Below are 72,089 nucleotides of genomic sequence, written 5' to 3' on the forward strand. Positions count from 1 at the left end.
ACCAATTCCTTACAGGTACTAAATCCATAGCTACGAGCGTCTAACTAATACGTACTAAGTCCATAGCTAGCGGTGTTCGTCCCATAGGCACTAAGTCTATAGCTGCCAATGTATACTCACATCATCTTCTATCTTTCATCATTCATCTACCCATCTCATACCCAACATATTCGTATATATAAAATACGTATACAGTTTAAATCTTTTAAAACATGCATAAAACGTTCATCCAGCATAGACAACAAGTATTCAGATAATATGCACACATAGCACGTAGTTTATATAAAATATTTCATATCTATGTGTAAGATGAAAGTGATTATGCACTCACCTGAAAGGTGATGACTCAGCACTCAGACAACGCTTCGATACTCTCAAAACGATTTTCCTTCGATAAAACCTAGTACCAATACCACTAGGGTTTAGTCTAACGATAACCGCGACAAATTAATTAGTCTGACTATTATTAAGCGTTAATAACACTCAATATAACTCATAATAATAGCCCAAATAATTATTTTAAGGACCTAATAACATTCCTATAATTATTTGAAAGCTATATTAAAAATTGCGTAAGCGTAGCACACTTACAACGAATTTTATCGAAAACCGGAACTTAATTGGAGCAGCGTTTTGAAACCGAAAGGCTCTTTTTCTCGGGACTCCGGGAGCCTCGGGGCTTCCCTCGGGAGCTAAGGGGCTTAACTAGGGCTTAGGGGTGGTTTGGAGCTTTAGAGAGAGAAAGTAATCTAGAGAGAGTGGAAAATGTGCAAGAAAGTCAGCAACCTTCGCTGCCTTTTATAGTGCGAGCCTTCGGTCTACGCTGGGCGTACCGAAGGTTGTACGCTGCGCGTTTGTCGGATAAGACTGCCAGATGTCGAAGCTTCGGTGGGGAGATGTGGCTCAAGCTGGACCGAGGAGTGCAAGGCGTACGTGGCGCGTACCCGATCTCGGACGCTGGGCATAATGCAAGGGTGGCGTGTCGCAATCCGAAGCGACTTCTGAGACCATCATCGGACGGTTGTGGTGCTGCCACGTCATCGATTTAGCAACAGTCTTCGCAAATTTCACTCTCGGCTTCTAAAAATCGTCACTTTCGCATACGAGCTCCGTTTTTGACGTTCTTTATATCCACGCGAAGGTGGGAACGTACTCTACAACTTTTGTTTACACTTTGCTGGCTAATTTTGGCTCGATTTTAAATTTTATATTATTAACAGGCCGGGACAGGATTGGTCCATTAAATCCTCATAACTTCTTCATCTGATGTCCGTTTTCGCCCATCTTTTTCTCGTTACGCTACTCTTAACGAGATCTTCGATTCTCGTTCAGGTCGTGTCGGCTAAAAACCGCTCGATCTAATATTCGAATTTCGGGTTGTACACTGCTAGTCCGAAACTTCGAAAAATTATAACTTCTTCATACGAAGTCAGATTTGGGCGTTCTTCTTATCGATGTTCTTAGTTTAATATATTCTACGACTTTTGTTTATATTGCTAAGGCTAAATCTCGCTCTATCGTAAATTCACTATTTACGCTTCCAGGTGCCGTGCCGGTTCCGTCGCGAAACTTCGACGGGTCATAACTTCTTCGTTATAACTCGGATTTCGGCGTTCTTTATATGTACGAAAACCTTGTGACATATTATACAACTTGGTTAAGATTGTTTATTCTAAATAACCTTTTATCGAAAAGTCGTTTTCGGCCCCTATTGCCTCTAATTGACTAGCCCGGATTTGCGGGCGTTACACACGTGGTTTTCCAACTCTTGGGTATCAGATCTACATTTTAAAGCATTAGACATGATGAAATAGGATTGAATGTGTTAGGCTGGGAAAACTCGACGAGTTGGCTAGGGTTTTCCCGACTTTCTGAATACTGTAGGAACTCGACGAGTTGGTGGGTACACTCAACGAGTTAGGTCAACATGGACTGTTGATGTAACACCCTGTTCTGGATTATTTTGTGATTTAAGGCCCGTGGGACTTAATCCGAGTATGAGAAGGTTTTGAGGTGTTGAAAGAGAAAGGTTATTCCCTTTTGGGATGTGGGTGAGGTAGGTTGTGTGATAAAAGAGTCGGTTTGTGCTTTAGAGCCCGAATGTATTGTTAAGGCGTTGGTTCGGGCTTTTCATGAATTTTGGATCTGATTTCGAGTGGGATTCAGGAGGAATAAATTTGATAGAAGTGTAGGGCTTCTCGTTAGCTTTTCGTGGATATAAGGATCGTCGGAAACGGACTTATAACGAAGAAGTTACGGCCTTCAGAAGTTTTATGGTTTCAGGCTTAGCTGAGTATGTTGGGCGTAATTTAGAGTGCGCTGGGCGTACTCAGTATGTTGGGCGTAATTTAGAGTACGCTAGGCGTACTGACCAGGTAGGGTTGCAAATGTACTTCAGAGTACCCTGGGCGTACCATATGAACGCTAGGCGTACGCCAAATAGACCTGAACGCTATTTTAGGGGCTTGGACCCTATTTAAGATCCTTAACTCATAACCTAACCCTAATACCTTCAGCCTCCATCCCTCTATACCCTAGAAATCGACCCTAAGCCTCCATTTGAGTGATTCTTAAGCATTTTGGTGATTTAGTGAGTTTTTGGTGCATATTGTGGAAGAAGGAGTTTCTCGAGGAAGCATTGCTTGACTTGGAGCTTGTGGATCCAAGCCCTAATCATGTTGATCTAGCTCCAGAAAGCATAAAGTTTGAATCTTGGTGGTTTTCTCACATGGATCTAGTGGGGTGATGACTTGCTGTGTTTGGCTTTTGAAGAAGAAGGAGTTTTGAAAGAGAATGGTTTGAGCACCTAGCTTTTGGATCTATGTTCTTTTCTTGTTGGTGCATCCTCCAGAGGTATCAAGTTTTGAACTTGCTTATTATTGTGCTAGTTTTTGTGTTGGGTCCACTTTAGGTTTTTGGTCCCAAAGCTTGAAGCTCCACAGCCTAATATATGTCCCTTTAAGTGTTTTTAGTGGAAAGGATTCATAAAAATGAGTCCTTGGATGTTGGAATCAAACCATGCATGAGATATGAGAATTTTTTAGTAGTAAAGAGTGAGAGTTTTTGTGTTTGGGACTTGACCAGCCATGAAAAGGCTTAAAGTCATGAGCTTTATTGAGTATGAGCCTTTATGGAATTCAAATCTAAGAGTATAACTATGGTCTTAACTGATTAAGACCAAAAGAGTTGAAAAAGTAAATCTGGGCGTACGCTAAGCATAAATCTAGTACGCCCCACGTACTAGGTTGGTGTCCCCGATCAGGATTCGTGTGTGATGGAGTACGCTGAGCGTACCAAGGGAGGTACGCCCCCATAACCCCATTGTGGACTTTTTGGGCTAAGTCTTATATTGGGCCTTAAGTGTTGGGCCTAGAGTTTGGGCTTGTTGTGCTTGAGATTTGGACCAGAGGAATATGTATATGTGCCTTGGGCCCTTGAGTTGGGCTTGCCTCTTGGACTTGAGAGTTGGGCCTCGGTAGAATCCATTTATTATTGGGCCTTGATAGGCCCAATGGGTTTTGGGGTTATTTATGGACTAGTTAGTGGACTACCTTTAGACCTAGAGAATGAGGGTTGGGACTTAGATCCTAATTTGAGATCATTGTAGATATGGCTCAGAGGTAGAGGCTGGTGCGCAACGGCGACATTTGTAGGAGCCGTTCATCATTCGAGGTGAGTCTTCTCACTATACGTTACCTAGAGTGATATTTATATGTTGACCGGAGGGTCTTATGTGCTATGTATGAGATTATGTGCTATGTGATATATGTATGTTATATGATTGTACAGACCGGACCGGAGGGTCCAACGATACAGACCGGACCGAAGGGTCCAACGATACAGACCGGACCGGAGGGTCCAACGATACAGTCCAGGTCGAAGGGCCCAATGAGCTATGACCGGACCAGAGGGTCCAACGAGCTACGAGACTGGAGGGTCCCGCTGAGACACATCGACCGGAGGGTCGTAGTGTAGCCTCGAGTGGCGTATGTGTTGTATGCGGTATTTTGGGGAACTCACTAAGCTTCATGCTTACCGTGTTATGTGTTATGTGTTTTAGGTTTTTCTCAGGATCGCGAGAAGGCACCAGCTTGATTGTACACACCAGTGAAAGAGTTATGTTTTGAGGATCCTGGATTTGTAATCAAATAAACATGGATTTGCGTTTGTAAATTAAATAAATGAGGTTTTTATAAATGTGTTATGAGAATTATATGATTTTAAATGAAAATTTTGTTTTCAAATTTACGTTGTTACAGTTGACTTTGACTTTGACCATGGTTGACCAAGTTTGACTTTTGAGGGCATTTTGGGTTGATAGTTTTATTTTATTTACTTCTTTTTATAGTTTATTTTAATTAATATACATGCATATTTTCCTTTTTGTTATTTTATGACTATTTCGGGTACTCTCTAGTTTCGTGAGCATAATTGCAGGTTTTTGGAGACTAGCTTGAGCGGGACTGTTCGGGTCGTATGAAACGTAGTTGGACTTGGAGGAAAACAAGGATCTTGGGCTTAATATCTAGTGGAGGTGATGCAAAATGGGATTTAGATGGATGAAGCATGGAAGAAGATAGTCTCTTAACTAAACGAAGATGGAAGAAATTTTCAAGCATGCGGGAATCAATGATAGGGAGATTACGAGAGCTTTGGAGAATTTAGAAAAGGAAAATTGGGCTTAAAATGAAGAAAACTTGCAGAAAAATGGGTTAGAAGTTGATCGGGCTCAAACTGGGCCAATGGACTAAGTTATGGAGGCCCAATACTCAAAGAAGTCTCATACTCCGTCAATTCACGCGGCCCGCATGGATTCCTGTTGGGGCAATTTCAGAATTTCAATTGGAAGTCTATATGGGGAAAGATGGTGTGCCACTTTTCTCAACACTTGCACATCCGATTTTGGAGCCTTTTCTCTAGAGATTTTAAAGACTTTGAAGGCCAAGAACCTTGAAGAACATCCTATTTTCATCTCTAAATCTTGCTTCATGTTTGGTACATTTTACTTTAACTTTGTTTTCTTGAGTTTAGCCATGCTTGGCTAAACAAAACTTGGTTGACTTTTGTGGAATCCTTTGAATTTTTATTGAATGTTAAAGACTCCATGAACTTGTTCTTGATTCTTTATGAGAATGTTTTGTGTTTTAACATCTTATCACTACTTGTATGTTTTAATTCATGAGTTTAAATGTGTTTGTGGTGATTAGTTGGCTAATTTCTTGATTAAGTATAGGATCCTCAAATTAGCAAGCAACAAATGATTATTGTGTTAGTTTTGCTTCACACAATCATAAAAACATTTTCTCCAACATGGTAGTGAAAGTATTTGACTCCTCTTGGATTTGGTGACTTTTTGGTTCTTAATGCTAGCTGACTTTCACTAATTACATGCTTCACGGAAATTGTGACTTTGACTAAAGAAATTGTTATGAGCTTCTCTAACTATTTTTAAGAACTAAGAAAAGTCTAAGTAATCTCAAGCTTCTTGGATTACTGTAGCCAAATTAAGGATTTAAACAATTATTGCACCATTGGATTCTAATGATATGTTTATCAAAAGTCAAAGTGAGGAAACTTTAAGTCAACCATCATTCTCTTATTGATTTTACATCAAATTCTTATTTTTGTTGAATTGTCCATTTAAATCTTAGTTTAATCTTAGTTTTATTTCAAGTATTTAAAAAGACCAAAACCCCCATTTTTATTTCTATTGTCATTTTACAAGTACTTTTGCAAGGAGATTTTCCATACAGTTATTAAATTGAACCAATCTCCACAGATTCGACCCCTTTACCACTATACACTATTTTAGTGTAAAAAATTTAGGGTTATTAATTTTGTTGGCCTCGACAACCACCATGGGTATTTCAGCGTTTTGATAGAAATGGTCACGTGGTGGTTGTAGGCATTTGTGTCCGGAGCTGAGATTTGGAGTTGGATCTTATCAGTCAGCACTACTTGTGAGGTGAGTGTTCCTCACTGCACTTGTTAGGTCGAAGGCACCAAGGCCTGAAGAACGTGCCATATAGGTTGTAGGTCTGAGGTGGCATACCAGTCATGCTGTAGGTTCTGTGAGCGTACCAGACAAACTGTAGGCCGGTGGGGAGTTCCATTCAGACTGAAGGCTCTGAATGCATGTTGTTTGTGATATTATTATGGTTTTTTTTATTTGTGTTGGTATTATGGGGGAACTCATTAAGCTTCGGGCTTACATTTGGATTATGTTTCAGGTACCTCAGAGGATCACAGGAAGGTGAAGGCGTGATCGTGCACCTCCTCATATTTTGTTTCATGATTTCTGGGATTTCTCTTATGTCGAACTTATTTTGAAAACAATTTGTACACAATAATGGTTTTTGGATTTATGTGAAAGTTTTAAAATTTTCAAATTTTTATGGATGTTATAAGTTGGTATCAGAGCCTTGGTTTGAGTGAATTGGAGGAACACTCGTGTGAATCCAGTAAAATTTCAAAATGATTTTAAAAACGGTTTTCAAAATGCTAAAGGATGATGCGATGTGTACGATCAGCATGAGCTAGTAAGTAGACCCCAAAATACCATACTACTATTTGATGTTGTGATATGTTAGAACAACATGCTAGTGATAGGCTAGGGATCTTCATGAATTGCATGATAGAATTGCCTAACTATATGATGCCTGATAGCCTAAGATCTTTCTTTTATGAAATTGAAATCATTACTGTAGTAGCTTAGTTTATGCATCATGGTTATATATAACTAAGATGTTATAGCCTAATAATGTTTGGTTTGGACTTATTCCATGTTCTTGTTTAATGAAGGGCTTAGGTTAGGATTAGATATTCGAATGTCTATAGGGTCCAACGTAATGTATGGCTAGCATACACGAGTGTTGCAGGGTTGGTGGAAGTTTCATCGATGAGTTGTCAGAGGTCATTCGACCAGTTGTAAGATGTTTAGCCTTTCCTCTAGGGAGTGAGGACTGAGTGTTCGTCTATGCTTATGAGTATTGTTAGGGAGAGGTGATGATCCTTGAGACAAATACGGGTAGGTGTGTAAGGTAGTATGGGCCCGTACTACTGGAAGCACAGGACCCGTACACGTAGCAAGGAAGTCACAACCCCTAGGGATATGTTGGGAGTTGGTTCCCCATTATTTATGTGTATTATATAATATCTTCCTGGTGTATTTTTAGTATGGTTACTATGAGGCGAGTTGAGATTGGATCTGGGTTAGGATCAGGACCTGACAGGCAGGTGGGATCAAATGAGTTGGATGCCAGGATCAGGAGGATCCTCCATGAGGAGGTTGTGCCCGTTGTTCGGGATCAGATTCTGGAGATGTTCGGGTCTATCAATACCACGATGATGGAGTTCTTTGATGATTGTTATGCAGCCATTTCTGAGACGGTTGTTGCTGCTGCCTCCGCATTCGTGGCGGCTGTAGGTTTTGGGACAGTGCGAGTTTTTCAGTATATGGACTTTGATAATATGAATCCCCTGACTTTCGACGGATTCCAAGACCTAATCGTAACCATGAGGTGGCTATTTGATGTGGATGGTTGTTTCTTCACTTGTTCATGCCCTATTGACCAGAAGGTCAGGTGTGCTTTGAACCTTTTGAGGGCGAAAGATTGGTGGAGACTTGTTACGTGTTCGTATTCTCATGAGTAGAGGGACGTGATATCTTGGGATAAGTTAAGAGGGATGTTTCATACACGCTACATTCTTCGGATCAAGCGAGAGAGGTTGGTTCAGAAGTTTTTAGACTTGAGGCAGGGATCGGAGTCGGTGATGGAGATCACCAGAATGTTTACTGAGAGAGCGATGTTTTGCCCTGATTTTGCTTTAGAGCAGGCTCAGGTGACCTGTTATCTAATCATGCTCAAGACGAACATCAGACAGTTTGTTTCTACTCGACGGTGTGATACCTTGCTGGAGTTACAGGAGGCCGCCAGGCGACATGAGCTTGAGATAAATTTTCAGTTGAGAGAGTAAAGGAAGGCCTCGATACAGTCACAGCCGGCACCGAAGCGGTTCAAATCCGCTGACTCTAGGTCTGGAGGTTAGCAAGGTCGCACTTGTGGGAAGTGCGGGAAGGTTCTTGTTGGAGCTTGTCGATCTGGTGGTGTGTGCCACAAATGTGGCAAGGAGAGGCATTATGTGAGGGATTGCTGCCAATCCTCCCTATTTTAGGGTATGAAGATTTGTTATCATTGTGATCAGGTTGGCCATGTGAAGGACAACTGTCCATTGCTCGCCCGGCAAGCCGGCGCAGGCTCCCATGCCAGCTACTTTGAGGATCACTGACGAGAGTCAGGGAAGAGTAGAGCCACCGAGGGCTCGAGGTCGCTCTTTCCAGCTCACTACCAAGGAGGCCAGAGTAGCACCAGATGTTGTGACTGGTATATTTCTATCTCTTATCCTATTGATTCTGGTTGTTTTATGCTCATATGTTTGTACCTCTGTTAGGTACGTTCTTAGTGAACTCATTTTCGCCTCTTGTATTGTTTTACTCAGGTGCGAGTCGGTCTTTTGTCTTTCGGTCCTTTAGTAGGAGTTTACTTTGCCCATATGAGAGTTGGAGTGTCCGTTGCGAGTTTCTATCGCCAATGAACACGGGGTTTCTGCTACTTCGGTTAATCTGGGTTGCGTTCTGGAGATATTCAGGGTATCCTTTCCGATTGATTTGATCTCTATTCCTATGGGGGATGTCTGCGTGATTGTGGGTATAGACTGGCTGAGTCGTTTCGGTGCCATGATCGACTGCGAGGGTCAGTGTGTGGTGGTTCGAACCCTAAGAGGGGAGAGCAGGTTATTTATGGAGAGGACAACAGGATGGGTTCAGGATTTTTTCGTCAGCCATGGCTTAACAGTATATTCAGCACGGGTGTGCAGGTTATTTGGTGTATGTGGTGGATATGCGGGACAGGGATCAAGTTTCAGTTTCAGATGTTCCATTCGTCAAAGAGTTCGTTGATGTGTTCCCGGAGGAGTTACCGGGTGTGACTCCTCTGAGGCAGGTCAAGTTCAGGATCGACCTTGTGCCAAGTGCGACGTCTATTTCCAAGGCTTTGTACCAATTAGCACCGCCTGAGATGCAGGAGCTGTCATCTCAGCTGCAGGAGCTGCTAGGCAAACAGGTCATCCATCCGAGCAGCTCTCCGTGGGGAGTGCCGATTTTATTCGTCAAGAAGAAGGATTGTTCATAACGGATGTGCATTGATTACCATGAGTTGAACAAGTTAAAAGTGAATAACCTTTATCCCCTTTCATGGATTGATGACCTCTTTGATCAGTTGCAGAGAGCATCTTGGTTCTCCAAGATAGATATGAGGTCTAGGTACAATCAGGTATAGGTGAGGGAGGAGGACGTTGAGAAGACCGTGTTCTGAATTCATTATGGGCATTAAGAGTTTGTGGTGATGTCGTTTAGGCTCACCAATGTGCCGACGATATTTATGGATTTGATGAATCAGGTATGCAGGCCAATGCTCGATCACTCAGTCATCGTGTTTATTGATGATATCTTGGTGTATTCCAAGACCAGGGAGCAGCATGAGGATCATCTTCGCGAGCTTCTGGGGGTTTTGAGGCGAGAATGACTTGATGCTAAGTTCTTAAAGTGAGAGTTTTGGTTGCGATAGGTTCAGTTCCTTTGACAACTCATTAATCAAGATAGGATTTTGGTCGATTCGGCCAAAATCAAGGCGGTGATGCGGTGGGAGGTTCTAAAATCTCCCTCGAATATCAGGAGTTTTCTGGGTTTGGCAGGGTACTACCGAAGATTTATTCAAGATTTCTCCAAGATTGCAGTACCCCTCACTCGTCTGACGAGGAAGTGGGTGGATTTCCGGTGGGGCCCTGAGCATCATTCCGCATTTTAGACCTTTCAGCAAAGAATTTGTGAGGCCCCAGTTTTGACCCTCCCCGAGCGAATCGAAGATTTTGTGGTTTTCTGCGATGCGTCCATCACTAGGTTGGAGTGGTCCACATGCAGAGAGGACGAGTGATAGCTTATGCTTCGCGGCAGCTGAAGCCACATGAGACGACATATCCCACACATGATCTTGAGTTGGGGGCGGTGGTTTTCACCCTCAAGATTTGGATACACTACCTTTATGGGATCCGCTGTACTATCTACACGGATCACAAGAGTTTGAGGCATATTATGGATCAGCCAAAACTGAACATGAGGCATCGCAGGTGGTTGGACATAGTTAAGGATGATAAGTGCGAGATCCTTTACCATCCGGGTAAAGCGAACGTGGTGGCGGATGCCCTGAGCCACAAGTCGATTGGACCTTATATTGAAGTAGCATGTATGAGGATTTTTGTGGATTATCCACTTATGAGATTGATTATGGAGGCTTGGGTCGAGGGGTGCGGGAAGAAAATTGGAAGATTGAGATGATCAGGGGTGAGATCACCAGATTTGCACTGGACAGTCATGGTTTGTTGACCCGTTCCAGTCGGGTGTGGGTTCCTGTGTTTGGTGGGGTCAGACATATTGTTTTGGAGGAGGATCATCAGTCTTGTTTTTCTATCCATCTAAGGGCCACCAAGATGTATCTGGATCTGAGGTTGATTTATTGGTGGTTGTGCATGAAGATGGAGATTACATGGTACGTCGAGAGGTTCTTGACCTGTAGGATGGTCAATGCCGAGCATCAGAGGCCGCATGGCAAGTTGCAGCCTATGGAGGTTCCTATGTATAAATAGGAGCTGATTTTGATGGACTTCATTACCAAGTTGCCGAAGACGGCAAGGGGTTTTGATGCTATTTGGGTCATCGTGGACCGATTGACCAAGAGTGCCCACTTCCTGGCACTTCGTGAGAGCTCGTCGGTCGAGAAGTTGTGTAGCGCCCGTAGATCCGGGATAGTCAATTTAGAGACAATAAGTGTCGAAAATGAATTTTCGGCAAAAGATTATTTAGAATAAATAATTTGAACCAAGTTTTTGTATATGTCACAAGGTTTCTGTACATAAAGAACGCCGAAATCCGAGTTATAACGAAGAAGTTATGACCCGTCGAAGTTTCGCGACGGAACCGACACGGCACCGGGAAGCGTAAATAGTAAATTTACGATAGAGCGAGTTTTAGCCTTAGCGATATAAACAAAAATCGTAGAGCATGTTAAACTAAGAGCGTCGATAAAAAGAACTCCCAAATCTGACTTCGTATGAAGAACTTATGATTTTTCTAAGATTCGGCTTAGCAGTGCACGACTCGAAACTCGAATTTTAGTTCGAGCAGTTTTTGGCTTACGCAACCTAAATGAGAGTTGAAGATCTCATTAATAGGAACTCAACGGTAAAAAGATAGATGAAAACGGAGTCCATATGAAGGAGTTACGAATTCTTCGCGGTCATTTAACAGTCTACACGCCTCCTACTGTTAAATTTGAGATCGGTCGAGAATTAGTCGACTGAGCCTAAATTAAAGTTGTAGATCTTGATTTTACCTACGCGTTGAAAAAAAGAACGTCGAAAACGGAGCTCGTATGCGAGAGTTATGATTTTTCTAAGTTTGAAGGCTGATACGCGATAGGGGGTGACGTGGCATCACCAGAATTGGACACGTGGCACCACCAGAAGGCTGCCACATGCCCCAACTCGACGAGTAGGTCCTCCTACTCGGCGAGTCCATCAGGAATTCAGCCTATAAATAGAGGTGTCGGGCATTCACTTCTCTTCACACCTCTCCAACATTCTTTCTCTCTCTATACTCTCTCTATCCCCCCTTAAGCCCCTAAAGCCTAGGGTAAACCCCCTAGCACCCGAAGGAAGCCCCGAGGCTCCCGGAGCGCCTGAAGGCTCCAACGAGAAGAGCCTCCGGCTCAGAAATGTTGCTCCAGCGAAGCCCGGTTTTCGAGAAAACCCGCTGTAAGTGAGTTATGTCTACCCTATCTTTAGTATAGCTTATGTTTTAATATAGTAACGTTATTAGGAACTTATAATAAGTATTTGGGCTATTATTATGAGTTATATTGAGTGTTATTTAACGCTTATATAATAATAATAATATCTAGACTATTAATTTGTCGCGGTTATCGTTAGACTAAACCCTAGTGGTATTGGTATTAGGTTTTATCGAAGGAAAATAGTTTTGAGAGTATCGAAGCGCTGTCCGAGTGCTGAGTCACCACATTTCAGGTGAGTGCATAGTTACTTTCATCTTACACATAGATATGTAGTATTTTATATAAATTACGTGCTATGTGTGCATATTATCTGAATACTTGTTGTCTTTGCTGGATGAACGATTTTATACATGTTTTAAATGATTTAAATTGTATATGTATTTTATATCTACGATAATGTTGGGGTAAAACATGGGTAGATGTCATAGATGGAATATGAGTTGGATGATGAGTTGAGAGGTGTTATAGACCACGAGGTGAGGGTGAGAGGTGGACGATGTGAGAAGCCTTTTCCCAAGCGATGGCCCCGTTATTCAGCAGAGTATGGATGACAACCACGAACTATTCTAGACAGTCCAGTGGAACACTAGCAGGCTCGCAACCTATAGGTGTTGTAAACAATGTGTTCACCCGGTGTACTCTAAACCTTGGCGACCATGCAGACTTGGTGCCTAAACCTTGGCGATCATGCAGACTTGATTCCTAAACCTTGGCGACTATGTAGACTTAGTGCCCGTTGTGTAAACCTTGGCGATCATGTAGACTTGATGCCTAATCCCTGGCGACTATGCAGACTTAGTGCCTGTTGTGTAAACCGTTGCAACGATGGACTTCGTTCCGATTCCTTAGGATGATCCTTAGGAATGAATGAATGAGGAACAGCTGATTCTTAGGGTAGATCCTTAAGACTAAAGAAGATAATAGGGATGGGTAATTGGGTTGATTGTTTGATTGTTTAAACATAATAATTATATTATTGTGGGTTGAAAACCCTATGTACTCACCAGGTTTCCCAACCTGACCCACTCAGTTTATTTATATCACAGGTATCGATATGAAGTGACATTACACTGAGAGATTAAGGAGATATAAAACACTAGTGTAAATGAATGTAAGTTCTGTTTGTGCTTATGTTTCTGTATTGACGATGACATCCCAAATGTTTTAAAATGAATAAAATACGTTTCTTTGGAAATGCTTTGATAACGTATTTATTGTGTTTTTCTGGGAATAAATTCCGCAACATTTTTATTAAAATGGTACTCTGGTTTTTATTAAGCATAAACAAAATCGGTCTTTTCTGGCCGAGAAAATGGGGATGTCACAAGTTGGCCGGTGTGTATATTCGCCAGACCGTTACTCGCCATGGGTTCTGGTCTCTATTGTTTCAGACTGTGATATTTGGTTCACCTCCCGATTCTGGTAGAAGTTTCATGAGGAACTGGGCTCAAGGCTGCATTTCAACACGACTTATCATCCGCAGACCGATGACCAGAGTGAGCGGACCATTAAGACTCTTGAGGATATGTTGCGAGCATGCATTATTGATTTTGGTGGGAGTTGGGACTCCTACCTACCTCTTGCAGAGTTCTCCTACAACAACAACTTCCACTCCAGCATTGGTGCTCCACCTTTTAAGCTTTTGTATGAGCGGAAGTGTCGTACCCCAGTTTGTTGGGGCAAGGTTGGTCACCGGATCATGGGTTAGACCGAGGTGGTTCTGCAAACTATAGAGATGATCCAGCAAATTAGGCAGAGATTGCAGACTGCACAAAGTCGGCAGAAGAGCTATTTTGACCGATGCCAATCTGAGTTGGAGTATCAGGTCAGTGACATGGTGTTGCTGAAGGTCTCACCTTGGAAAGGTGTGATTCGCTTCAGGAAGAGGGTGGAGTTGGGTCCCTGATTTATTGGACCATTCCGGGTTACTGCCAAGGTTGGCAAGGTTTCTTATAGGTTGGATTTTCCGGAGGAGCTCAGTCAGATTCATAGCATTTTCCACGTTTCGCAGTTGAAAAAGTCTGTTTTGGACGAGGATGCAGTGGTATCATTGGATGATATTCAGGTTTATGAGCGCCTGAACTATGTCGAGAGGCCGGTAGCTATTCTAGAAAGGAAGGTAAAGGTTCTGTGAAGCAAGGAGGTACCTTTGGTAAAAGTACAGTGGCAGCATCGAAGGGGATCCGAGTGGACCTGGGAGCCGGAGGCTGAGATGCGGGAGCACTATCCAGATTTGTTCCTTGCAGCATGCTTCGAGGATGAAGCCTAGTCCAAGTGGGAGAGATTTGTAACATCCCGACTTCCTCGTATGAGATTTATTCCTTAAAAGGCAAATTCCCCTTGGAACTTGTCAAGTTGATGGCCTCAACTCAACGTTTTGAGGGCTTTTGGGTCGCGCATATTTTTGGACCAACTCGACGAGTTGGTGAGGAAAACTCGACGGGTTGGAGGCTGATTAAGGAACCCTACTTTTTAGGGTGTTGCACCCTATTTAAAGGCCTTATACCCTTTGGATGGCCAATTTACCAGCCTCCTCTGTCCAGAAACCCTAGTTTCGTGCATCCTCTCCCTTATTTGTGTGTGTGTGAGAGCTTGAAGAGTGATTTCTTGGTGTCCTTTTGAAAGAGCTTGAATTTTGAGGTGGCTTGATTGAAAGGAAGGCTATAGATCCAGAACCTACTCTTTTTTTTGCAATCATTTTGAGGTATAAAGTCGACACCTTGCTTATTTATTGCTTAGATCTCTTCCTTGGAAGTTTATTATCATATTTGGCTAATTTTTGGGATTGCTCAGGTGGTTGAGCATTTCATGAAGTTATCACTTAAGATTTGGATGTTTTTTGGCCTCTTTGGGCTTAAAGTTTCAAGCTTTATACAGTTCTAGGCCCCCTTCATGCTTTAGGACCCTTATTAAGCCTTCCTTGAGTTTTGGAGCCTCTTTGTGACATGCATGGACTTAAAGTAAGGGACTTTACGTGGTTTTCTAGCTATTGGGTATCAGATCTACATTTTAAAGCGTTAGACTTAATGAAAAAGGACTGAATATGTTAAGCTGGGAAAACTCGGCGAGTTGGCTAGGGTTTTCCTATCTTTCTAAATACTGTAGGAACTCGACGAGTTGGTAAGTGTAGTCGACGAGTTGGGTCAACATGGACTGTTGACTTTGACTTTGACCATGGTTTACCAAGTTTGACTTTTGAGGACATTTTGGGTATTTCGGGGTTTTTTTTTTTATAGAAATGGTCACATGGTGGTAGTAGGCATTTGAGTCCAGAGTTGAGATTTGGAGTTGGATCTTATCAGTCAGCACTACTTGTAAGGTGAGTGTTCCTCACTACACCTGTTGGGTCTAAGGCACCAAGGCCGACCCTTTTGGATTGTTATCTTGATTATTACATGATTGACTAGTGTAGTGATCTGTTAGATCTGTATCCTGGTAATAGGATGATGTTATGCTTAGTAATCTGTAAGATCTGTCTGTTTGTCTGTTGACAAGTTATATGTTTAATTGTTATGTATTGTAACATCCCAAAATTCAAGACCAAAAATTTCATTTTTAATTAAGTTATTATAAAACAAATTAGTATAGAAACATTCATAATAACATCCCATGTTAAAACCAAAGTAGAAATAATCAAAACATGTTATCATAAAACAATATCATAGTGTAATCCCTAAGATCTCATGTGCGGAAATATAGTGTGATGCGTTGCAATCGAGTCAGCTCCTCTCTTTTGAAAACGAAGTACCTGAAACCAAACTGAAAATCGTAAGCACGAAACTTAGTGAGTTCCCCCATCATACCATGTAGCATACAACACATACATAGCCATGCATATCTGGGTGCCAGCCTCCCCTTTTGGTCTGTTTCAACCGGATAACCGCCTAGCATATCTGGGTGCTGGTCTCCCCTTCGGTCTGTTTCAACCGGATAATTGTCTAGCATATCTGGGTGTTGGCCTCCCCTTCGGCTTATTTCAACTGAATATCAGGGACTATTTCACCCCTACCACTACCACATAATAACATATACACATAAATTACATATTGCCTAACATATATGGGTTCTAACCTCCCCTTCAGTTTATTTCAACCGAATATCGAGGACTATTTCACCCTTTACCACTACCACATAAATCATAGCATACTAGCACATCAAACATAACAAATAGTGGCATACCAGGAAATTTTCACATAAACAATCATCTATCTATAAACCCCTACTTGTGGGCCAGCATTGTAGTCACGGACCCACTTCTACTGGAAGGTAACTCACCTCACATTGTTGAAGTCCCGTAGACAAAGTTCTAGCTACTGGATGATAGATTATCGAGCTGTCAATCATCATAATAACACCCAATCAACAATTAGGTTTCAACATATATCCATAAGTCCATGCTTAGGGTAAAAGACTGCTTTACCATTATCTTAGCTTGATTCAAGCCCAAGGCCCAATCCAAGGGCCCAAAGGTCAAGTTTGAATCAAAGCCCAACATATGGCCCAATTTTCCAAATTGGACCCAAACATTTTCATGCTCTTACCCTAAGGCCCAACCATTTATTTCAGTCCAAACATGTGTCATTACAATGGTCCAATATCTCATAATCATCAAGGCCCAATTATGGCCCATCTATGGCAAAATATTCCAAATTGGGCCCAAACCCCTTACATGGGCCTTAAACTAAAGCCCATTAAATTATTCTAGTCCATATGCTTGATTTTGGATGGCCTATTAATAGCCCAATCACCAAAGCCCAATAGAAAGGCCCAACACTAAGCCCAAGTGAAATTAGGGTTTCACATAAAATGACAATTAGGGTTAAGTGTTTCTCACTTAACCCATTAACGACTTAATCTATTAAGTCCACCACTCTACTAGATAAATCATATGGTGTGATTGGGTGTAATTCATAATTCCATTCCAATGGCCCCAAATATGGGTCCCGATAAGTCCAACGCCCATATACCCAAAATTAGGGTTTTCTAAACCCTAATTAGGGTTTCCAACCCAATCATAGCCAATAGGACCAAAAATAAGTCCTTAGATCAATTAGGGCTTCATTAAGCCCACTAGGGTCTCATTAGGCCCATTAGGGTTTCGCTAGTCGGGTACCACCCACTACCACCTTGGGTAGTGGTGGTCAACGGCGGCTCACGGCAGCGGCCACCACCTCATGGTGGTGGTTATGGTTCTAGTCAATTCAAGTCCAAGCATCCCAAAAGTAATCCAAACACATGCAAAGCACACCACCACCCAACACAGCGACCGGTGGTGGCAGGAGGCGGCAGCCACCACCCTACGGTGGTGGTTTTGAGTTTTTTTTTATACTAGCATTGATTACAGTTTACAACACAAATCCCAAATAAACACTCTCACACTAAAATATGCACACACACACAACCACCCTTGTGGTGGCTGACGGTGGTACGTGGTGGCAGCCACCACCTTACGGTGGTGGTGACGGGTTTTCCGGCCAAAAAAATCGTACATACAAGATTATACCCACAAAACCGATACAAACATACTCATACACACAAAACACACCCCCACGATAGCTGGTGGTGGCAGAGGTAGTAGTCATGGGCGACAACCACCATGGTTGGCTGCCATGGTGGTTGATCGCGTCTTCCAGCCATCTAAACACATCCTCACATGCGACATGGGTTGAGACTAACACCCGCACGAGGGAAATCATACACCCACCGAGCAGCAACCTCACCGTCGGAGGGAGGCGACAACTGGAGAACCCACGAACGTGAAACAGAAGAAGCGGCGGTGGTTGTGACTGAGAAGAGACCACTGTGAAACGAAGCAATGCCTTCGGCAAGAACGAGAGAAGAGAGATGGCAATCGTAACTACTCGGAGAACGGAAACATCGGTCCACATCAGCAACTTCTGACGACCTTGCTTTCTTTCCGATGTAAAAGGGTTGGCTCCGGCGGCTGGAAGGGAGCGGGAGGCGTAAGGGTGGAGAGGTGGCGGTTGTAGATGGTTAGTTAGGGTTAGGGTTACATTGCATAAATACCTGCCGCCACCAAAAATTATTGCCATAATGTCAGAAATGGTCCCTCCCCATAACATTTTCTTTCATTCTTAATCCAATATTTACCATTTAAACCCTGCCTCCTGAAATCCTTTACAAATAAAGTCTGAATTTTACCAAGCAGCCCCTCCCTCTACAAATCCTTTTCAATTTAGGTCCAGAATTTACTTTTTAGCCCATGCTTCCATAATCCTTTCATATTAGGTCCAAATGATACCAAACACCTCTTGTCTTCTAAAAATCTTCACAAAATAAGTCTTGAATTTACACTTAAACCCACGAATAATCCAAATAATAACATTTGGCTCCCCAAAACCAACACCCTACTAAATATTATGGATTTTAAGATTACTATTCATTTACAAATCTTCATCTATTTATTTATTTAATAAATGGGGTGTTACATGTATATGTTGACATGTTATGTGTGGTTACATTGAGGCGGTCCTGCTTTGTGCTGAAAGCCAACAGACCCAGGGCATCCCAGATAGACTGAAGACCAATAGGGCGTATCAGTCGGGCCAAAGGCCCAGAGAACGCTCCAGATAGGTTGAAGGCCCGATGTCTCATACCAGTCATGTTGTAGGTTCTGTGAGCGTAGCAGACAGACCGTAGGCCGGTGGGGCGTTCCAGTCGGACTGAAGGCTCTGAATGCATGTTGTTTGTGATATTATTATGGTTTTTGTATTGTGTTGGTGTTTTGGGGGAACTCACTAAGCTTCGGGCTTACAGTTTTGGATTATGTTTCAGGTACCTCAGAGGATCGCATGAAGATGAAGGCGTGATTGTGCACCTCCTCATATTTTGTTTCAAGATTTCTAGGATTTCTCTGACGTCGAACTTATTTTGAAAACAATTTGTACACAATGATGGTTTTTGGATTTATGTGAAAGTTTTAAAATTTTCAAAATTTTATGGATGTTACATGAGAGTTTGCTGCTCACGATGGGAGCCTGCTGAATTTATAGTTTCCTTATTTTTATCATTTTTAAAATTTGAAGATTTGTTAAATATGGATAACTACCAAATTTTAAATGTTTTAAATTTGGAAAATTGATAAATATTATTTAAATATAATTATTTGAATTTTAATACTTATTTATTATTTAAATAGTGAATTTAAATATTTAATATTATTTATAATAGAGATTTATAAATTTGAATATTAACCCCTCATGTTTTACTAATTGTTATATTGCTTCCTTGTAATTGATTAGAATTAATAATAGACAACTAAATTTAAAGAGTTTTAAATTTACCCCTTATATATAAGATCCATATCTATGGTATGTATAAGAGAATTACAATATACGTCCTCGCATATTTTAAATATTGACATTGTCGGTCTTAACAAGACTAGGGTTACCCACTCTGATGTAGGGGTTTAAAGAGGCATCTATGATTCCTAATGAGGTTGGTTTTTAATATATTTCACGTTTACCACCCTCACCGCCCTATTTCATTTTGAGAATGGAGTTACCGAAAAGGGTTTGATAGTGATAATGATCAATCTGAGAGTATTCTAAATACAAGTATAAAGCAAAATCATGTTTTATTAATTAAAAGTGAATCTTATATTATCCATAAAAATTATACATTCTCTTTATAAGCTGTTGATGGATCTCGCATGGTTAGACGACATGTTATTTTGAAAGTATAGGTAGAGAATGATGTGGAACTCACGAATCTCAAGCATAACTTGAGTCGGGGACCATGCAATTGTTTATGGGCGATTCACCATTTGTTTAGTGATCCGTTGCATCCCCGTCATTGAATTTGAGATGAACATAATTCTAGATTAACATGCCATTGATATTCAATGAATCTCAAAGATATAGGAATTTCATAGTGATCAAAATTGACAAAGAGTTTTGTCTACCTAAATAACTTTATGGTGTATTTATGGCATCCCTTTGCACATCGTGAAGCCAAATATGGATCCTAGTCTTAATTTAATAATTTTTTTATGGTAATTATTTATTAAGGATTTTATATATCAAACTAATTGTAACCTTATCTTTTGTAGATGTCGATCCTAGTCAACACCAACAATTCTCCTCCTACCCCTCTTCTACAAACTTAAAACTCAAGCTTCTCTTTACTATAAGTTCTAAATAGGGAAAGACTTAATGAGGATGTATCCAACTATCTTGATTGGATCAAGACCTTGAGATTTACGTTGAAATGTGAGAACAAAGAATATGTTCTCGACAATGTGTTCCTGAACTTGGAGATGATGCTAACCTAGATGAAGTTATAGCCTACACAAAACATTACAATGAATCTACCAAAGTGGCTTGCCTTATGTTAGTGACCATAGCTTTTGGTCTCCATAAGAACTTTGAAAATTGGGGTGCTTATGATATAACTCGGTAGCTCGAGGAAATGTTCCAAGAGAAAGCTAGGAAAGAACAATTTGAGGTTGTCAATTCCTTCATGGCATGCAAACAACAAGAGGGACCTTTTGTGTGTGTGCATGTCCAAAAGATGAAGTCATAAATAGACAAATTTGGGAATCTAGGTGTCGATTTGCCTAAGGAGTTGACCATTGACATGGTCTTGAACCCGCTTAGTTGTTCATATTCGCAGTTCATCTTGAACTTTAATATGAACAACCTCGATAAGACCTTGATGGAGTTGCATGGCATGCTCTAGACCACTGAAGCGGGCATGAAGAAACCCAACAAATCCAACCCTAGTGCTCCAGTCTTGGCCATTGATCGTGGTTATACTAAAAGGAAAAAGGTTTCTCATCCTAGAGGAAAAGGGAAAAGGATAAGGTTGGACAATCCAACCAAGTCCCTAAGAGAAAGTTCCAAGTTGAGATAGCTCCTTCTACTAATCCAAATGAGGCCGTTTTCTTTTACTATCAGTCTAAGGGACACTTGAAGCATAGTTTCCCTAAATACCTAGAGGATCTCAAGAATGGAAAAAGTCAAGGTGACTGGCACCTCGGGTATGTTTATGATAGACCTCCATAGCACATCTACTTCTAACTCTTGGATTCTTGACATAGGATGTGGTACTCACATTTTCTCTAATATGAAAGGACTAATACTAAGTAGGAAATTGAGGCATGGTGAGCTCAACCTCATCATGGGAAATAGGAACAAGTCAGCTGTTACAAGGATTTGGAACTATGAGTTCATGCTTGGTGGTAGTGTTTATCCTAGTTTATTAAATTGTTTCTTTTCGCCTGATATGGCACAAAACATTATTTCTTTTCATGCACTTTATAAGGATGGTTGTTGTTTTTCTTTTGATAATGATAATGGTGACATTTTGGTTTATAAGAATGGTGTTTTATTTTCAAAACTAGTATTGTAAAGGTGTGTATGAAATTGTTGTTTGTGTAGGTGAAGTTGATAAACTATTGATGAATGTTGGTTCTTCTAATAGTGAATTAGATAAATCGTGTCTGTGGCATTGTCGGATTGGCCATATAAACAAGAAGCGCATCACCAATCTCCAATTGGATGGGATCTTGGAATCGTTGACCTTAAGTTGGATGATGTACGAGAATCTTGCTTACTTGGCAAGATTAAAAAGGCGCCATTCACAGGACACTGTGAAAGAGGCAATGATTTGTTGGGTCATATCCAAACATATGTTTATAGGCCATTCAAATCTACCACAAGACATGGGGAAAGATACTTTGTGACTTTTACTGACGATTTTAGCAGATATGGATATATCTATCTAATCAAGCATAAGTCATAAACTTTTGAGGTGTTCAAAGAGTTTCAAAATAAAGTAGAGAACCAATTAGGCAGAAAGATCAAGATGCTCTAATCCGAAAGGGGTGGAGAATATTTAAGTCTTGAATTCTACGACCATCTTAAGAATTATGGAATAGTTTCACAATTGTCTCCTCTCAAAACACCACAGTTGAATGGTGTGGCTGAAAGAAGAAATCGAACGATAATAGATATGGTTCGATCTATGATGATTTGAGCTACACTTCTAATATATTTTTGGGGGTATGCCTTAAAGACAGCCTCCCACATCCTAAACTGCGTACTACTAAGAAGGTTGCTAAAACACCCTCTAAGATGTGGAGTGGGACATGTCCTTCTCTAGCACATATAAAAGTTTGGGGTTGTGATGCTTTTGTTTTTCGCAAGGAGAATGATAAGCTCAAGCCCAGATCATAGAAGTCTTACTTCATTGGTTATCAACATTAGTCCTTTGGATACTTATTCTACAAGCCTTCTGAGAACAAGGTGTTTGTTGATCTAATGGGATTCTTCCTCGAGAGGGATCTCATTTCCAAAGAAGATAGTGGGAGCCATATTGAACTTGAAAAGCTTCAAGAGTCATGTGAAGAAGAACCTTTAGTAGACATTAGCACTCAACCTAAGGTGCAACAACCTATTAAGGAGCTTCAACTTGAGGCAGAGCATCCTGTTAAACAAAATGATATATCTCCACCTCCCCTTCACAAATCCAATAGAGGGGGTTTCCATATGAGCACAGAAGGAGAAATATTGATCAGTGATCGTAAACTGGTCAATATATATGACCATACAACTATAATGAAGCGATGGCAAGCCCTGAGGTTGACAAGTGGAAGGAAAGCATGGAGAGCAAGATTCAGTCCATGTATGACAACCAATTTTGGAATTTGGTTGATCCTACACCTAGCATTAAAATTTTTAGGTACAAATGGATCTTCAAGAAGAAGATAACAAGGATGGGAATGTGCACATATTCAATTCTAGGTTGGTTACAAAGGGTTATACTCAAACACAAGGGATTAATTATGAGGAAAACTTTTCACTAGTAACCAAGATCAAGTCTTTTAAGATATTACTTGCCATAGCAACCTTTCATGATTATGAAGTATGAAAAATGGATGTCAAACTGCTTTCCTTAATGTAAAACTCACAAAGGAAGTGTTTATGGCAAAACATGACGGTTTCATAAATCTATAATATACAAATAGAGTGTGTAAGCTTGAAAGCTCCATATATGCACTAAAACAAGAGCCTCACGGCTGGAATCTGCTTTCACGAAAAGGTTAAAGAGTTTGGTTTTTCAAGAAGTGAAGGCGAGTCCTGCGTATATATCAATACTAGTCGGAGTATTTATTGGGTTTTATGTACTCTAACACCCTTATGGTGCACATACAACCCTAATGATTTGGATCTAATTTTTCTCTAGTTATACATGCAATATTATTTTCCAAATCATGAAGCCTAACTAGCATACAAAATTTGATACATGAATCATAAAAACTAGTTAGAAGATTACCTCTTCATTGTAGCTTGTGGAACTTGGCCTTTCAAGAGCTTAGCACCTCAAACAAGTCACAAACACCAAGAGCAATTGGAGGATAATGAGAGAGAGGCTAGGAGCACCAAAAACGGCTATGTTTACACCTTGGAGTACCGGTGGCCAATTTTGTAAGCTTAGGGGTTCAATTTATAGTTTAGAATTCCTAGGGAATCAACTTGTAAACCCTAACTCACTTAGGCTTTTAATCCAATAACTCATTAGCCTTTTGTACTAACTCTTCACGGGCTCTCACAAAAAATTAGTCCAATCCTAATCAACATGGATCATTAGCCCAAACTATAAATATCACTGATTTACCTAATCAGTCCCTGCAAATTTAAATAGTCTCTTTTGATCGGTAAATTAATTCCAAATTAATTATTGAACAATACTAATTAATTAATATGATTTCTCAATTAATATATTATTCTTATAATATATTAGTAAATCACAAATAACCTCTTTATAAAATATCTATCCTGTCAAATTGCTTTGATGAAGGCAACTCGATTTCCGATTTATGACGACTGACTAATTGAACAAATCAGTCCAGGCTTGGCCAAACGCTTAGGGTGTCATCACTAAATCATCGAGGGGTCCACACATATCGTTTTTATCCCTCTTAGGGTAAAAGAAACGGATAAACTTCGACTCATATGTTTGTTCTATTTACTCATCAAATCACACACAATAATGCGTTTTATAACACCAAGTTATTGGTGTGTTTACACATCATCAATGTGCAATCGACTTGTAAACTGCAACTATATGTCTCTGTTTCAAAAATATAAGATATTATCGTCTCACAATTACTCGTGATAAAATCCATGAAGTGATTCATGTGAGCGTGAGTTTATTCCAAATACTCAAATCTTATTACGGGAGTACTCATGAACACTGCAATAAACTTGTGCTATGTCTACACACCTTAGACAATCTACAGTCGGACTCATGACAGCCTTACCTCATTACTTACTTCCAAAGTATGATCGACTGTTGATGTTTTAATAATCATATTATTCGGGAAGTCAAAACATGCAAAGTGAAACACAAGAATAATCGAATTCAATATGGACTCAAAACTTTTGAATATAAATAAAACACCTTGTATTTAATCACCATATTGATTACATATTATTCATTGTATAATGTTTCGATTAATAATACTTGAATTAAAACAATAGTTATACCATGCTCCAAGCATGCACACTATGTTTGTATATGGTCCTTACTTTGTGAAATAGATCACTTGAAAACATTTCAATGATGCTCATTTCACAATTCCAAATCTTTATTACTTAGTGTAAGAATACCTAATTCTTGCCACTATAAGAATATGTTAGATCCTAAACTATAATGCAATGTATCTTTTTTAATGTCGAGGTACCAAAGTCACAGAGACTTTGCCAACGTTATTACAAAACTTTCCACTGGAGATTGATAACAAACAATTCCAAGGAAGCGAAATCTCAAATTCAAAGTACATTCCTTTGAACATTTTTCTTGCATAAAGGTTTCTAACCTACAAATAGATTCTTAATATCCAACTCCCATTATGAAAACATTTCCATATTCGCTATATGACAATGCACTATTAACAGAATTATGTCTATTCATAATAATGTCAATATGTTCCATCCATTACGATACTTCCAACTGTCCTTAAGCAACCAATCCTTAGCAAACCTTAGATCGTCCTTGACAGTTGCTTAATAACTTTAGTCATATCCGGTTCTAGTCCCTTTTCCCTCTTAATACCCTAGGCATTTGGAAAATTATAACACGCGAATATTATAGCATATGCAATCGATCCTATATCCGAAGCATATGGGACACGATTCATAATGTCTTACATAAAGACATGATATTTGACCAGTCTTTTGCTATAATATTTCCATATATAGAATTTCCGATGTTGAAATATTTCAACATGGTTTCATATATATATCCATGACTAAGTTTGATTAATACTTCAATCTAAACTTTTAGATTCGAAATAAAGTGTAAGTATCCTCTCCCTTACTATAGCGAAACAACCTTTCAACCTTTGCAACTTTGCAAATTAGAACTTTGTTTCATATAAATAGTATTGCTAACTCGCAACACTTACCATAATATTTATGCTCCCACTAGCATAACAATTATTTTGTTACTAGCATAACATTTATGCTCCCACTAGCTTTGACATGTATCCAGAAATCAGTTGGATTTCCAGAAATCAGTACATATTGAATTTCTTACCAAAGTTCAAATTTCTGATACGAGATGCTTCGATAAGCTTTTATATAAGCTCATACACCTTTTATAAGAAAGCTCACATATGTGTCTAAATTGTTTCAGAACTTACAACAATAAGTTCTAAGTGTTTAAACCTTTTGCCATTTCTCAAAATTCGAACTATGAAGAGGGATGTCATAATCATAATCGAACCTGAGAACGCAATTAACACAACTGCTATCTCCTCAAAATCTTCTTAGTGAAAGTGTTTCCTCATAATCATTTTCATGAAATGGAGAAAAACCTTTGTCACTTAGATTTTATGGTGTATGTGTTCCTATCCATGTGAATTTTTCATTATCATAAGACAATACCACAAATTTAAACTCATGTGGACTGAACCTGTTCAATCTTAATTTCCTGCCACTTGGTAGCACAAGGGCATACCATGTCTTCCAAGTTGTTGAGCAGATCACTCTTACTGATCAATGAACTTTCACTGATCAAGGTGTTTTACCTTATGCAAACAATTGAGAACTCATAGAACTCACATGCATAGTCAACTTTAACTTGAATGGCATAGAAACAATAATATGTCAACACGATAGGTTACAAACCTCAATTCGTGTGCTAGTGATAAACAATAGGTTTACTTTTGATTAGTTCTTGAAACTTTTCAAAATCTTTAAGACTCCCACTGACCTCTTGACATATAACATACTCTTTTCAAGAAATATTCCTTGACAAACAAATATTCAAGAGTTAGTGCGGGATCTTATCAAGAAAAACACTTCATTTAATTGGTCTTAGTTGGTCTTTGTTTTAGCCAAAACATCACAACTACCAATTCCAAATGTGCATGAGCAAGAAAACATTTCATGATGTCTTATAAACCTACTTAGGATATGTCACTCAAGACACAATCTTGTATATGACTCTAAGACTTGATTTTGGAAAGAAGTACGATTCACCTTAATTGATTTAACCATTTTAACAATTCCCGATTACTCTTCTAAGCCATACAAGTGCACTAATTTGTCTTTAGAGGATCAATTGTGATATGGTTTTCATAATCATTAAAATGATCATAAAACATGATACTAAAGTACTTTCCTTTCCTTTCAAATTGGAGAAACTTTTTATCTTTCTACCTAATTTGATTCTCCTTATTCGTCCTACTATACTTTGAATCTTTTCAATGTATCAGAATTATACTTAATCTTGTAAGTATAATCATATTTACTGAGCTTTCAGTAAAACATGACGAATAGACTTTATCGTCATTTGTAGTGGATCTGACCAGTGCACATCAATGTGTACTAGATCCTTTCATTTTTCACTTGATTTACATACTTATGTAAACAAGGAATTAGTCCCAATTTTCCCAAATACCAAGATTTTCATACATCACATGATTCAAATCATATGATTCTAAGTTTCTGTCCAATTGAAATTTGGGCGATCAGAGTCTTTCTGTATTTGGTAAATTTATGACACTACCATAAACGATAGAATCAAATCCATTTTATTACTAAACACATTTTTCATTTGACCATAAGACATGTCTATATATATATATATATATATATATATATATATATATATATATATATATATATGAGACATGTCTTATGGTCAAATGAAAGCATTTAACCTCAAATGCTGAATTTTAAGAGGTACAAGCTATAAAGCGATTTGTACAATCAATTTATACAATACAGAAAATATAAATCTTATTTGGTAACAGTTTGGATTTTAAGTCGTACAAACCTTATTGCGATATGTACAATGAATTTAAGCATTGAAATCTTATTTGTTCAACAAGGGAAGACCCATGCAAATGAGAATTCCCCAAATCTTTGCTAAAAGTACGATTGACTGATTCATATTAGGAGAGCCATTCAACAAGTAAAAAAAGTCAAGAACCTCTTATCACCTTTGTGTTATTATTTTGACCTGGTTAGTTTCAGACTATTATTTTGACCAATTCATTCACATATCTTGGCATATCTCCCAGTTAGTGTGAAAATACGATTATCCGATGTTTCCTTATCTCTCGCAGACTTTGATCCAATCCTTTAATCTTTGATGAAGTCGTCTTGAAACCCGAGATTTGGGCAAAAATCTTTGAATTCTGGTATGCCTTCTCCTTATATCAGGTGTTCTTCTCCTTCACTATATCATTTGCCATTTCTATTTCTATGAAACATATTTTCTTCCTCTCTCAGTTAAAAAGACCTAACACCACTTGCCACCTTCGTTTACCCCTGCCATCACCGAACCACCAACGTACAAATGGACAACTTGCTATTCTATCCCGAAAAAAAGAGGTAAAACACCCTGATTACTCTTGTTATCTCTCTTTATGTATGTGTGTTTTCAAAAACAGGACCAAACCTATTTGATTTCGGATTTAAAGGATCGAGAAGTGGCTTATTTTCCCAAGGGTTGTTCTTTACTATCTGGTTATCTAAAACGACCTATGACCTCTTGTTTTGACTTTTTCATCGGTGCAACAATTATCAAAATTACCTCCTACTATTCTTTCTTGCTGCATTTCTATTTCTATTTTTAAATTTGTTTGTTTGAAAGATTTCTGTTTTTTGGGTTTTTGGCGAATCTTGATGGCCAAAAAGAGGTTATATTCAGAAATTATGTTTTCAAAGGTTAGAGTCTACTTCAACCTTTTCGTTTATAATGTTTGTTTGTTTCATTTTCATGTTTAAAGGTTTGGAATTCTCGAAAATAAAGGTGTTCAGACTGATGTGTTAAATGACATTATTGAAGATGATACAATGAATGGGTTATAAGGTAAGTATCCATACTTAATTCTACTGAGAGACATTGACTTTGGATGTTTTTTTGGGCATATATTTGAAACTCTAATCCATACCTTAGATGCTTTATTATGATTTCGTTTTAAAAGATCCATGGTTGAAGTTATCATTCTTGAGTTAATTGTTTGTTTTTATGATTTTACGTTCTTTTATCAATGTGTCACATATTATATGATGTATTATGAGTTGCAGGTCCAACATTGGCTCCTTTGGAAATAGATGAAAAGTAAACATATTAACTGTGTAAAATCCGGATAAAAATGAAATATATATTATGTGACAATTCTTTGTAAAATATGGATCGTGTGTATGTGCAAAATATGTGTTAGTAAGAAAAAGGTTCAACATGCTCCACTTGATAAAAAAGGGAAAACATAACTGTGTAAAATATGGATATTGTGTGTATGTGTAAAACCTGGATATAATAAAGCTAATTTAGATTTAAAGAGGAATAACCAGAAAAATAACATGAACTTATACAGTTTTGTTGTTTCTTACACTGCTATTTCTTATATTTTGTCCATGTTTAAGGTTGAGAAGTTAAAATGTTTCATTTTGGTTTTGTAGAAATCAACATCACAAGGTTTTAGTAAGAACAATGATGAAATTAACATGACAGATTGACAGGTAGATGTGGCATTTTATGCAATTTTTAATGGGTAAACTAAATATAAGATGTCTAACTGTGTATAATTAGAATGGGTTTTTAATTCACAAGAAGTAAGTTGCTATTACTTGTAGTTAACCCTCTCTCTCTCTCTCTCTCTCTCTCTCACACACACACACACAAAGGGGTAAGGCGCCCATTTTACTCTCTCTATGTGTGTGCAATGGTGATTATTTTCTATATTTCAAAAAAACTAATTATTTTTTATCCATATACATAAACAAATTTGGTAGGAAGGAGAAAATCTTTAGTTTTTATTGTGATGTCATGATGCCTTTTTATGCTTTTTGTTGTCATTTTTCTTTGTGATGCAAATGTATTAAGTTGTAGTTAATGGTTAATCTTGCAGGCCTAGATGTTTGATCACTTTTTATTGATGATAGTTTGTTGGTTAAATCGGATGAGCCTAAGAAATTTACACAACCATGCTCATGTTGAAGTTGTCCAACAAGCACGGTTAACGATTATCAAATTGGTTTTAATATATGTTTGAATGATAATAGATTAGTAGAGTATTGTATTTTATTATTTAATGAGTTGCAACTTTTTTTTGACAATAATAGACATGTTAAAGGGTGTTATTTAACGGCTCAAACTTTTGTTTTAATAGGATTATGTCTATATGATGTGCCGAATTAACTTTTGAAAACTAGACACAGTAGACAAACAATAGATTTGTCCGGGGAAAACACAAATAACATTGATAATATTATGTATTAACCGACAATGATAAATATTATTATAATGTCAAAACTTAACGAAATGATTAAAAGCGAAAATCAAACATTGGAATTAAACAATACTCATCAAATACAGAATACATCATTCTTATTTTTTTAATCTAAAAAAGTATTCAACAAAATTTCTTCAAGTATTAAAGGACTTTATATTTGGTCAAAATTAAATATTTGATACTAAATAATATTTTAAATTCATAAGTTTTTTAAAACGATTCAAATGGTGGAACACTGGAACTACACTTTTACTATGAATGTAGTGATTGCAATTATTAAAATATGTTTGATACGTTATTAAATTGTTTCATGTGTTCATTAAAATAAGCTAAACAATAAAAGAAAAAATAAACATATATTCAAAGAAGAATGGAATTATGTTTGTCTTTATTATTACTATTGATATTATTATATTGATGATATATAGTTGTAACCACACCTTCGAATATCAAAAAATGTCATACATTTATAGTTGTGTAAGGTATAAATGTGTTAAAAATCCTCCTATATTTTATTTCTATTATCCTCCTATTCACATTAGATACTGACAAGTGGATTAAAATATAACCAATTACATTAAATGTGTCATTAAATATGACACATATCAACATTTGATATAATAAGAGGATAAATAAAAATAAAATGAAGAAAAATATTTAATTTCTCTATAATGTAATATTACAATCCCACGGTAACAAATAAACATACTCATTTTTCTAAGTATACAAGTATTTATATTGGAAATTTATTTATAAATGAAAACCAATTTTAATTATGTATCCATGGTAACTAATTTTTATATATTACAAAAAAATAAGATTAGACCGTCAAAACTTTTTATTTAAAATGTATTTTTTTAAAGAATGGACTACTTTGAGATATAAACATTTTTAGACCACTTCACCGAATTAACTATTCTCCAAATGTGATGTATGAAAAATTGTTGCACGATTAATAATACACAATCAATCATGTATATTTGTAAATAATCTCAACTTTTCATTTTTAATTCCAATTGATTTCGTTTCTGCTAGATTGATAATTGTTCGGATGTAGAAAACTATTTGCGCAAAAACAAAACTAAATGTTTCTAGAAATTAATTGCTGAAAGAAATTATTCGCACCCGTCGCTTAGCACGGGTAAAGAGCTAGTGTGTGTGTATGTGTGTGTCTATATATATATATATATATATATATATATATATATATATATATATATATATATATATATATATATAGCTGCACACGATTTTTATGTTAATAGATCTTGATATGTAAAAAAATCATTATAAATGTGCCTGTTTATTGTTTCGGTTGTGGTGATTCCAGAAACGTATACGAAATTAAATTCCGATATACTGATTTCCGTGAAATCACATTTAAGGTTTCGTGATTAATTTACCTGAAACGTCTGATTTTTCGACTCCAATAAATATTTTTATTAAAAATATTTCAAGTATGAAATTAAATATTAGGCTATAGCCTGAGTCGAAAAATGTTCTCGAAATATCCATCTGAGGTGTGCAAATCCGTTAACGGATTGAAACGGTTTTAATAGTTTTTCTTTAAAAAAACAGTATTGTACTAGTTTAGGTTCTTAAAACGGCCGTATCTTTTGCATACGAACTCCGTTTTGGATTTTCTTTATATTTTTGGAAATAGGGAAACATATACTAGAGTTTTTGTTTTGCTAATAATTACTTAATAGAAAATTTCAATTTTTCAGATGCATTAACTATGGTTGCAGTTTTAGCTGATTGATTCGTTTGTTAGTTTACACATTTGGAAGTAAGATACCATCTAGTATCTTATATTAGTTGAACTGAACTCATTTACAAAAGATGCACTAAAACTCACTGAATTAATTTATAAATAGATTTACTGTGAATTGACCGTTCGCGGTCCTTGACCTAAATTTTGGGATGTCACAAATATCATGCAATAATGGCTCATCATGATGCAAGAGTGGCCCATCAATATCACCATAGCCCATTAACCATCATTATGGCACATCAAGCAATAATCCTTGAGCATATTTAAATTCAAAGCTTCCTTTGACAATCTTGAGCATCATAGCGAACATCATAGCATAAGTGGCTCATCAAGGGATACCATGGATCATCAAGAACACATATGGCGCACCAAGCCACATAATGGCGTATCATGATGCACAAGTGGCGTATCATGATCATTAGTGGTGCATACATGCTTCAACAACACACCAATACTCCCGAGTACTCCATGACACACTAAATTGGCACACCTTGTACCAAGGTGGCACGTCCTCCTTCAAAAGTGGCACATCACCTTATCACGGGGCGCACCTTGCTACACAATGACACACCATGCCTTAGAAGTAGCGAATTTATGCATGGAGTGTTGCATCTTGAGCATTGATGGTGCATCCATGCACCAAGGTGCTCCATTCCATTCCCAAGTGCTCCATATCCTTCTCAGATTCTCCATTCCTTTCTCAGGTGCTCCACACCCTTCTCAGATGCTCCGTTTGGCCTTTATGACGATCTGTTACTTTTCCATATGATTCATTCATTTGTTACATGATCCATTTCCTTGTCACATGATTCGTTCCTTTGTCACATTCTCCATGAACTCCAATGTGCATTAATTCTTTTGCTATGTTTTTCTACATATATTAGACAAACTCCGAGGCTAGCACTATTATTTTTATATAAAAATCCCACAAATTTTCTTTTCAACTCCAATTACACATTGAAAATCTAACACTAAAAACATACTTTAAAACTATAATTCTAAGATATTGTTTTCTTTAATATTATATGATTTTATTTTACTTAATTATGATAATATTTAACTAATAATAACAATAGAACTAATCGATTAAATAATTGATTTTACAATACAAATAAAATGAAGGATTTTTAAAATTTCATAGCGAACATCATAGCATAGCGAACATCATAGCATAAGTGAACATCATAGCATACTTTAAAAACATACTAAAAACATACTTTAAAGCTTCCTTTGACAATCTTGAGCATCATAGCGAACATCATAGCATAAGTGGCTCATCAAGGGATACCATGGATCATCAAGAACACATATGGCGCACCAAGCCACATAATGGCGTATCATGATGCACAAGTGTCACAACTGGAAATTTTGTGTCATGTAATCTATACCTTCAAGCTAATGTGAATCAAAAACTTCAATCAAATACATTATACTAGTACTACAAATAGTCATCAAACAATTGGAGACCCTAAAAGTCCTTGTTAAGTCCATTTTGGATTAGGACTCCCCTATTGGATCTAAATGGACCAATAAGCTTCCAATTAGACTATCATGGGCTTAGAACCCTAATTGGGCTCTAATTGGACCCACACTTATTTATTTCAATATTTTGGGCCATATTGGGCCTAGAATGAAATAAATCACAAGCTTTGATCCACAATTTAACCTAACCTAGCTCATTAAAGCATAAAAATCACAATTTTATTTTATAAGGCCAATAAGCACCCAAACTACCTCTAATGTTGGGCTTAGGGGCAAAAAGCCCAAAAATCCTTTCTTCTCTCCCTATTCTCGGCCCAAGCCCAAGGAAAAAGGGAGAGTTGACCTTGGGTTGCCACCTCACTTTTATATGTTGGGTTTCCATGCACATAACTCATGTTTCCAAGCAAGCATCATATCAAGATCACTTCTTTCTTCTCCCTCTCTCACTCTCGGCCATACTCACACACACAAACTCACAAAAATCTCTCAACTCTCTCAAGAACATCACTTTCCTCTCCACTCAAAAATATCGAGTTTTAGGAAGCATTCAAGAGGAAATTTCCACAAAATTCTTCATCTAAGGTAAGAAATGCTTGGATCTATGAACTTAATTCTTTGTTTTATCAAAATCCTTTCCTAATCTATGCAAAAATCGTGATCTTGCATCCTAGAACCATCTCAAACTCGAGATCTTCATCAAAGGGAGCTAAGGCCACAAATCACTTCATTTCCTTCCATTTTCTTTGCAAAACCGAGCCCCCACACCCAAGGTGAGCTTCATACCCCCTATTTTCTGTTTTTATAAGTTTTGTGGGGGGGGGGGGGGAATACAAGTGAAAGTGTAGATCTATATGTGTTTTGTATGCCTTGTATGATTTCCATGCTTATATGTATGCATTTGTGTGTTATAATGTTGGATCTAGCCATAAAACCCCTCAAAACCGAGATATATCTTGTGTTAAATGATTTTAGCTTCAAATATATTTCTAAATACAAAGTGTTTCAAGAAAAATGGCCAAGTGGTTTAGTAACAATTTTCTTTGGGTTAAAAACACAAATTTTGGGCCTAAAATGTGAAAAATACAAAATTAAGGGTCCAAATTGGCATATCACGAATTCTGATGGATGAAGTGTGCCAAAACAGTTTCCATAAATCAATTTCTGGAAATATACTCATTTAGGGGATTAAAAACATAAATTCCAAGCTTAATGGGCTAAAAATGACATTTTTGGCCCAATGAGGCCCATTATGCGAATTTTTCTGTTTTGGAGGGCCAAAGCTGTGAATTCTGTAAAATAGTGGACCATAAGTGGTCCAAGTCCTTTTCAAAGGTTTAAAATGCTTTTTAAATTTAAAAAGGGCCAAAGTTGCAAAATTTTTCCAATTTGGGCCAAAATTGCCAAAGTTGCGAAAAAGAAGGGTTAAAACCGAGAAAACTGCATTTTCAGGGACTTAAACTGTTTTCTATGAAAAATATGCTGAAAAATATTAATTTCAATAATTTTTGGTGTTAAAATGTCAAGAAAATTAATTTAAGGACCAAACCGGGAAGTATTTAATAAAAAGGGTTGAAAATGTAAATTTTACAAACAATGAGGGGCTGAAAACAGAAAAATTTCAAGGCTAATTCAATATACACAATTTGATCAAATAATGGCACCGCGGCTTTCGACGAAATACAATACATTACAATACCAAAAGTCGTTGTTAAACGAATTGGCTCGGTCTCGAACCAATAGAAATCTACAACTACTAACACTACGACACTACGATTCATACAAATAACGTTTGGGAACTTAACTTACATATGAGTGTGCACAGACGTCTACGCACCATCTTCGGGCCCCAAAAGTGTAAAATCTTGCTTGTTGGGCCTAGCTAGCCCAATGACCTGATCTTAAGGCCCGAAGACGCATATTTTTCTACGAAGTGTTGAGTTTCACCAACTTGGCACAACGTAGAGGGACTTTCAATGGCTTGTATACCACTGGTCCCCAAGGGTCCTTTGGTATTGCTAGAAGAGTCTACATATTTTTGCGAGGCGGGTCGGGGACCCCTCGTACGCATATTATCCCCAACCGATTAATAGAGTCATCGAGGCCTTCGTGTCCTCTTACTCTTCGGATGTGGGACGACACATAATCAGGGCGGCTGGATAACGTGATTGTACGGACGACGCCTTCGGGATCGTTAGTATTGCTATAAACTGGGCGTTTGTGTAATGCGGGTTTGTAGTAAATAATCATGCTCAAAAATAATCCAACGTCGCCTGGGAATGAGACTTCTATTTTTGTAATGGTTTCAACGCAACTTAATGGATTTCAAAGGATTAGGAAAACATCGGGTTTTCCTAGGTTTTTCAAAACATATCGGATTCGAAACGCATATAATTTTTAATGAACAATTTTTACAAGTATAGAAACAAACAAGCATACCTATGGATCTTCACAAACATTTTCGAAAGTTTTTCATTTCAGAAAATATCGGATTTTCTGGTGGTTTTCAAATGATATGAACACTGTTTACTTCAAATACCGCTTATGAACTCACCAACATTTCATATGTTGACGTTTTTCAAAATACTTGTATTCTCAGGGAACCATTGAATCAAAGGAAATCATATTCAGTGACGGCTTGCAGTTTAATTATGTACGAACCGAACAATTTAATTTTTGGGAATGTAAGGTTTAAACAATGTATTTCATGTAAACGCTACTGGTTGTATTATATTAATGCACGGTGACGAATGTTGTTATGTTTCATATATATTCAATGTTATGGTATTCAATTGAGTCACGACAGCCCCCGGACGTTTCCGCCGTCTGGTTCGGGGGTGTGACAACAAGTGGCGTATCATGATCATTAGTGGTGCATACATGCTTCAACAACACACCAATACTCCCGAGTACTCCATGACACACTAAATTGGCACACCTTGTACCAAGGTGGCACATCCTCCTTCAAAAGTGGCACATCACCTTATCACGGGGCGCACCTTGCTACACAATGACACACCATGCCTTAGAAGTAGCGAATTTATGCATGGAGTGTTGCATCTTGAGCATTGATGGTGCATCCATGCACCAAGGTGCTCCATTCCATTCCCAAGTGCTCCATATCCTTCTCAGATTCTCCATTCCTTTCTCAGGTGCTCCACACCCTTCTCAGATGCTCCGTTTGGCCTTTATGACGATCTGTTACTTTTCCATATGATTCATTCATTTGTTACATGATCCATTTCATTGTCACATGATTCGTTCCTTTGTCACATTCTCCATGAACTCCAATGTGCATTAATTCTTCTGCTATGTTTTTCTACATATATTAGACAAACTCCGAGGCTAGCACTATTATTTTTATATAAAAATCCCACAAATTTTCTTTTCAACTCCAATTACACATTGAAAATCTAACACTAAAAACATACTTTAAAACTATAATTCTAAGATATTGTTTTCTTTAATATTATATGATTTTATTTTACTTAATTATGATAATATTTAACTAATAATAACAATAGAACTAATCGATTAAATAATTGATTTTACAATACAAATAAAATGAAGGATTTTTAAAATTTCAAAATTTGTGTTTTAATTTATGTTTTTCTATGTTATGTTTGTTAAGTTTGAATTTTCAATATATATTTACGTTTGTTATATAATGAAACCACAATTGATTATTTTATGTTTTTAAATTATCAAAATTATAAAATACATAAACAAGTATTCACTATGGTAATTAGATAGTTCCAAAAAAAACTTAATAAATAAATTAATGGTTTATTTTATATATATACCCTTAAATATATATAAGCTTAGGTACCCAAACTCACCATACTGCGTCGTTTTTTCTATCATATATACATTGTAATTGTTCAATGTTCTTGTCTCTATCGTTTTTCCAAATGTTGTTGAATTCTCACCGACATCGGTACCGTCATCCTTCTCTATTGTACAATCCCTTCTCTCATTCTTTTCATCTTCCATTGCTTTTCTTGCATACTTTCACCTCCAAGAATCGCACTCACAAACCACACACACTAACATCGTCGAATTTCTAAGTGGTTTGGACCCGAACCGCTGACCACCACGTTCGGTGATTGTAATGAAAATGAAAACGCCTGAACAATCACCACTACCATCGGACTATCCATTGTTCATTAGCATCTCTACTTCTCAATTGAAAAAGTCATGTTTTGATACTAGCTCCTAGGCCAAAGGTTAGGGATGAGATTTAGAACCGGAACTGGAATCGGACCGGAACTGGAACCGTTAGAACCAGAATATATAGAACCAGTTCCGGTTCCGGGTTTAAAAATTGGCTTTATCCGAGTTTGGGTCCATCGGGTCTGGGTAAACCGGGTCTAAAAACCGGAACCGATATTACGAACCGGAACCACTTTTAGGGCTAGAACCAGTTTTTGAGAAACGTTCAAAAAATGCATATCTCATTCGTTTCAACTCTGATTGACATGCATTTTTTTCCAACGTGTAGTTTAGAGTTTGTACATGATTTTAAACTATAAATTTGCCATTTTTAGTTTTATATTCATTGACTTACAGTCCCCCAAAGTCGAGATATCAAAACTGAAAGTTTTTAGTTTTTTTTTGTATTCTGTGAAAGTTGTAAAACATGCATATCTAGTTTGTTTGAAGTCGGATTGACATGTGATTTTTCCCAACTTGTAGTTTAGAGTTTGTACATTAGTTTAGACTATAATTTTGTCATTTTTAGTTCAATATTTAATGATTTATAGTCTCCCGAAGTCGGGATATCAATACTAAAAATTTTCAAATTTTTAGCTATTTGTTTTTATACTTCGTATTTTGTGAAAATGTTAACAAATATGCATATCTCATTTGTTTAAAGTCGGATTGAAATGCGGTTTTTTCCAGAGTGTAGTTTAGAGTTTGTATATGATTTTAGACTATAATTTTGTCAATTTTGGTTTCATATTCAATGAGTTACAATCACCCAAAGTCGGGATATCAATATGAAAATTTTCAAAGTTCAATCCATTAAGTAGCAAGTAATTGCAAAAAAAATCTGATTTTTCCGGTTCTAAACCCACTTTATTCGGTTCTAACCTATTCACTTTGATGTTTCCAGGTTTTCCGGTTCTAGACTCATTTTACCTAGTACCATACCTAGAACCGAACCGGAACCAGTTTCTATACACCGGCCTAGTTTCCTATTCTACAAAATCCCGTTAACCGATTCCGGGTTTTCTGAGTCCGGGTCCATCCGAGCATCCCTACCCGTCAACCAAACCTACAAAACAAAAATATAAAGATCCATTCGAGTTGCTCTTATGCATAAGCCCAGGCCCATTTTAATTAGGTTTTTACACTTTTACAGACCGTTTTAACCAGAGGCTATTTCTTTAGAAGAGCATATTCTCCACCACACCGCCTGAGAACTCAATAGAGAGGTTAAAGCGACGGAATTTCATCCGTCCGCCTTGGCATAGCTCGTGCTTTGTCTTGGCCCTCCGTTTCACAAACCATCACCTTCTCCGATCGTATATATATACACACGGTTCAGCAATATATAGCAACATGGTTGGAAAGGCTTCAAAGGCTGAGAAGAAGATCTCTTATGATGCTAAGCTCTGTCAACTTCTCGATGAGTATACTCAAGTTCTTGTGGTTGCGGCTGATAATGTTGGGTCTAATCAACTCCAGTCAATCCGTCATGGTCTCAGGGGTGATTCTGTTATCCTCATGGGGAAAAATACTATGATGAAGCGATCCATCAGGATTCATGCCGAGAAGACCGGAAACAAGGCTTTTCTCAATCTCGTCACGCTTCTTATTGTACGTAAACCTCTACTTTAATCTTTCTCAATCTATTTTAACATTTATCATATGTTAGTTCATATGCTTCACAGAGCATGTTCGTTATTTAGATAGCGAAATTAACTGTTTCTGTTCGGAATTTTGTATTATTATTCGCCATATGATTATTTTAAATTTTGAACATTGAAGGGGAATGTTGGGTTGATTTTCACCAAGGGTGATCTGAAGGAAGTCAGCGAGGAAGTTGCTAAGTACAAGGTGAGATTCTTATGAATTCTGTATCTTAAGCAATCTAAGAAATTTATCTTAAAAAATGGCTGAATACAATTATGCTTAATGTTAAAAAATACACAAAATTGATTTTGTATTAAATCAAATGTTGTTGATTCTTCAGGTCGGAGCTCCTGCACGTGTGGGCTTAGTGGCACCGGTGGATGTGGTTGTTCCTCCAGGCAACACCGGTCTAGACCCTTCTCAGACCTCTTTCTTCCAGGCTAGTAAACTTCTCTTTTCACATCAAACATTTTGTTTACCATTACAGTTGTTTAGACTTTTAATATCGATCATGCTTCAGGTCCTCAACATACCCACCAAGATTAACAAGGGTACAGTTGAAATCATCACCCCAGTTGAGCTCATAAAAAAGGGTGATAAAGTGGGCTCTTCTGAAGCAGCCCTGTTAGCAAAACTCGGCATCAGACCATTCTCTTATGGTCTCGTTGTTCTATCTGTTTATGAAAACGGTGCAGTTTTCAGCCCAGAGGTTCTTGATCTGACAGAAGATGATCTTGTTGAAAAGTTTGCCATGGGAGTATCCATGGTTACTTCTTTAGCATTAGCTATACATTATCCAACCATAGCTGCTGCTCCTCACGTGCTCATCAATGGCTACAAGAATGCTCTGGCAGTTGCTGTGGAGACTAGTTACTCTTTTCCTTTGGCAGACAAAGTTAAGGAGTACCTTGAGGTATGTAATGAAGAAGTATGTTTCTATATAACGACTTTTAATTTTTTTTCTTTTATTAACTTGCTAAGTTGATGTTTGTAGGATCCAAGCAAGTTTGTGGTTGCTGCACCAGTTGCTGTTACAGGTGGATCTGGACCGGGTGTTGCTGAAGATGTTGCAGTTGAAGAGAAGAAGGATGAGGCTGCAGAAGAATCTGATGATGATATGGGGTTTGGCTTGTTCGATTAAGTTGCGGGTTTTGTTATAAGGATCTTTTGTTTAGTTAATGAAACTTATTGTTATCTAGAGTTTTGGATTTTGTTTCTTTATTTTATTAAGATTTTTGTGTTTGGTTTATATGTGCCCTAATCGTTTTGGGAGTACTTTCACGTTACTATTATAATTAAAGCCTGGACCGTGGTTCATTTTTGACAATAAGGTTACTTATCTATTTTTATAAATGAAAGTTTTTTTTTTTTTTTCATATCATACTCTTATTCAATTTTCCTAAATGTGATTTTATGGTTATTTTGAATTAATTTTATTTTCACATGTTGTTTTATGAGTTATTTCTATTTTAATAAATTTCATATAATATTTTAATATAATAATTATAATAAATATAGTAATAAATAAATATCAGTTACCTTGTTATTTCAAAATTCTCAAATTAACATTTATTAGTTTATTTTATACTAGTTTATAATCCGTTGGAATCACGGTTATAAAATAAATTAAATTTTTATAATAACATTTTTAATTATTAATCAATTATTTTTAATAAGTCATTTTAAATAAATTATCAGTTTAGAGATATATCAAATTTTTAAAGTTATTATAACTTTAAATTTAACATATAATTAGAAAATATAAATTTGAATTTTAAAATAAGTTACCTAATATATCTACATAACACATATTGTAGTATTAATGATGAGTTATATTAGAGTGATATTAAGAGATTAAAACTATTCATAATTATTAATCAATTATTTTAAGAAAAATTAAATATCCTCCTACCATATCAAATGTTGACAAATGGATTAAATGATTATTAATTTCATTAAATGTCTAATTAAATATAACACATGTCAACATTTGATATGGTAAGATGATAAATAGGAACCAAAATGTAGGAGGATATTTAATTTCTCTTATTTTAAGTAAGTCATTTTAAATAAATTATTAATTAAGAGATTTATCAAAATTTTAAAGTTATTATAACTTCAAATTTAACATATAATTAGAAAATGTAAACTTGAATTTTGAAATGAATTGCATAATATATCTACATGACATATGACATAATATCAATAAAGAGTTGTATTAGAGTGATATTTGACAAAAGAATATTAAAAGTATTCATTTATTAGAATAAGGATTATTTAATTAAGTTTAAAAAATTAAAAAAAAAAACTCAATTTTAATAATTCATTATTTTTCTTATTTTTTTATAAATCCAAAATTCTTAAATATTTAGACCTTTATATTAATTTTTTTTAATTAACTTATGTAATACATGAGTCTTACATCTGGCTTTAGAATAATCGTTTGTTTATAGCTATCAATTTTAGAATGTGGCATAACTTTCTTCATATATGTGTTCGTGATGTCTAGATCCTAGTTATGTTAATAATGCATCGATAATGGAAACATTACAACTAAGCACATAGTATTTTGCATAGCTTTCTTCATTAATGTATAAGACCATTCAAAAAATACAAATACAAACTGAAAGTTTATAAAGTTTAAAGGGATATATACAGTAAAGTCCCAATATTTTCATCGATTTGACAAGAAAGTCCTAAACTTTATTTTTTTGACAGTAAAGTCCAAATTACCGGCAATTTTTGACACCTTTACCCTTTTTTCCCGGTTAGCCGGTAATTAGGACTTTTTTGTCAACAAAATAAAGTTTATGACTTTCTTGTCAAATCGTCAATTAGGACTTTATTGTCAAAAAAATAAACCTTAGGACTTTTTTGTCAAATCGTTCAAAATATTGGGACTTTAGTAAATATATAATTTTTTTTGTTAGAAATTTAATGGTATGATACTCTTTAATCTCAACAAACCGACATTGAAAAAAATTGAAATAATCAAGAAAGAAAGAAAGAACCAGGGTTGTGTTGGCTTTTTGTAGTCTCAAAAATGGAGAAATTAGAAACCTAAAAAAACGAAATTACCCTAGCTTTATACAAACACAAACAACACATGCCTAGTCAAAAGGGTGTGAATGTGGAGAAGGGAAAGAAGGACAATTTCAAATTTATCTTTATCTTTCATCTTTCACCAAACTGAACATCATAAACACCATGGTTATGATATTATCCTCCAAAATTGAAGTAAAAACATAAGCTTTATGGCCATGGGCCCACCAAACACGCCATAGATAACCATAGATTATAGCTAAAATAATTTTTTTTGGGACAATTACCCCAACGAGCTGCAAATTTGATCAAATCAAAAAACCATGATAATCATGTTGAATTTTAGTAAGGTAAGTATAAAGAAATTAAATATATTTAAATTCACATTAAATATATGCAAAAGGAGGTCATCACGACTTAGAGAATAAAAATTGTAAATCTACTTTGCATGGTTGAATTTTATGTAAGGTGCCATCAATTTTTTTTAGGTGAATATTCAAGTCTCATTTGAGACATATGTGAAGCTATTAGTAGTTTACTAATAGATTGGTGTTCCAAAAAATTGTAGGAAAAACAGTTTCACACAAAAAAAATATCTAGTCTTGTTAGGTGGGATTGTAAAGCGTTTTATTAATATAGCTCATGAAAAACAAAATATAACCGCGAAAATATTTTTGCAAGGTTGTTGGTTATCTTCTTAAAGTTTAAAAAATTATGGTTGTGTAGTAATATGAAAGCTCCTGCTTCCCAATATGGTCATTTTTATGAAATAACTCATACATATATTAACAAAAAACCGGTTTTAAAGAAAACAAGCGAAAAATAATAATAATAATAATAATAATTATAAAATCATAAATTTTAGGTAACTATTTATCGTACTTAATTTCTTGATTGATCACACATATTTTGGAGCAAACAACTATGAGAGAATCTCGTTGTTGTCAACTTCCAGATAGACGATATGTAACTATCTATATTCTATCGTACTTAATATCTGAATTGAACTATTAATTATATAAAGTATTTATTATTTTAAGTTTGTCCCCTAAAAAGAATTCTAGGTCTGTCCTATATTATAAATGATTTTTAACATGTTTTCTTAATTTGTTTCTAGATTAAGCTATTTGATCATTTACCAATAAGATATAATAAATTAACTTATTTTCTTATAAAACGAATTATAATTCCCACTTGTATGATGTATATCTAAATATGATTGGAATTAAAAATACATTGTCCGATACTCCCAAATCCCAATCGATGTTCAATACTTCATTGGATGGATCAGTTTGGATTGGACTAATCTGATTTGAGCCCATGTGGTCGTTCAAAATGCACTTTCAAAGGATCATATTCATATCAATTGGTAATAGAATATTTAATTTGAGATTGAGAACACTGAACCAGTCGTTATTTCTTGCAAGTTATTCACCATAATCATAAATCCACACACTTCTTTGGAATCTAAATACACAAATTCATTAGTGACTTTACATAAATAGATGATATAAGGTCAAGTCTCCTTCACTTCATGCGACATATGCAATCAAGCAGCAACCGAATAAAAAAAGGGACCCACATAACAAGTTTTGTGTACGTAAATTATCTGGTTTTCTTTGTTGTTCCACTTCTAGTTATCTTGTGGAGAGGGGTGTTTTATTTTTTTGGACTTGTAAAAGATGATGATGATGTTGATGAAGTTCATGTTCATGTTTGTATGAAACACCATCAAAATAATTCGACTTTATCTTTTGCATTGGTCAAAGGTGCATCCTTAAGGAGAATACTAAATTTAAAGAGCTCTTATCCTTCAACAATTAGACTTATATCATTTACATGACCAAATAATTGGGGCTTGATTGGTGGCTTTTAGACCTTAGGTTTCTCGCCTTAATAATAGTGTATTAAAATCGTAGTAGGCGTGTATATAAAACCAAAAAGTCAATAAATAAAATAATTCAAAAAATTAGAACATAAAATTTTGGTCGTTGTAAAAACCGGCGATTTGCTTTTTCTTTTCTTTTTCTTTTGTTAAAGAAAACCAAAATTTGAGGATGGGATTGATTTTCAACAAGAAAAATAGAAATCTAACATATATATATTTTAGCACCACCATTTTTGTAGCATATATAATTAAGACCTTATTTGATGAATTCTTTAAAGTGTTGTTCTATTACAACCCGATCAACTGTTATAACTTTTAGGACACGTTCGACACAAGGTTTTAAGAGCCTTGTAACTTTTATTTTCGAACTACAAATTTTATTATAAAACTTTAGAAAGAGTTAACGAAAACAAACCAAACATCATGAGTTCAAAAAACACATCAAAGAACTAGCATAGTATTGGAGAGCCAACCTACATAACTAATTTCCTTCCTCCCTGCTCTATTCGCAACCCATAAAAACGGTTGATTTTCTAACGTTCAGTTAAACAAAAGCTCCAAATTTAAAAGCTATTTCAAGTAGCGTTCAACTTAACGTTATTTTATAATTTTTCAAAACTGACTTAATTACCTTTTTTTTAAAAAAAAAATCAATCGTGTGTTTTTAAATAAGTCTTTTTATGTAATTTTACATGCTTTAAAAGATTTCAGTTATTTTTGTCAAACACTCGTATACAAATAAAATCTATACAACACCAACTATAAGTTTCCAACTAATTTTGTTAAACACGTCATTTGATTTTTTTTTTTTTGTTATCGTATATTGCAAGATTCAAAACTATCATCTTCATGTTTTAATTGGGATTTTTATTTTAATATGCATGTATCGATCTATATTTTTATCGTTTCTTGCAATAAAAAATAGAATAAAATAAATAAACAACAATGTTTTTTGTGCTAGAAGTTGATTTTGTCGGTGTTAGAAAAGCTCCACCGAAACAAACCGTCCTCACTCCTTGACTTGACATCAATATAAAAGAATACGACATTTTAACAATCTTATACCCTGTGGACTAATAGAAATCCAAAAATTTAGTTTAGAATTTAATTGTGTTTGAAAATTGTGGTATGGCTATCAATTATTTATTGTATTTCATTGTTTGTGACTTGTGAGTAATAAATACATGATTGAATGAACCTAGATGATAGGTGGTTGGGATTATTAATCGTATGGCCAATTATTTTAGGCACGAGGTGTTGCTATGCCTAATTATAAAGTGATGGATTGAAGCTCCTCATCGTTCATGCTCATCAATCTTATTGCATTTGGTACCTTTCAACTTAACCAAACCCAAATTGGAATTTAGTTATTGTAGATTTATGTTTCATTGATAACCATATCTATTAGTTTGCTTATTTACATATCAATCTAAAGTCAAATCATGTTATATTAACAACTTATAAATCTTTATATTTTAAAACATATTCCTAATAAATATAAACCTCTAAAGGTTTAAAGATGTGTCCCACATGGCCACATGCTTATTTTTTTTATATCAATATACAATTATCAAATAAATATTTAATAAACAAACTAAATGTTATGATCATTTTGTTTTGGACTTTGACAAAACAATGTCAATATTGATTTTTTAATAGACAACAAATTGATATTTTAATATTCTTTTGTCAAAGCATATCTAATATTGATCTCATTTTAAATGTATTGATTGTCTTGTTTTAGTGATTTAATTTTTTAAAATTATTTTTCAATTGTTTGTATGTATTTTAAAGAAATAAAAAGTGGAGATGGTAATAAGTGTAAATATAATATAAGAAGAGGGGAGTCAAATGAAACTTGAAAGTTGATGGTGGGCCCTTTTGTTGTTTGTGATTTGTGAACGGTTCATGCAATGGACTTCCATGCCTTGATGCCATGATGGCATGAGGCACTCCCCAAGTCCCCACTATGGTACCGAATTTAACATGGACAATGTGTATAGTTTTAAACTTTTATCATGAAGAGTGATCTATCTTAAAAGAAAACATTATGATTCTTTTTATTTGAATGTATGGTTTTAAGCCTTTATCATGAGGAGTTTAAACAGTAGATTTAGAGCCGGTCTAAATATATATTATTCACCATACCATCAAGATCAATTTTATAATGCTATCAAGATCAATTTTATGGTCGATTGGTGAAAGCTTGAAAGAGGCGCTAATTCCCAGTAACATCCATTTCCGTTTTCACTTCCCATACACATGAATCCAATTAGTTTCTAATTTTTAGATCGATTAGAGGTTGGGCTAATTTGGGACTCTAGGAAACATATATATATATATATATATATATATATATATATATATATATATATATATATATATATATATATATATATATATAGTTAGGTTCAAATGTTTTCACTATCTATTGTGTGCCCGTATAATTGATTATAGACCAATCATTTTAGTTATTTTAAAAAAGTAATTAATGCATATTAAATGCTGAAGATGTCATTAATACCTATTATATCTTCAACATGTAATATGCATTAATTACTTTCTTAAAATAACTAAAATGATTGGTCCATAATCAATCATACATGCACACAATAGATAGTGAAAACAAAATAACCTAACTCTCTCTCTCTCTCTCTCTCTATATATATATATATATATATATATATATATATATATATATATATATATATATATATATATATATATAGAGAGAGAGAGAGAGAGAGAGAGAGTTAGGTTCAAATGTTTTCACTATCTATTGTGTGCATGTATGATTGATTCTGGACCAATCATTTTAGTTATTTTAAGAAAGTAATTAATGTATATTAAATGTTGAAGATGTAATTAATATCCATTATATTTTCAACATTTAATATGTATTAATTACTTTCTTAAAATAACTAAAATGATTGGTCCAAAATCAATCATACATGCACACAATAGATAGTGAAAACAAAATAACTTAACCCTATATATATATATATATATATATATATATATATATATATATATATATATATATATATATATATATATATGGGCTTAGGGAATATGTGGCTGTCATATACCTAAGCTTGTATATAGAACCCTCCAAACAATGTAGTTTTGATCCATTTGTATCCAAACTAATCATCATATCTCTTTTAGTATTCTTCCTTAATCGTGTGATTTACTAAATCGATTAAATTTATGTTATTTTTCTTCATTGTGTCTAAAAACTTAAAGCATTAAAAGTCATGACCATTTAATCAACCCTATTAAATTCTAAATGAAAACTAGTAGAATAAAAGATAAAAGAAGGACATGTCATAACTCAGTCAAGTTTTTTAGAAAATCATTGGATATAGTTTTTCAATTGAAAGGAAAAACGCTTGACTTATATTCGTTAAAAAATATTGGTTTTTTTTCTCTATAAACTTCAATAATTATTTGCAATAAAAATATATATAATTGATCTTTTTCATTCTATAATTGAACTTAATTCAATGATGTTCTATTAAAACAAAACTAACATAAAATGAAATTCGATTTGTTTTGTTTAAAACTATGTCGTATAAAGGGTTCTATAGCTAAGCTTAAGTACATAACAACCACATATTCACTTTTCCATATATATATATATATATATATATATATATATATATATATATATATATATATATATATATATATATATATATATCTCAAAATTTGAGGTCTCTTAAAGGAATTGGTCCTAAACTGTCACCAAGATCGATCTGGAGCGGACAAGAATTCACTATGGGATGCAATAATCATGAAGTTTGTTTTTTGATTATATGGTAAACAATATAGCTTAAAATACTTATATAATTTTGAAATTGTTAAATAATTAACTACAAAATTTTTCAAGGATTTCATGCATGTATAATTATATCGTTCTAAAACAAAAGGTTTATAACAAATATATCTGATAGCCAATATGTTTGATCGGTAGTATTATACAAACTCAACAGGCATAATACAAAATTTTGACATGTAGTATCACCCAAAAAATAACATTTAAAAAAATATATATTCAATTCAATATTTAATGTAAAAAAAATAAAAAATCAAAAAAGGTTTTCAATAACAATAATAAAATTTGAATTCTTTATACAACTGGATTATTCTTCTACGTGTCATTTTGTTACATTTTACATGTCCCATTTAGCTTATAAGTTTTAGTTTTAGTATTTTTTTGTAAAGCTTAATTAGTTATTTTTCATCAAAGATCATTTTGTATCCGTTGCTGACTGTTATCATTTTAAACATTAGTTATCTTTTCAACTAATCTATTAAACATAAGTTTAAATTCGATCAATTCTTCCTTCCTACAAGGCTATAACCTTGTCCTCATTCAGTCATCCTATCGACCATGATACCCATCTCACTCCCTTGATTAAAGTTTAATTCCAAATTTAAATATTTTATAATTTTAATAATTTAAAAAAATTGAAGTGTATTATCTAATGAATAAAAGTTTTTCATATTTAAATCAAACGCTTTACCTTTCTATTAAATTACATGTTAATTTTTGTAGAAAAGGAAAAATCGATATAAAGTTTGAGAATTTGGATGATTTGACATGCGGATAACCTTAGCATGAATAGAAAAGTCAAACTTATAAAATGAGATATAATAAAGACGCAACATGCCATCCACAAACATGCTTCCTCCTATTCCAAAAACCTCCCCCTTATCCAACAACTATCATATCAGATAGACAACTATTTCGTCTTTAATTTTAGTTCATAATTTCATTTTCCAACAATTTCGTCTTTGAAAATGATACTCGTTCTGGTTTTGGTCTCCAGTCCCTTTAAAATTACATTTTTATCATTTCTAAATTTTTTTAATCTTATTATTCAACTTATTTTAGTTAAAAAGAAAAAAATTATGTTGAACGTGTTATACAGTTATAAACAATAAATAAATTTTCTTCATACTTTAAAAACATTTCAAAGGTTATTATGTTATCTTATATTTATATTTGGATATTATATTTATAACTTTACCTGTTAAACTGAAAAAGATATTCTTGTTATAAACTGTATGGGTCTTAATGGTAAGCTTTTGTCGTAGTCTCTTATATTGAATAATTAAATTAATTAAAAAATACATGGGTTTGGTTTTTGGTTGGAAAGATAAGTGGATAACATAACATAATCTTCAACAATTTGAGCTGAACGTACAAGCCAAATTACCGTTGGGACGTTCAACTGTTCAACCACTACGTGGCAACGTGCCATCTTGCTGACCTGGCACCGCCCAGCCAATCAGGTTCGTACAAGTGCTCAGAGCGCGTGGAGGTCACGTGACCACCATGAGACGTGTCGAAAGACAGATATATAGGCTTGGTTTTTGAAACAAGTCACGTGAGGGGGCCGCGTGATTAGCTGTGGTAAAGTGTATGCCTAACTGGACAAGCGTAGTGGATTTATCCAACCACCTAGTGACACGTTGTCCAATGAGAATCGATGGCGGTAAATAAAGGGTAGCAGTGGAGAATGCGTGGGATTGAATCGCACTCCGGTTTAAGATGTTCATTTTAATATTGAAGGTATATTTTAATATCACATTTAACATAGAACATTTAACATTGAAGGTATATGATCTAAATCATAATATAGGACATTTAAGATGTCCATTTTAATATTGAAGGTATATATAAAAAAACTAAAGTTATAAATATCTCAACGGCTACTAATTATTTAGAAATTCTAACAGGAAAAGATTATATTTTATAGATGAATAGATGAATATATTAGACTTATAAATTTATGTTAATTTATAGCTCTTAATAATATCAATCGTGTTTAAAAAGTAACTAAGATTGGTTTTTTATTTTAAGGACATTGTGTGATTTGAAGTGAGACATGTAGGGTCGAGGAAAATATTTCAGGGTGTACCGAATATTCTGTAACATGATGATTACAATGAAATAATAATGATTATGAGTAATAAAAAAATTAGTTACATTTTTCAAATGAAATTAGGATATTACGAGTAAACTAAAGTGTGACTACAGTAATACTGTTTGATTTCCAAATATTCAAATTGTTTCTTACTCTAAAAATCAATCAGATATTATATTGTGTACGAAAAGAATTTTTTTTAACTTACAATATAAACATATATTAAATTAAACACATTTTGAAACAAGAAAAATCAACAAGGATGGAATTTTTGACAAATATGGTTGAAGTTTGAATAGAAGCACTTCAAAAGAAAATGAAAAATCTATACTAAAAGACTTGACTTGCTCAAACTTAACGACTTAGTCAACCCAAAGAACAACGTTGCTTAATACGGAGCATATTTTTGTTACAAAGATTCAGAAGTTAACATACACACCCATGAATTAATTAGTTTCTCAAATATGTAAGTGAGAGTTTAAAGTCATGATATGACCACAACGATGTGCGGGTCATTTTCCTTTGATTATAAGAATTCACATAAATAACAACTAAAATTTCGACGTAATAACAAATATTACCATCAAAATAATATATAATCGACATAAGCGAGTCACATATTACAACAAGATTCAAAGGTTGTAAAAAAAATATAGTAAATTAAATAAAAAAAAAATTAACCAAACTATCTATAACAAACAAAAATATAGTTTATCTTATGTGTATACTAATTATGCAAAACATCTATAGAATTGACCACATTTTTATATACAAAGTCCTTATCCTCAAAGCTGTGTACAAAAGGTATACCGAAAAGGCAAAAATAATACATGGAGAAGTCTCTATGCGTCCAAATCAAGACACCTAGACGGCTAGACCTTGCTCTTGCATATGTCACTGTGGAGTCTGGACCTTCGGCCTTCGCTAACACCTAGAATGTTTATCACAAAAGTTAGTTTACAATAGCACAAAATAAATGATATAAGGCTAGGCGGTATGGAATGTGTTTTTACGCGTAAGGTATGACATGCAATGTTCTAAAAATATACTTGAACCGGCCGGTCGAACCAGGAACCGGAGGAGGGAGCAGTTCAACTATCACCAGTTTTACATTGATTTCTGAACCGAATTGAACCGGTCGGTTTTAAAAAAAACGATTGAACATGTTAAACCGAATAAAAACATATGAAAAAGAACAATTTACGTAATAAACTTTGGTAATTATTTTTTTCATATCTATTTGTTTTCTTTAAATAAAAACACATGGTAAAACACTAAAACACTAAAACTTATGATTATGTGTTATTTTTGTAACACCCAGAATCCGAAAGACCAAGAAAGGAAAGAAAAGCCCTTAGTCAAAGGAGTCAACTCGTCGAGTTCAAGGAAGAACTCGACGAGTCGGAACGGGCTCCGTGTGGAAAAGTAAGTGACCAACTCGACGAGTCGGCGAGTCTGGTCTGGGTTGGGAAACCCTAATTCCGGGACATGGTACCCTATTTAAGCGTCTTATTCTCTTCCCTAAGGTTCATTTACAACCTCTCTCGTCCAAAACCCAAAACCCTAGCCACCCAACTCCATTGTTGAGCTAGTTCTTTCCTTGAGAGTTGGAGAAGGAAAAAGGACCTTGGTGGTGCAAGAAGAAGTTATAGATCTAGAGTTGGGGTAGCATTTCAGACCATTTAGAGGTAAAAAGCTTATACTTGACTGTTAATCATCTAGATCCCCTTTCTAGCATACATTTGGTCACATTTGGACCATTTTCAAGGTCAATCCGAGTATTAAGCCTTTGAGGATGGATTGGACACAGATTTGGACACTCTTGAGCTTTAGAAGCTCAAAGTTGCCGGCTTTATCCAACTAAGATCCCATTTCATGACCTAGACCTTCTTTCTAGCATGGATTAAGTGTTTTGGCTTCATAACACCTTGCATGCACGTAAAGTTAGCAACTTTACATGCAATGCTAGCATAAGGAGTCCAGATCTATGATTTGGAGGTGTTGGGATGGACTGAAATCGACAGAGTAGAGATGTCACAAGGAGGACTCGGCGAGTCAGTTCATGGACTCGGCGAGTCGGGTTGCAAACCCAAATCCTTATGTTTATAAGTCGGATCAGTGAGTGGTTTAAGGAGGATTCAGTTAGTCAGGACCCATAATGGTGATGAAGATCATAACACTCGACAAGTTCAATGAGGAACTCGGCGAGTCCAAGAAAATCTTCTTAGTTTTAAAGATGGACTCGACAAGTTGTTCATACAACTCGGCGAGTCAAAGCCTAGACTTTCATGCGATGATGATGAAGTCGACGAGTTCGAAGATGAACTCGGCGAGTCGGTTGAATATGGTCCCAAAGTGTTAGTTGAGGGAGAACCCGTCGAGTTATTGCCAGAGTCGACGAGTGGAATCGGGGTTGTTTGGAGATAGAGGGGCATGGACTCGGCGAGTTGGTAGAACAACTCGACGAGTCAGGTCAACTGGAAAGTTGACTTTGACCAGAACCTTGACCAGAGTTGACTTAGTTGACCTCTGGAGGACAGTTTAGGCTAAGTTCTATTATTTGGTATTGATAGCTCGTAGAGCTAGGAGAGCAGCACTTCAGAGAATAGTCGATCAGCAACCAGAAGATTATCAGCAGAGTTCAGCAGTACAGGTGAATTTTCCTTCTAGTAGGAACGGGTCTACGACCACAATGCCGGCCCGTTTAGATACCAGTAGTTCCAGACTTTGGTCCGATGCAGTAGTTTAGTATGCTTGATGTCTTTGTGATTCTGGCATGTTTATGTGTTAGTTAGTCCGAATATCGGTCTGATGTCGTATGCAGGATATATGCTTATGTTATATGCTATGATAGTGTTATGTTATGTTCAGTTAGTCCGGACTTCGGTCCGATGCACGGGGAAAGGCCCCAGTTAGTCTGGACTTCGGTCCGATGCAGGGGGCAAGGCCCCAGTTAGTTTGGACCTCGGTCCGATGAGTGGGCAAGGCCCAAGTTAGTCCGGATTTCGGTCCGATGCAGGGGGCAAGGCTCCAGTTAGTCCGGACTTCGATCCGATGCAGTGGGCAAGGCCCAATATGTGCTTTATATGTTATTGTATGGTATGTGGTAGCTTGGGGGAGCTCACTAAGCTTCGTGCTTACAGTTTCAGTGTTGGTTTCAGGTACTCAGTTTTCAAAAGAGGAGCTCGGGAAGATTGTAGTGCACACACCATTTGTTCAGCCTGGGCTGTGTATACTCTGATATACTTGATAGTTGTTATAATATTTTGAGATACATTTCTTATGATTTTTATATGAGGTTTATTGACTATGGTTTTTATTATTAAATTAAACAAAATTTTCAGACTGTGTTTTTGGGATGTTACAAGTTGATATCAGAGCCTTGGTTTGAGGGATTCATGCACGCTTTCGGGTATGTCTGAACTCAAACTAAGGATTGGTATAGAAGTTTTCAAAAAGAAAACCAATTTTTGTAAGAATGATTTTGAGGAAAGAAAAGTGTTTTAGAAAAAGTGAAAAGAAATTTTAAAAGAAAAGAACTTTGAAAATAGAAAAGGGTGTGGTGCATGCAATCAACCGAGCTCAAGTAAGTACTCCCAAATTACCCATACCAGTTTATGTTATGATTATCAGTTTCAGTTTCAGTAGGACAACATGCTAGAATAGGACTAAGGATCTAGGAGGATGCCTTATGTGCATGTTATATGTGTTCCAGCTTTATGAGAATTACATGTTAGTATTGAGTAGACAGTAGTAGGATAGCCTGTTTAGGTTATGCCTGATAGTATGAGCTTAACATTGTATGCTAGTACAGTTTCTTGTTATGAGGATAGATTTGCCTGAGTAGTTTCCTGTGTCTGAATGCTGCTTGCTTTGTGCTTGGTGGGACTCTGAGTGATGGGATTTAGCCATTAGGTGAATACGTCATGTCACATGTGATTAGGTTTGAATAATCTCAGAGTGTTGGATTTGGTCCTATTGCGCGGCTCTCGTCTGAGTCTAACCGTTGTAGGGACGAGTCTTTTACTCGAAGGATTATCTGAGCCTCGTCACATGTGATGGTATTCAGGTGATGGCTAATTGGAATTACAAGGAGGCCTTCAGCAGCTGAGGACTGGTTTGGGTAGAGTCAAAGATTTCCCCTAGGGCAAGCCTAGGATGAGAGTAGCAGAGATCAGTAGCAGTAGAAGGGACTTGGTAGACTCAAGGCAGTTCTTGAGGAAAGTATGGATAGATGTGGAAGGTAGTATGGGCACGTACTACTGAAAGCAGAGGATCCGTACTTGATTCAAGAGGAGCCAAGACAAAGCCAGGGAACTTGTAGTGTGTATGTGTAATCCCTCAGCAGTGAAGTGTATTTGATAGTTATTGTGATATGCTTTCAGCATGGTGACGTGGCGTGAAAGGCCAGTAAGCGAATTAAGCGCCAGAGAGGGATCAGGCTCGGGTTCAGGGACCGAGCAGCTCGAGGAGTGTATGAGAGAGTTTGTATCAGCTGAGATCACACACGGTATCTTAGACCAGACTCATGTGATCTTTGGCACGGTCAAGGAGGGTATACTATAGATTTTGGATGAGAGGCTTGAAGCCTTTCGCGCAGAGATGATGACTTTGATAGGAGCGAGTACGTTGACATTTCAAGAGTTTAGAGCTTGTGGAGCTCCAGGTTATCATGGGGGTAGGGACCCCATTGCTAGCTGCAGGTGATTGGCATATGTTGCCAACGCTTTCCGCACGAGCCAGCTCGCCTCCTGTCTTCTGAAGGGCAGAGCGCGGGATTGGTGGGAGTAGGTTGTTCATGCCTTGGGGGATGATGTCGCGTTGGACGCGATGTCATGGAGTGATTTCTCGGCAAGGTTCAGGGATGAGTTTGCACCAGTTATTGAGGTGCAGTAGTTGGCACGAGAGTTCCAGGATCTTCAACAAACTACTGAGATGGTGGCAGAGATCACCGCCAAGTTCAGGAGAGGACTCTCGTGGTTCCGTAGTATGTGGCGGACGAGGAGATGAAGAAAGCTCGATATCATGAAATCCTGAGATATGACATCAGACAGTTTGTGAGTAGGTCCAGCTGCAAAACGCCGGAGGTTATGATTGCTCAGGCCAGAGAGAGGGAGATTGATCTGGAGCAGATTAGGAAGAGGAAGCCAGATGAGGTTCAGGTAAACACGGGTTTGGGCAAAAGGCCCAAGGGGTCAGATTCAAGATCGAGGGATTATCAGAGCCGCAGCCGATGCAAAAAGTGTGGCAGGACACACGAGGGTGCGTGTAGGAGTGGTAGTGGTGGTGATTCTGGCTGCTTCCAGTGCGGCCGGACTTGTCATTTTAGCAGAGATTGTAATGTTACCACCACTCAGGTGTCAGATCTGATATGTTTCCTTTGCAGTTAGTGGGGCCACAGGAAGGACCAGTGTCCGAGTTTGCTTCCGGCAGTACAGATGATATCACATGTCCCTGCCACTTTAAGGATCATCGATGACCTTCAGGGCAGGGTAGAGGCGCCTGCGGTAGGAAGCAGGGCTTTTCAGTTGTCTATAGTGGAGTCGAGAGCAGTACGCGAAGAACTACCCGACAATATTGGGCTAGCAGCTAAGTTTCAGGGTCAGTTAGCGACTACTCAATCGATTAATGAGGTAGTCGGGGTAGCTCGGGAGAAGGAGATTGGTTTGGATGGGCAGCGCGGTAAAAGGAAGCAAGCACTTATTTCTGGACAATTGGGAAAAAGTGAGGAGTCATACTCAGCTGACTTGGGTGTTGGAAGTCGGGAGGACCTTGAGGTTTGTGGTAAGTGTGGAGGAACTCATGGGTTTGCTTGTCACAAGTTTAGGTGTTTCAAGTGCGGGGAAAGGGAGGTATGTGTATCGGGATTGTAAGAAGGATCATATATGTTTTCATTGCCACCAGACTGGTCATTTCAAGTCTTGTTGTCCTGTTTTGGTGGTGGAGAGAGTCCAGGTTCAGGCGCCCATTGTCCCACAGGAAGTCACGATCGAGCCGCACTAGATCGCAGGTATGTCGTTTGAATTCTCCCTTTTGTAATAATTCTATTTTTAAGGTTCTACATCGGTAATGATAATGATACTTTGGAATTTTGTGGCAGCTTGTGATTGAGTGATATGCCATCTGCATATCTTGGATTTTAGAATGATAGTTGGAGGACGTACCGTGTAGACCAGGTTACTTCGGATGCAGTAGCGGTAGCAAGTATGTGTAAGACTCGGTAGCATCTCACTACCTTCGGGAAGGTGTTGTTCGGGTATAGATTGGTTATATACCATCACGAGGAGCACCTGAGGGAGGTGCTAGAAACTTTGAGGAGGGAGAGACTTTTTGAAAAGTACTCCAAATGTAAGTTCTGGTTGTGCGAGGTGCAATTGCTTGGGTACCTTGTCAATCAGAAGGGTATTCTAGTCATTCCGGATAAGATAGAAGTCCTGATACAGTGGGAGTTTCTGAGGTCTCCAATTGGGATTCGGAGCTTCTTGGGTCTAGCAGGTTATTACCGGAGATGTATTCGGGTCGTTGGAAGTGGTGTGATCTTTTGGATTGGTTAGTATTGGCACACTAGCAATGGTAAGCGTGGTTTTCAGCAAATTGCGCATAGAATGATAAGAAGGATTGAAAATCCTTCCAGTATTGTGTGTTGTAAGATGTTAGTTGAATCAAAGTGGGGGAGAATCATCCAAGGATTTAGAAGTAGGAGTAGTTTTGAAACTGGGATAAGTTTCCCATCCTTTTCAGAAAGGAAGACAGCCCAGGCAGCCGTATGGTTTGAGGATAGTGTGAGATGGAAGTTTGGAAAAACTTGCCAGTAAGGAGATCGCGTTCCCATAATGTTTGCCAGCAAGCCTTAGGGAATCAGGTTGGGAATTCCAGTCAGGACATGGGTTTAGTCTTGAATGATAGGTCGTGTGTATACTCATCGTCGGATGTGTTCGGATCAGTAACCAACAAATGAGATAGTGTTAGAGTGTTGTAAGTCCGAGGGTGTAGTCGTAGCATTCTCTAGCAGCCAGATAGTGTTAGAGTGCTGTAAGTCTGCGGGTATAGCCGTAACATTCACTAACAGCCAGATAGTGTTAAAGTGTTGTAAGTCTGCGGGTGTAGCCGTAGCATTCACTAGCAGCCAGATAGTGTTAAAGTGTTGTAAGTCTGTGGGTGTAGCCGTAGCATTCACTAGCAGCCAGATAGTGTTAGAGTGTTGTAAGTCTGCGAGTGTAGACGTAGCATTCACTAGCAGCCAGATAGTGTTAGAGTGTTGTAAGTCTGCAGGTGTAGCCGTAGCATTCACTAGCAGCCATATAGTGTTAGAGTATTGTAAGTCTGTGGGTGTAGCTGTAGCATTCGCTAGCAGCCAGATAGTGTTAGAGTGTTGTAAGTATGTGGGTGTAGCTGTAGCATTCACTAGCAGCCAGATAATGTTAGAGTGTTGTAAGTCTGCGGGTGTAACCGTAGCGTTTAATAGCATCCAGATAGTGTTAGAGTGTTGTAAGTCTGCGGGTGTAGCCGTAGCATTCACTAGCAGTTAGGTAGTGCAAGAGTGTTGTGAGACTGCGGGCATAGCCGTAGAATACACTTGGCTGGTAGACAGTATGAGCGTGTTGTTACGACGCGGAAGGAACAATAGTACCCACCAGTTCGGGCGTAGCAGTAAGGATATGGAAATCCTCATATTGGATTTCGGAATTATCTGGATTGATTAGACCTAGTTGAGCCAGTGATAAGACTGTAGGAATGCCACTGCAGTTTTGAGATCAATGAAGCAATGGATAGCTTCAGGTTACTTGTTATATAAGGCTACAATTGGTCTTGTAGCAGTCACGTTTAACCGTGGTTTGGTAACATCAGGATTCGATGCACATACCCAATCGGTTAGATCAGGAGGTTATTAGAGCCTCAGTGACATAATAACTAGTAGCAACTAGTTCCAGAGAAGGATTTTGTTCAGAAGTCGTGTGAGGCGACTAAATAGGGAGTCCTTTGGCTCCGCAGCTGGGCTGGAACTCGATATTTTAGATGACTGACGAATGAATTGAGACAAGGAAGGTCTCGATAGATGTTGGAAAGCAGCTATGTAGCAACATGGTGGTTCAGGCAGTTAAGTGTTTCAGGCAGTCCAGTCTTCAGGCAGTTCAGTGTTCAAGCAGTTTAGTGTTTTAGGTAGTCAGTGTTCCAGGCAGTTTAATGTTTTCAGGCAGGTCAGTGTTTCAGACAGTTTTGGGTCTCCGGCATTAATGGTATTTGAGGATCTCATGTATGGTAAGCGTAACAGATTGCTAAGTAATGCTACGTCACCCCCGCGGGGTTCATCTATAATGATTTATTATGAGTGGTCTATCAGGGATTCAGACCATCTTGAGACAACAGATTTCAGATATAGTAGATGTGATCTTGTTGCAAGGAATTCGTTCATCTGCAGAATTTTGGGCCTTGCGAAGGATGTCCAATTGAGTAAATTGATTTCTAAGGACCGTTGGGGGAATTAGAGTGCACTTGAGGATTGTTATTTGCGAGGAATAGTTTTAGTCTGAATGACCGGAGGAAAGGTCAATGGAAGTGGCCAGCGGGAGTTAGATTTTTCCGGTTGGAGTGTTGAAAGCAGATTGCAGAACAGTTGGATATAGCGTACTTCGAGGACGAAGTCTAGTTTAAGTGGGGGAGAGTTGTAACACCCAGAATCCGAAAGACCAAGAAATGAAAGACAAGCCCTGAGTCAAAGGAGTCAACTCGTTGAGTTCAAGGAAGAACTCGACGAGTCGGAGCGGGCTCCGTGTGGAAAAGTAAGTGACAGACTCGATGAGTCGGCGAGTGGACTCGGCGAGTCTGGTTTGGGTTGCGAAACCCTAATTCCGAGACGTGGTACCCTATTTAAGCGTATTATTCTCTTCCTTAGGGTTCATTTACAGCCTCTCTCGTCCAGAACCCAAAACCCTAGCCACCTAACTCCATTGTTGAGCTAGTTCTTGCCTTGAGAGTGAATTGAAGCTTGGAGAAGGAAGAAGGACCTTGGTGGTGCAAGAAGAAGCTATAGATCCAGAGTTGGGGTAGCATTTCAGACCATTTAGAGGTAAAAAGCTTATACCTTGACTGTTAATCATCTAGATCCCCTTTCTAGCATAGATTTGGTCACATTTGTACCATTTCCAAGGTCAATCCGAGTATAAAGCCTTTGAGGATGGATTGGACACACATCTGTACACTCTTGAGTTTAGAAGCTCAAAGTTGCTGGCTTTATCCAGCTAAGATCCCATTTCATGACCTATACCTTCTTTCTAGCTTGGATTAAGTGTTTTGGCTTCATAACACCTTGCATGCATGTAAAGTTAGCAACTTTACGTGCAATGCTAGCATAAGGAGTCCTCATCTATGAGTCGGAGGTGTTGGGATGGACTGAAATCGACAGAATAGAGATGTTACAAGGAGGACTCAACGAGTCAGTTCATGGACTCGGCGAGTTGGGTTGCAAACCCAAATCCTTATGTTTATAAGTAGGATCAGTGAGTGGGGTTAAGGAGGATTCAGTCAGTCAGGACCCATAATGGTGATGAAGATCATAGCACTCGATGAGTTCAATGAGGAACTCGGCGAGTCCAAGGCAATCTTATTAGTTTTAAAGATGGACTCGACGAGTTGTTCATCCAAATCGGCGAGTCAAAGCCTAGACTTTCATGCGATGATGATGAAGTCGACGAGTTCGAAGATGAACTCGGTGAGTCGGTTGAAGGTGGTCCCAAAGTGTTAGTTAAGGGAGAATCCGTCGAGTTATTGCCAGACTCGACGAGTGGAATCGAGGTTCTTTGGAGATAGAGGGGCATGGACTCGGCGAGTTGGTAGAATAACTCGGCGACTCAGGTCAACTAGAAAGTTGACTTTGACCAGAACCTTGACTAGAGTTGACTTAGTTGGCCTCTAGAGGACAATTTAGGCTAAGTTCTATTATTTGGTGTTGATAACTCGTAGATCTAGGAGAGCAGTGCTTTAGAGAATAGTTGATCAGCAACCAGAGGATTATCAGCAAAGTTCAACAGTACATGTGAGTTTTCCTTCCAGTAGGAACGGGTCTACGGCGATAATGCCGGCACGTTTAGATAGCAGTAGTTCCAGACTTTGGTCCAATGCAGTACTTCAGTATGCTTGATGTCTTTGTGATTCAGGCATGTTTATGTGTTAGTTAGTCTGGACCTCGTTCTGATGCAGTATGCAGTATATGTGCTTATGTTATATTCTATGATCATGGTATGCTATGTTTAGTTAGTGCGGACTTCGGTCCGATGCAGGGGGCAAGGCCCCAGTTAGTGCGGACTTCGGTCTGATGTAGGGGGCAAGGCCCCAGTTAGTCTGGACTTTGGTCCGATGCAGGGGCAAGGCCCCAGTTAGTCCGGACCTCAGTCCGATGAGTGAGCAAGGCCCAAGTTAGTCCGATTTCAGTCTGATGCAGGGGGCAAGGCCCCAGTTAGTCCGGACTTTGGTCCGATGCAGTGGGCAAGGCCCATTATGTGCTTTATATGTTATTGTATGGTATGTGGTAGCTTGGGGGAGCTGATTAAGCTTCGTGCTTACAGTTTCAGTTTTGGTTTCAGGTACTCAGTTTTCAAAATAGGAGCTCAGGAAGATTGCAGTGCACACACCATTTGTTCAGCCTGGGATGTTTATACTCTGATATACTTGACAGTTGTTATAGTATTTTGAGATACATTGCTTATGATTTTTATATGAGGTTTATTGACTATGGTTTTTATTATTAAATTAAACGAAAATTTCAAACTATGTTTTTGGGATGTTACAATTTTAATGTATTTTAGATTCATCTACAACTTAATTTTATGTGTATTTTACTATTTTTAATGTTTGAATTTGTAAACATCAAATTCATGGTTTATATATATGTATGTATGTGTAGGAAAACAGGAAAAAACATGAAAACTATAGAAACCGGTTGACCTAGCGGTCGAACTGGTTAAACCGGGAACCGGTCACCATACCGGTTCAACTAAAAAACTAGTTTTTAAAACATTGATGACATGACATGGTATATCACTTGCACTTTAGTTATCTGAGAAAACTAATTCAAATTTACGAAGACATGTGATAACTCTTCGGTTTTTTTCGTGACGCTTCACGACGACAATCTCTGGCGGGATCAAACGCAGGATCGATAGAGGCTTTTTTTCCGGTTTCCATTTCGTATTCCTCTCTACTCTGCTAGCACAGTGATTACGTACGAGAAGGACGTTCCATAATCATTACGAGTGGAATACCGGTAACAAAAAGAAAAATGGGATCCTTTCCACCACAAATCAGAGGGATGTAGATAAGTTGTCTTTTTACATTTTACATAACAAATTTCCCAAATGACATGACCCAAAAAGACCTGTGGAGACAATTCGAGGAGTATGCACAGGTTGTTGACATCTACATAGCAAGGAAATTATCCAAGGTAGGAAGGAAGTTCGCTTTTGTTCGGGTTTTGAATATCAAGGATGAAAAAGGTTGGATTTGAGGCTTGGAGGTATTTGGGTTGAGAATTTTCACTTGTTTGTATCTCTGGCCAGATTCAAGAGGGATCATCATGATAATTCAAAATATGTGGGCAACAATCACGCAAAGAAAAAATAACAATCATAGTCAACTTACCTGAATGGGGCACAACACAGACATAACCAGTCATATGTGAATATCCATAAGGGAAACTATAGTGAGAAGAAAAAAGAACCAGGTAAGGAGACAAAATTGATCAACTTGACAACGTGTGATTTTTTTTAGCAATTAAGGATCATTAAAAAGTTGTACTGGGTAAATGGGTTTGGTTTTAGTTCTTGTCCTCTACATACTTTGTGAAATTTCAACAACATGAAGGGATCAAAACCTATTTTCTTGAGTTGGCCCTGGTGAATAAGTCTTTTGTAGCCAAAGAAAGGGCGGTTTGGTTGGAGATCTAGGGATTACCACTTTATGCTTGGTCTATCAATGCATATAAAAAGATTACAGGGTGATATGGTAAAGTGTTATTTGATGATGAGGATCTTGATGAACAATTAGGTACTGGAAATGTAACATCCCAAAAATTCAACTATTTTAGAACTTTTCAAATTGTAACACCTCAAATTTCAAGACAATTTTCATTTTTAATTTACCAAATATTACTCATAAATTCAAGTCATCACATAAATTATAAGTTATTATTAGAACAATATCAGAGCATCCCAAAATTCACAAGATCTCATATGTTGGTGAATGTGTACAATCCTGCCTCCGCCTTCCCGGTATCTACATAAGTACCTAAAACACATATAAATCAACACTATAAGCACAAAGCTTAGTTAGTTCCCCAAAATACCACATACACAAATAATAAGCCTCTCGTGGCTAAATCTTAATAAGGACCATCCGGTCATGTGTCTTAGTGAAGACCCTCCGGTCCCACGTCTCGATATGGACCCTTCGGTCATAGCTCAACATATGTACAAAATAATATCACAACATAAGTCATAAAGACAGAATGTATAATAACACATAAAGTAGATAAGACCCTCCGATCAATAACATAAATAAGACCCTCCGGTCAATAATACAAATAAGACCCTCCGGTCACGCATGCATTACCATACAGGTAAGTATAGTGAGAAGACTCACCTCAGATGATGAACAGAAGCTACAACTATTGCTGATGCACACCGGCCCCTAACACTGAGCTAAATCCACAACTAAACTAAATTAGGATCTAAGACCAACCCCCACACATTAAGTCTAAAGAAGGCCCACAATTCCGGCCCATGAATAGCCCAAGCACATTGGGTCCACCAAGGCCCAATACCAAATGGTTTACCAAGGCCCAACACAGAAATCCCAATACAGAAAGCCCAAAACCAAGACTCCAACATTTAAGGCCCAAGACAAGATCTAGCCCAAAAGCCCACAACGAGATTACGTGGGGCGTACCTCCCTGGTACGCTCAGCGTACACGCACTTCTGATCAGGGAACTAGACCAATACGCAGGGCGTACTGATATTTACATGGAGCGTACTGCTCTGGCACAAAAAATCCATTTTTGACTTAACCACTTCAGCCCAAAGCATCCAAACCTAAGGGAAGCTTCATTACAAGCCCCTAACTGATAAAGTTGGCGAATTTATCAGTTTTCATGTCTTAATGGGACCCAACTTCCAAAAATGACCATTAAGACTCTCCTTAATCACCTTAACACATCCATAGAGAGGTCTAGACGACCAAGTCCTCATTTTTATGAATCAAGACAACCCAATACACTTAAATGGACACAATATTTGCTTTGGAGTTCACCAAAATCACAAAGTTCTAATCTTGGGACATAAAACCCTAAAAATGGACCCAAAACAAGAACTATCACAACAAAGAGCAAGTTTCAAACTTGATACCTCTGGAAGATGCATCAACTAGAGTAGAACTCAGATCCAAACGCTAGAAGCTCAATCTATCCTTCCTTTAAGGCTCATTCTTCACCAAAAGCTTCTTAAGAACATTAAAATGAGCCACAAACACTCACACAAGCTAGAGAAACGAGATTAGGGTTTGGGGAAGTTTTGAGGATGATAATGAAAGAGCCTAGAGCTCATAAGGTTGTTTAAATAGTGCCCAAACGCTAAAACTTAGGGTTTGGTATTCTACTCATTACGCTGGGTGTAGTCACCCCAGGTACGTGCCCTTCTCAATGCACACATGGGACTCCAATTGCAAACTTTATTACATTAAGGGCCTAAACTGCCAAATCTTTCAATTTGCCATAACTTCCTCATTTTAGGTCCATTTTCGACGAACCTTATATCCATGAAAAAGTGGCGAGAATCCCTACACTTCTAACGACACACCTTAGCCTTAAAACTTCCCGAAAAAACCCAAAATCTTTAAAAGATCGAGCCAGTGCCTTTACCGATACTCTTGGGCTCTAAAGCACAAACCAAACTCTTTAATCACACAACCTACATTATCTATATCCAAAAAGGACCCACAACTTTCTCCTTTAAAGCCTTAAAATATTCTCATACTCGGATTACAGCCCACGAGCCTTGAATCACAGAACGATCCGAAACAGGATGCTACACAAAACAACCCTTTTGTCTAATAGAAGTGTTACAAAACCATTGTTTCAAAACATTATTTGATATCAGAGTCTCCCAAGATCCAATTAGATGTAAAACCAGGGATGTGTACGGTCACGCCTTCGCCTTGCCACGGTCCACTGAAGTACCTGAAACCATAAACCAAAACTGTAAGCACAAAGCTTTGTGAGTTTCCCCCAAAATACCAACACACAACAAATAACACATATACAATAACAACATAATATGGGTCCAATCAACCATAGGGTTGGAACACCCCATGCCCTCAACCATCGGGTAGGAATGCCAATATACTATGGATCCAATCAACCATCGGGTTAGAACCCTAGGCCCTCAACCACCGGGTTTGAACGCTAATAAACTATGGGTCTAATCATCCTCCGGAAGGAATACCCCAGGCCCTCAAGCATCGGGTTGGAATGCCAACATACTATGGGTGTAATCAACCATTGGGTTGGAATACCCTAGGCCCTCCACCATCGGGTTGGAATGCCAACATAGTATGGGTCCAATCAACCATCAGGTTGGAATACCCTAGGCCCCCAACCATCGGGTTGGAATGCCAACATACTATGGGTCCAATCAACCATCGGGATGGAATACCCTAGGCCCTTAACCATCGGGTTAGAATGCCAACATATTATGATCCAATCAACCATCAAGTTGGAATACCCTAAGCCCTCAACCATCAAGATGGAATGACAACATACTATGGGTTCAATCAACCATTGGGTTGGAATACCCTAGGCCTTCAACCATCAGGTTGGAATGCCCCGACCTGTTGGCTTACGCACAAAGTAGTGAAGCCTCAGTCTTTGACCAAACATGTGTACATATAATAGATAAGCATACAAATAACCGACGAGTAAACAGATAGATCTTACAGATCAATAAGCATATCATCGTCCTATCTACCAGGTTTCAGATATAACAGATCACAACATCACATAATCATACGACAAACCAGGATAACAACCCAAAGGGTTGACCTTGGTGCCTTCGATCCGTAAGTATAGTGAGGAAAACTCACCTCGCAAACTGAGCAGAAGTGATGAGACCCGAATCCGAATTTTAGCTCTCCAACCTGGAAGATTAGGGTTTCAATCCAGCCATCAACACGTTATGTTCCAAGAGGTAACACACCGTGTTGTCCAAAATGAAACCCACGCCTCTTTTTATCTGGACACGCCGTGTTGGTGCCTCCAACATGCCTTGTTGAATCCTCAAAAGGTGACTTATACCTAAAGTTGCTCCTCAAATCTTCGGGTGTTACAACTCTGCCCCACTTAAATTAGATTTCATCCTCGAAATCATTCCTTACTATCTCCTTTACCGAACTAAATGATCATGACTGGATTCCGTGAATCCCAAAAACAATTAGGGAAGTCACCCCGCTCTGATGACTTGTAACACCCATAAAATTCATGAAAATTTAAAACTTTGTCAAGTATTCAAAAACCATTATTTATTACAAATTGTTACAAAATAGTTTCATATCAGAGTATCCCAGAAATCAAAATCATAAAATGCGAGGAGGTGCACGATCAAGCCTTCGCCTTCCCTGATCATCCGAAGTACCTAAAACAAATCTAAAATTGTAAGCTCGAAGCTTAGTAAGTTCCCCCAAAATTCCAACGCCATACAAACCATAACCATATCATAACAAACATCATGCATATAGAGTCTACAGTATGACTAGACTGCCCTCGCTGGGCCTTCAGTTAGTCTGGCCTACTTTCAGAACCTTCAACATGTTTGGTCCGCCCTACCGGGCCTTCATCATGTCTGGACCGTTCTCCGGGCCTTCGGCCTGACTGGTATGCCCTATTAGGCTTGCAGTATGTTGGTCTACAGCATAAAGCAGGTCCGCCTCAACCCACCCCCAAGCATACAATCAACACATAGATAACAATGGCTAGCATGTATAAACAATCAAACCGATCTAACATATCACTAATCATAGCATCATCCTATATACCAGGATACCGGCCTAACATGTCACTAAACATAACATCATCCTATATACCAGGATACCGACCTATCAGGTCACTAAGCATATCATCATGCGATAACCAGGATAATATTCCAAAAGAAGGGTCGGCATTGGTGCCTTCGACCCCGTTGATATAGTAAGAAGAACTCACCTCACAATATCGAATAGAACTGAACTGAAAAAGATCAAACTCCCGAAACATGGCTCCAAACTCAAACACCTACAACCACCATTGATCCAATTCCATAAATTCCCAAATTACCAAAATGCCCTCAGAAGTCAAACTTGGTCAACCCTTGGTCAAAGTCAAAGTCAACAGTCCATGTTGACCAAACTCATCGAGTATAGCTTACTGAGTCGTCGAGTTCCTTCAGAACTCAGAAACCTTGAAAACTCGAGTCAACTCGCCGAGTTTCCCTAACAACTCGTCGAGTCCTTGTAGTGTCCAGATGATCGGGAAAACCCTAACAAACTTGCCGAGTCATCTCACCCACTCGTCGAGTTCACTTAAAATCCAGAAGGCGGGTAAACCCTTTCCAACTCATCGAGTTGGCTATGCAACTCGTCGAGTTCCTTTAACCCTTTTTCCATTCAGACTATTTTAAGCAAAACCAAGGATCCAAACTGTAGATCTAGAATCCTAAGGTGTAGTTACCACGTAAAGTTGCTAACTTTACGTGTATGCAAGGCCTCAAGTGTAACATCCATAAAAATCATGCCAAATTTAGACTTTTTAAAACATTTCAAAACCAATAGTTATTACAAAACTTGTTTTCAAAATAGTATAGTGTCAGAGTATTCCAAAATCAAATCATAAAACATAAGGAGGTGTACGATCACGCCTTCGCCTTCCCGCGATCATCAAAAGTACCTGAAATAAAATCAACAACTGTAAGCCCGAAGCTTAGTGAGTTTCCCCAAAATACCAATGCCATACAATCATAATCATATCATATAAACAAACAACATGCATAATGAGCCTTCAGCTTTACTAGACCGCCTCATAGGGCCTTCAGCCTATCTGGACCACTCTCTGAGCCTTTGGCATGTCTAGACCGCCTTGCAGGGCCTTCAGCCTATCCGGACCGCTCGCCGGGCCTTCGGCCTGACTAGTACGCCCTCCCAGGCCTATAGTCTATCCGGTCCGCCTTGGGCATGTTGGCCTTCAGCACAAAGTAGGACCACCTCAACCCAACCCCAATCAAACAATCATGTACACACAAATATCATACGCTAGCATGTATATAACAGTCAAATCGATCTATCAGATTACTAAGCATAAGAACATCCTATAACCAAGATACCGACCTAACTGATCACTAACATAGCATTATCCTATATACCAGGATACCGACCTAACCATGTCACTAAGCATATCACCATCCTAACTACCAGGATGCAAATCAATAAGCATATCATGCAATAAACCCGGATACAAATCCGAAAAGGGCCGACATTGGTGCCTTAGACCTTGTTAATATAGTGAGAAGAATTTACCTCACAAATGTCGAAATGTAGTGCTAAGATCAAACTCTCGAATAACAGCCACAAACTCCACCACCTATATTCATCATAGGGCCACTTCCATAAATTCCTAATTTACTAAAATACCCCCAACAGTCAAACGGGTCAACCCTTGGTCAAAGTCAAAGTCAACAATGAAGGTTAACAGTCCATGTTGACCCATCTCATCGAGTGCAGTTCACTGACTCGTCGAGTCCTTCCAGAACTCGAGAAACCGTGAAAACCTTAGTTTACTCGTCGAGTTTCCAGACAACTCGTCGAGTCCATGCATGTCTAAAAGTCGGTAAAACCCTAACTGACTCGTCGAGTTGTCTCACTGACTTGCCGATTTCATGCAGAAACCAACAACGACCAATCTTCATCGGAATCGTCAAGTTGACCACGCAACTCGTCGAGTTCCTTCAGTCAATTTCTCATTCAGACGCTTTTAAGCAACCCCAAAGCTCCAATTTGTAGATCTAGATTCCTAAGGAATAGATTCCACGTAAAGTTGCAAACTTTACGTGCATGCAAGGTCTTAAAGGCTTAGAACACCAAAACCAAGTCTAGAATGAGGTTTACGGCATGGTGAGAGGTCAATACAAGGTAAAGTTGATAACTTTATGAATTTGGGACCTAGAGGAGTCCACATCTGAAGTTACAACTTCAGATCATGGCCAATACCCGAAATAACTCCAGAACAACCTAGAAATATCCCTAAACCTAACATTAAGAGATCTAGCTTAGAGAAAGATCAAGGTAGGTAAATTACGATATACCAATTTCCACCATGAAAAATGAAATTGAACATTAGGTTTTAAATGAATTGAAATTCCTAGATCTTTTGAGACTCATTGGACTTTTCAATGGCATATTTAATCTCGATTATGTCCTTCAAGTTTGTGACTGGGATACCAATGATCACAAACAAGGTGTGAATAACCATGCAAATTAGCTTGGTGCTCTCGAAGTCGTTTATCACCTAATCAATGTGTCGATTAACCACACATGCTCAATTGATCTATGAAAAACATCAAGCTACCCTTTGCCACCCTTACTAGTCCAAGTTAGTGTGTCGGTTAACCACACACGCTCCACTAACGACTTGACAAGGTGCAAAGTGCAATTTCATGGATTAGCATCATTTTCACATTTTTCCTAAAGTAACTAAGATTGAGAATTTTATAAAACATTTAGTTACTTTATAATTATCATTATACTTTTATTGAGAATTAATGTCCTATACTACCCATTCGGCTAACGACCCTCGATGTCAAGGAAGCGGTGGGTGAGAGTGGACACCCATTAAACCACAATTTTATAAGCAGTATCCTTATACCCCCTTATAGACCGGCTTCGTGAATGAGGCCTACTAACGGTAAGATTGACTTGTCTTATATATATATATATATATATATATATATATATATATATATATATATATATATATATATATATATATATATATATATAATTACTAAACTTATAATTTTATATAGTATAAGGGTGTATTTTACACTTTTAAAATACTAGGTGGTTTAATCTATTAATAAATTATAATCTTAATTTAATTAATCTTAAACCATGTTATTATTATGGATTTATTAATCTTCGCTTTTAATAAAACAATTTAATTAATTTAATACAATCCATAAGAGTTAACTTGAACTATTCAAAAGAAAATCATTAAGGTTCAAAATATAAAAATTCAAAATTAAAACTATTTAATTAATTTCTTTTAAGTTATGAACCCAAGAGTTGTACCTTTCGAAAACTTTTCAATATTCCATAAATGTGACTTTTCAACTTTCAAAACTTGAGAGCAAGTTTTGTAACTCTTGAAAAACCTTTGAGTTCCTAGTTTGATGACAAGATTTGTAACTCCATAAAAAACTTTTGAGTTTCAAAGCTTGATGGCAAGTTTTGTAACTCATAAAAACATTTAGATCAAATTTTCAAACCAATAAAATAATTATAATTTTATCTTTTACAAATTTGACATAATATTGGTGCGGTGGGTATACCATGCTAGAATTTTTCACCGCACGCTTGTGTTGGTTGTTGCTTCTTGTGACCGTTATTCAAAAAAAAATTCAGCTTTTTTCTTTTTAATTTTTTTTCTATAATATAAATACATATTCATACTTCAAATTTTATACCTCAAAACAAATATTAAACACTTATATTCTTTATGTTCATAATTCGAAAATGTTTTCATCATCAATCACTTTGTCGGATACGTTGGCATTGTAGGAATCACCATTTGTCGGGAACGTTATGCAAATAACACTCGTTTATCTACAAGAAAATGAAGTTGAAAGTTAGGGTTCAAAAATTAGAAAGCGTCATTTACGGAGAAATCGGGAGGTCTGGCACAACCACAATGAGCATGACTACTTTGATGATGATGCAATCTATGCTGAGAAATTTAGACGCTAGTTCTGGATGAGGAAAAAAGAACCAGTTCTCCCTTGCTTGGGGTTTGAACTCTCACCAACTGGCGCTCACAGTCAATCATTTCCGCATTGGGGCCCAGCCAATCCATACCCACAATGAACTTCGACCCTCACAGAGGTATCAAAACTAAATCAATCAAATATCTCTCGCTAAACATATTCAAGACACATCTCCGATGAACTCTCGAAACACTCACTGAATGATCATTGACAATCTCTACCTCCAACGGATAACCTAAAGTTCTTGGAGCATCGCTAAACTTCTTGCTAAGCGCAAGAGAAACAAAGGATCGGGTAGCACCCTCATCAAACATAAGTTGAGCAGACATACCATTGACTAAAAACGTCTCTATACATGATAACATAAAACATAAGCATAAATAAGGAAAATAGTAAAAGATATGGTAAAGATGCATACCGGTAACCACATCTGGAGTTAATCACGCTTCCCTGGTTGTCAACTAGAATGCCATGCTCTTCACCACGGGACTCCGCCTTACCCTAGCGGCCACCGGTAATCCTCAAGGTGGCTGGCGTGGGAGCCCCCACTACTCATCCTGTCAATCTAGGGAAATCGGCCATCTTGTAGCTTGTATGATTCCAGTGGAAACACATCAATGCTCCATGAGGGCAATCCCTACCAAAATGTCCAGTGTTACCACACCTAAAAAATCCCGAACCTGTTGCTCGACAAGCCCCATCATGTGGTTTTCCACACTTTCTACATCGGCCCCAACCCTGCTGGCCCAGAGAATGAGAATCAAAAGTCTTGTGTCGTTTCTCTTGGCCCACCGATGTTTGTACCTGCTTCGGCTTGCACTTCATCCGAAGCTCCAACTCTATCTTGCGTTCATAGGCTCTATCTATCATGTCCTCCATGGTCCTGTAGCTCGACATGCACAAAAACTCCCATATGTCATCATTAAGCATGTTGTGTTATCTCGTCTTCTTTATCTCCTCGTCTATGGCATACTGCAGAACCAAAAAATCTCTCTCCCATAATTTGGCGGTGATCTTCGCCACAGTCTCCATAGTTTGGCAAAGGTCCTAAAACTCCCCCTGCAACTACTGTACCTTAATAGATGGTGCAAACTCAACTCTGAATCACGTCACAAACTTATCTCAAGACATGGACACCACAACCTCAACTCCCAAAGAGTGTCAAACCTCCTAACACCAACTGCAGGCTCCATCCATCAGAAGGCAGGATGTGAATCCCACTTTCGACCCGTTGGGGAAAAAAATCGTTCGTTGAGCCTTCTCCAAGTCAACATCCATCATCGGCTAACAACGGGGTCCTTCTTCCCAAAGAACTATGGGGCTCCACAAGCCTTGAACTCCTAAAAAGAAAGAGTTTGTGCCCCCAACTGACCCGCCGCAATCTCAACATGGAAGGAACCTAAGAGATCATCTAAAAGCTCCATAATCCCCTCATTAATAGTACCACATCACATGAGTAACATCCATAATACCGCGAGTGATCTCCAATGTGATGATCTCGCGTATCCTCTCATCAATCGATTCGTTACCAGAGCCAGAACCAGAACCTAATCCACAACCTCCTCCCCGGGTGATCACCACCATACTAAAATACAAACATATAAATTATCAAAATATACACGAGGGATCGCTCACACTACAATCTCCTTAGGATCTCTGTGAGCATCCTGGATTCGAGTATGGATATTGTGCTTTTATTAGTAAAGGACCAATACTACCTTCCACACTTATCCGTACTTTCCTCAAGAGTCATCCCAAATCCTCTAAGTCACTTAACCATGGAAACTCTCATAAACCCTATGCTAAACAACATACATGACTCGCTACAACACTTCATAGGCTCTCTAACGAATCCTCATTTCACTTGCTTCTGCACTACAAGGAACTTGTACAAACACCATTGGTTTCCTTATGCATGGAAATTATACACAATACAATATCAAATAGATTGTTGAATAAATGAATCTATCCTAAGCCCACAACCAGATAAGGAACAAGAAATAAGGCTAAATCAGTCATTCTAGGAAAATATGATCCTAATCCTATACAAATTTTAAACATACACTTAGCAATTAAATTCGCCAATATAGATCCCAAGTAATTGTTGGAATAGTGTCTAAGGCTGCAACTATATTAGGCAAGTATCTGACCCAATTGTGCATGGTCCTTTTGGGTTGCCTTCACCATAGCAACTTGACAGGATGATTTATAATGAGAGAAGAAATATTATTAATATATTATGAGTATAATATAAGGAATAATAATATTGTGATTTGATTAATATAAGTCATAAATTAATTAGGAATTAATTTGGTGACTTAAAGAGATTAATTAAATAAAAGGGCATAAACTGTCAATTGTATGATAGTTGTACTTTGGG

General features: G+C 37.4%; 1 protein-coding gene across 1 annotated transcript; it reads left to right on the forward strand.

Annotated features, from left to right (window-relative positions):
• Window positions 1-38,325: 38,325 nt before the first annotated feature.
• Window positions 38,326-40,124, forward strand: LOC111901326 (60S acidic ribosomal protein P0). The gene is made up of 5 exons (XM_023897182.3): window positions 38,326-38,758; window positions 38,930-38,998; window positions 39,135-39,233; window positions 39,315-39,707; window positions 39,789-40,124. Exons 1-5 carry the CDS (start codon window positions 38,501-38,503, stop codon window positions 39,933-39,935), a joined length of 966 nt encoding a protein of 321 aa, XP_023752950.1. The 5' UTR covers window positions 38,326-38,500; the 3' UTR covers window positions 39,936-40,124.
• Window positions 40,125-72,089: the final 31,965 nt, after the last annotated feature.

Source organism: Lactuca sativa, chromosome 2 (assembly GCF_002870075.4).
Source record: "Lactuca sativa cultivar Salinas chromosome 2, Lsat_Salinas_v11, whole genome shotgun sequence".
Lineage (NCBI taxonomy): Eukaryota > Viridiplantae > Streptophyta > Magnoliopsida > Asterales > Asteraceae > Lactuca > Lactuca sativa.

Excerpts from the sequence above, each read along its gene's own strand:
- LOC111901326 (XM_023897182.3), top strand. The coding sequence starts at position 38,501 with ATGGTTGGAAAGGCTTCAAAGGCTGAGAAGAAGATCTCTTATGATGCT. Across the intron at positions 38,999-39,134 it reads AGGAAGTTGCTAAGTACAAG|GTCGGAGCTCCTGCACGTGT; the intron begins GTGAGATTCTTA and ends TTGATTCTTCAG. Across the intron at positions 39,708-39,788 it reads AAGTTAAGGAGTACCTTGAG|GATCCAAGCAAGTTTGTGGT; the intron begins GTATGTAATGAA and ends TGATGTTTGTAG.